General features: G+C 46.4%; 4 protein-coding genes and 3 pseudogenes across 4 annotated transcripts; 5 read left to right on the top strand and 2 right to left on the bottom strand.

Annotated features, from left to right (window-relative positions):
• Positions 1-6,615: 6,615 nt before the first annotated feature.
• Positions 6,616-9,269, top strand: LOC109759065 (alpha-terpineol synthase, chloroplastic). The gene is made up of 7 exons (XM_073509478.1): positions 6,616-6,857; positions 6,964-7,222; positions 7,422-7,776; positions 7,876-8,094; positions 8,219-8,357; positions 8,446-8,700; positions 8,802-9,269. Exons 1-7 carry the CDS (start codon positions 6,705-6,707, stop codon positions 9,102-9,104), a joined length of 1,683 nt encoding a protein of 560 aa, XP_073365579.1. The 5' UTR covers positions 6,616-6,704; the 3' UTR covers positions 9,105-9,269.
• A 621-nt stretch (positions 9,270-9,890) lies between these two features.
• LOC109777109 (alpha-terpineol synthase, chloroplastic-like) lies at positions 9,891-12,899 on the top strand (annotated as a pseudogene).
• Positions 12,900-33,346: 20,447 nt separating this feature from the next.
• On the top strand, positions 33,347-35,103 carry LOC120973311 (tyrosine N-monooxygenase-like; annotated as a pseudogene).
• Positions 35,104-37,783: 2,680 nt separating this feature from the next.
• LOC109738238 (alpha-terpineol synthase, chloroplastic-like) lies at positions 37,784-40,533 on the top strand. The gene is made up of 7 exons (XM_073509477.1): positions 37,784-38,062; positions 38,169-38,433; positions 38,705-39,056; positions 39,157-39,375; positions 39,515-39,653; positions 39,741-39,995; positions 40,086-40,533. The coding sequence occupies exons 1-7, from the start codon at positions 37,886-37,888 to the stop codon at positions 40,386-40,388; spliced, it is 1,710 nt and encodes a 569-aa protein (XP_073365578.1). The 5' UTR covers positions 37,784-37,885; the 3' UTR covers positions 40,389-40,533.
• Positions 40,534-42,129: 1,596 nt separating this feature from the next.
• Positions 42,130-45,537, top strand: LOC141041907 (alpha-terpineol synthase, chloroplastic-like; annotated as a pseudogene).
• Positions 45,538-59,894: 14,357 nt separating this feature from the next.
• Positions 59,895-60,864, bottom strand: LOC141041480 (CDT1-like protein a, chloroplastic). Its single transcript, XM_073507704.1, has 4 exons — positions 60,790-60,864; positions 60,506-60,707; positions 60,331-60,421; positions 59,895-60,233 (listed from the first exon to the last, which is right to left on the bottom strand). The coding sequence occupies exons 1-4, from the start codon at positions 60,859-60,861 to the stop codon at positions 60,176-60,178; spliced, it is 423 nt and encodes a 140-aa protein (XP_073363805.1). The 5' UTR covers positions 60,862-60,864; the 3' UTR covers positions 59,895-60,175.
• Positions 60,865-64,010: 3,146 nt separating this feature from the next.
• Positions 64,011-66,876, bottom strand: LOC109761130 (indole-2-monooxygenase-like). Its single transcript, XM_020319926.4, has 3 exons — positions 66,333-66,876; positions 64,995-65,429; positions 64,011-64,897 (listed from the first exon to the last, which is right to left on the bottom strand). The coding sequence occupies exons 1-3, from the start codon at positions 66,834-66,836 to the stop codon at positions 64,274-64,276; spliced, it is 1,563 nt and encodes a 520-aa protein (XP_020175515.1). The 5' UTR covers positions 66,837-66,876; the 3' UTR covers positions 64,011-64,273.
• Between the last annotated feature and the right edge of the window lie 3,753 nt (positions 66,877-70,629).

Raw genomic sequence — 70,629 nt, 5'->3', positions numbered from 1 at the left:
AATTCCTCCCAAATTAGTAAACTCACAAATTAATCACTATACAAAGCATTGCAAGAGCTAATCTAGCAATGAGAGATGAAAGGACAAAGTTGCTAACCTTTGTGATCATTTGAATGGATGGGGGCCTTCAAATCTTGACAAAATTTGGGCAAAATGTGTGATGAGCTCGAGAGGAAGAGAGGAAGAACAGAGAGGAGAGGGGAAAGGGGAAGAACAGAGCAAGCTCGGGTGGACGAAGGGTTTATGTAGGACGACCTTTAGTACCGGTTCGTGACACGAACCGGTACTAAAGGTGCTGGAGGGGCCCCAGACTGACAACATCCTGCCACCACTCACTTTAGTACCGGTTCGTGGCACGAACCGGTCCTAAAGGTTCGCCACGAACCGGTACTAATGAGAGCGGCCGGCTAGCCGTTGGAACCGGCACTGATGGACACATTAGTGCCGGCTCAAAATCAAACCGGCACTAATGTGCTTCACATTTGACCTTTTTTCTACTAGTGTAGGAGGACAGTGGTATCCTTAGCCCACCCAAGTTCAAGTCCTAGAATTGACATTGGTGCTCACATTTTCATAGATTTATTTCAGACTTTTCGGCGATGTGTGTTCTGTGGGAGGAGACATTCCCGTCGACTACAACGGTGTTTGTGACGACTTCATTAATATCAAAATGATGTGCCGGCTTAGTCTCTCAAAGATGCTCGTAGGGTAGGGTGTGCTTGCGTGTGTTCATAGGAATGGGTGTGTGTGCGTATGTATGAGTATTTGTGTCTGTACTATGTTAAAAAAGGAATTATCCTTTAAATTTTTATTTTGATTAAAAAACAGATTTTCCAGTAAAACTTGATTTGAACGGGCTGAAATTAATTGACTGGTAAGGACACCGTTTATGATATATTGTACCTTTTCCATTGATAATTGGGGTTCTTTTTAACTGCTACCTGGAAATAGCTATAAATAAATTTGACAAGGCAGTAAGGGCATTCTTTATGATTTAGTGTTTTTTGCGTTTTATTTTTTTATAAGATTGAAGTTTTGGCCAAACTTAGATCAAAACATTCGATGGTTCTCTTTAACTATTGCCATTATTTTCTCATACATAATAATAACAATAGGAACACAACTTATGAATTATTCAAATGTTTTCTGATGTTTTTGAGAAGTTATAAACTTGCACTACACTTGTATTTTTGCCATTCAGCACAAGCTATGCCTATGGGCCAAATCATCTTTTCAACGGTCATTTCACGTCAGTTGATGGTAGTGGTTTATATGTACGTAGTTTAAAATTTTAGTGACATATTTAGAAGACGGAAATTTTAAGTGATGTTTGGGAACAAAAGTAAGTGGAATTTTTCTTGGGGAAAAAGCTTCTAAAAGAAGTGTTGGCACAACCACCTTTTGAAACACTATCGACGGGAAAGTGACCTCCCACTGAAAAATATTCCACATTTTTTAGGGAAATATATTCTGCATTAATGAAACTCTGGTGAGCTTGAGGTACACCCGCATGTTCATAACCATTAAACCACAGATTGCTTCTCAAACCTTCTTCTGGTTCTAGCAGGTCTCTGGCTGGTAGGAAATGTTTTCATGTGCACGGGTTTCCTGCTAGTTTCCCAACTCGCCTGTCCTTTTTTTCCGTTATGCTACGTGATAGAAAAGGTTCCTTCGCAAAAAAAAAGGTGATGGGAAAGGTAGTGGCCCGATTGAAAAAATAATACAAGCAGGCAGTGTAATCTCCGAGCCAATTAATTAAGCCACGCAGAGATCAATACTTACGGCCAACCTTTGCTTGTCCGCCAGCTTGCTGTGCTCATCGGTTGTCAGAATCATGTCCTCGAGACGAGTCACGATACTGCCACGGGACAGCGAAGAGAAGAGTCAGGGCAAAGGACGATCGCACGTGCATGGCGTGCAATCGGGCGAGTTGAAAGGTCGTCGACAGTACGCGCGTACAGTACGAGGTTGTCTGTACATCCCACGAGACCCTTTGCGTCCACATACATGGAATTGGAAGGGAGTGAACGTACGACGGAATGTTCGTGTATCTGTGCGCGTCCGCGGACACTAACCAGTCAAGTTTTAAATTTTCCTATCTGCATCCGGATACCAGATACAAGAAACATACAAAAGCAGGAATGAAAAAGAAAACTCCTACGTACTACTCCCTCAGTCCGAAAAAGCTTGTCCCAAGTTTGTCTTTCAAGTGGATGTATCTAGCACTACCTTGGTGCTAGATACATTCATTTGAGGGACAAGCTATTTCGGACAGAGTGAGTACGTAGATCAACTAGTCTAGTCCTGGTCGGAGATGTCCCCTATCTTCGTGCCCGGCACCTGCGCCTCCTCCGGCTCCTCCACGGCGGCCTACACATCGATCTTTGCTTCAACCTCGTTGAAGAGGGCATCGGTCGATGTCCATTCTTGGCGGATGAACTGTCGGTTGGCCTCCACATAGGCGTATGACCGGCTGCTCCACCATCTCGTCCTCTTGGGCGACGGCGAACTCCGCCTCCACCTGCTCCATGCTGAAACCCGAAGCCGGCGTCAGCTCCTCCTCCAGCTGCTCCACCTCCTCGTCGTCCTCTGCCTCGGAGCCGGCTACTGCTCCTCTCCCTCCTCCTTCTCTGGCTTCGGTGAGTTCGGAGGCAGCCCGACAGTGATGCGGGCGGCGCGCCTCGCTCGGATCTCCTACTCGATCTAGTACCAGCGCTTCGTGTGAGCATAGAGTAGTTGGTTATCTTCTTCCAGATCATGGCGAAGCTGAAGAACGTGGGAAGGGCGTCGGAGCGGGAGAGAGGAAGTGGATGGGCTCGGGCTGGCGGCACGGAGAGGGAGGAGGTGGATGGGCTAGGATTGGCAGACGTCCCTGGGCTTAAATGGCCGACTTGGGCCTCAAGCGGCAAGCCGAACAGGCGCCATGCGGCGTTCACACCCCCACTGAAGGAGACGTCCATCGGACCACCGGGTTTCTGGATGATTCTGCGTGGGACCCTGACATCAGTCCGAAGTGGTGGGTGCGCCCGGGCGCCCCCATATCCACCCCATATTCGGGCAAGATATGAGGAGTGCCGGTCATCCCAGACGTTTGATGCCCGTTTGAGTCGCCCGTCTGAGTTAAAAATTTCGTGACTGATTGGTAACCAGGCGGCCCGCCAGGGCATTTGAAACCGGTTTGGAATGTCCGGCTGTAGATGCTCTCATATACTAGCTGTGGCCTGCGTTTGTGGAAGAGAATCCTCAACGGACTGTTTGTACATTAGTTTGTTTGCCACGGATGCATGTACACATGAAGTCTAGATTCAACTATTTATTTATCAGATGCAATAAATATCGGGCAACTGGAATTTTTCACGATGTCTCAGTCGCTTTTGCCGCATAGAGGAGACCGTGCCCGATGCTGGAACATCGGGGCCGGCTGCGGGGAGGCCCAGTTAGAAGCAAACCGGAGGCGACCAAGACGTGTTTGGTCGTGATGTCACCGGCAGGGCCGAACCGGAGATTGCAAGAGTCACGGAGGAGGGGGGGGGGAGAGAGGAGAGAGCAATTGTACCCGATAGGTCGAGGGGGTGAATTTAGTGCAATTTATGATGGGGCAAGCCTGTCGGGTCCAACGTGGCGGACGCGCCTAGACATCCATATATCCGTCTTATATTTGGGCTCGATATGAAGGGTGTCGGTCAGGCCGGACATTTGAGGCCCATTTGAGGAGCCCGTCTGGGTCGGGTTTTTTTTACCGATCACTGACCGGGCCATTCGCCCGAACGTTTGAAGCGGGTTTGGAGCGTCCTGCTGTAGATGCTCTAACAGTGATCAGTACTCACGGCCAATCTTAACTTGTCCGCTAGCCAGCTGTGCATATCAGTTATCACAGTCATAGTCCAAGTTAGTTGTGTATCATGTGCTAGCGTGTGTGCAAGGCAACTCAACGAGTAAACGACGATCCATGCATAGTACGAGGCTAACCGACAACGGAACGTTCGTTGTTTGTTTGACACGGATGCATGTGAGCCTAAGTCTAGCACGAACCAATTGTTTATCACATTCGCTAAAGCAACTAAAAAATGTCTGTTGGACGCGATCAACCGACCTGACTGTTACCAGGGAAGTGATGTTGCGCTACTTGCAGAATGCAAAGATTTATCAATGAAATTTGCAAAGGTGGTCTTCACGCACTGTTTCTGGGAAGCAAATGCCGCGGCAGATGAACTAGCTAGATATAGCTATAGTACAAGATTGTCTAGTTTTTGGGAGGAGTCAATCCCTGATTTTATTTCTCACTTGCATGTAAATGACTTATCTACTGTCTGAGAAATAAAGTCGTTTTGCTGTAAAAAAAAGGTCTGTTGGTTCAGCCGATTTTGCCCATATATAGAAGAGGCATCGCCCAAGGCCAAGACGCGGACGCTGACCGTGTCATCCTGACTAGGCCTGGTCAGGTTGGTGATGATGCATCTAGCCGTGGTGTCACGTGTGGAGGCAAATTGGAGGTTTGACGGGTTCGAGTGCGAGGAAGTTGTAGGTGACAAAGTTGTGAGGCTGGGTATAGGGGTGCCTCTGTGTCTTGCTTATAGTTAGACGTAGGGAAGTATTGTGTTGGGAGAGCGCCAGATCGGCCGGCCCAGGCGTGCTTGAAGCCACGGCCTCTCTTTTTTTATTGTTTTAATTTTATTTTTATTTTTGTTTATACTTCTGAATATTATAAAAAAATATTACAGAAAATGCATAAAAATATAAAAAAAATAATCAAGCATTTGAAAAATGTTAAATCTATATTGAAAAATATGTTTATCATATATAAGAAAAATGTACACAGAAAATATTAAACTGGTGTGAAAAAGTTGTTCACGTATTTAAAAATATTAATCAAGCATCTAAACAAAATGTTAAACAAGTATTTGAAATATGTTATTCAGGCATTTCAAATATGTTAATTTATATAGAAAGAATGTTGACCATGTATTAAAAAAAGTTAATTTTCTGTTGTATTAAAAAAATGCTAAACTTGTGTTTGAAAATTTTAATCAAGCATTTGAAAATGTTAAATGTATATAAAAAATTGATCATGAACTAAAAACATATTAATCTTGCATTAGATAAAATATTAATGAAGAATGTTAAATGTGTAATGAAAAATGTTGACCATGTATTAAAAAAATGTTAATTCTGTCTTTGAGAAATGTAGTCAAGCATTTCAAAATGTTTTAAATGTGTATATAATTTTTTGCCCGTGTATTCAACAAAGTGTTAACCTTGTATTTGAAGAATTTCAATTAAGAATTTGAAGAATGTTAAAAGTATGTATAAAAATTGTTGACCGTGTATTAAAAAATGTTAAAATTTTATTTAAAAAATGTTAAATGTGTATTACGAAAATGGTCTTGATGTATAAAAAAATGTAGAATGAAAATCAAAAGAACAAAGAAAATAAGAAAATCATTAAAGATGAAAAGGAACAAAAGAACCCAAAGAAACGAGGAAAAAAAGAAAGAATGGAAAAACGTTGAAAACCTGTAAAGAAACAAAGAAAAACAGAGCATTGAAAACCAAGAAAAACACAAAAATCAATAAAAAGAAGGCAAATGAGAAAGAAATAAAAACGATAAAAATCATGAAAGAAACAAAGAAAACCCAAAGAAAACAAAAGAAAAACAAAAAATAAATATAATGATAAAAAAGAATAGCAAGAAGAAATAATAAAACCTAACAAAAAACAAAAGGAAAATGAAACATAGGAAAAAATGGAGAAAACCTACAGCGACCGAACCTGCGAACACGCAATCGGCAACAGCGAACCTACATTGATGAGCCGGCCCATAGGCAAGCACCTTCAGCGAGAGGAGCTTCCACTCTCGACGCGGGAGAACCTATCGTCTCGCTATAAGCGAGACACAGCTCTCGCGGTGGCATAAAGACGACTCATGCAAGGTAGGGCCGCTAGGCTTGCGGGGTACCGCTGCAGATTACAAGGGTAGGCTATTGGACCAGTGGGATGAGGGAGGGAGGAAGAATTGTTCACATTGGCAATTTGAAGAGGAACAATTAATTCTTCGGGAAGTTGAAGATGCCGCACGCCGGTCCGTTGGATTTTAATTCCAGCCATGCCTTTTTTATGTGGTCCCTTTATGTATTTTCCACCATGGTTTGGGAAAATGAGTATTAGTAAGTTCTTAGTTGTTTGTATGGAATTTTGATAGAAAAATAGAAAGTCTGATTTTTAGCCATGGTAAACAAACGTTTTCATAATAATTCATATTGGCACAAGGATGGCAAAATTAGTTTGCAAACACGGATATATTCAGGCAAAAAATGAAATCGGGCGGATTTGCCATGCTCACCAACTAAACTTGTCATCCTCGACGAACACAAATTTCCATGAAAAACGTTAATTATTTTCATGCCTAAAAATCAAACGTTCGTTGCATATCTGGGTAAAAAAAATAGCCTCCAGAAGAAATGTTGGTACAGATAGTCACCACAAAAATATGTGGCTGAAAAGAAATAGTACTAGCAATTCGGTATGCGTCATGTCCCACGATTTTCATGCTGGCTGAGTCAGCTATGCTGCTGGGTGCCTATAAATTGGCACGTATTCTGGCTACTCTCAAACAGCAAGCAGCAGTAAGTTTATTGGCTACTACAGCTTAGAAGTACTAACCTCGTTGCCAAGCTCTCGCTGCCAAGTGCCAAGCTCTCAAACAATGGCCACGATGAGTACATGCTTTCGGACGTCCTCGCCGGCAACGGTGCGCTGTGCCGCAGCGGCTCGGCGGTCTGCCAACTACGCTCCCAGCTCCTGGGATTACGACTCCCTCCTCCAGCTCTCGCCCAACAATGGCGGACAGGCAGATCAAGTACATTTATCAGCTGAACATATCATATTTTCAACCGGCAAGTAGTACATAAAGTAGATGAATTACTCATGGAAATTATTCCGTGCATGCATGGATGATGTCACAGGTCGATAAGTTGAAGGCCGGCGTGAGGGAGCGGCTGGTAGCGGCGAGCCGAGGCGACCACCAAGCTGCGAAGCTCGGGCTTGTCGACACGGTGCAACGGCTCGGCATCGCCTACCATTTCGAGGAGGAGATCGCCGGTATCCTCAGCTCCGTCCACCGCAAGCCTCACCGGTGCAGCGGGGATGATTGTGATGTTGCTTCCGCGGCATTGAGGTTCAGGTTGCTCAGGGACAGTTGTTTCCCAGTCTACTACCCTCCAGGTACCTCCTTAAATATGAAATATGAAAAGCAGACTCTTAGACGATGTAAGAAAGGAACCTAAAACTACGGCCAAAATTTTGGATATTAAACTAAATGCATGGTCCAATCCAGATTCAATCACAGTTGAAACTTCGAATTGTGTTTATGGCACGGTTTTCTGTACTTAACTGACATGTTTCATTGTAACAATACATAAAGAATTCCTTGAAGATCTCAAGCGCGGACCAGATGATGATGTCAAGGGGCTCCTCTCACTCTACGAGGCTTCATACCTTGCGTTTGAAGGCGAGGAAGCATTGGATGAGGCAAGAGCATTTTCTAAGAAAGCTCTCATAAAGCTCTTGCCATCCATGGATCACCACTTACGGCGCAGTGTGGTTCGTTCTTTGGACCTTCCATTGCACCGGAGGTCTCCTCGACTAGAAGCAAGATGGTTCATAGATCACTATGCTAGAGATGAGAGCAATTCCGACCCATTGCTCGTTAGATTTGCCATGACGGACTTCAACAATGTGCAAAGTGTGCATCAGGAAGAACTCGTGAGACTGGCAAGGTAATTGAGCATGAAGAAACATACATTTAAATTAGCCTGCTAATTAATTCACTGAGTTGATGGGTTTTAAGATATGAAAATTGACCTAAATAACTCTAGGTGGTGGAAGGGGACTGCCCTTAGTGAAAAATTGGGGTTCGCCAGGGATCGTCTCATGGAGTGCTTCCATTACGCAAATGGAATTGTGTGGGAGCCAAACAATGGAGCGTGCCGAGAAGTGCTTGCTAAAGTCGCCAATCTAATAGTTCACTTAGATGATGTTTATGATGTGTATGGAACTCTAGACGAACTAGTTCTCTTCACCGACGCCATTGGAAGGTAACTACATGCAACAGTGCACTTTCTCATAATTCAAGTAATATTCTTGTCCTAGAGTATATGACACGTTAGTTTCACAGCAAATGAAGCTTTTCCATTATCTAAAATTAATAAATAATTTCAGGTGGGAAGAAAGTCCTAGTGAAAGACTCCCCGAATACATGCAAGCACTCTATTCCGTGATGTACAACACATCCGCTGAGGTGGCTGAAAATGTGTTGGAACAACATGGTTGCGACGCTCGTCATGTTCTTCAGAAAGCGGTAAGTTCATATACACAATTAACTTACTCATATGATATAAATTGTTTTCACAAGGAACTGTAATAAATTCCACTCCATGATTTTGCAGTGGCGAGACATGGCGGAGTCTTTCCTGGTGGAGGCAAAGTGGCACCATGGAAACCACAGACCAACACTGCGTGAGTATCTGGACAATGGATCAATTTCAGCCTCTGCTCCACTGTTGCTGCAACATACGTTTCCCCTGCTGCGTGTGGATGAAAAGATCACCCCAATGTCTCTTGCTAAAGTTGGAAGCTACCCTAAATTAGTTCAGTCAGCGTCGTTAGTTCTTCGGCTCTGCAATGACTCTGCAACCCACTCTGTAAGGAAAATTTATCCGGGTTGTTTTGCCCTTTACCGTTTCAATCTCCAAAGTTGAATCTTTGTGAGAGGTGTCTTATGTTGTGAAAATATGTATAACAGGCCGAGCTGGAGCGAGGGGATGCACCATCATCAATAGCTATTCACATGTCGGAGAACAGCTCCAGTGAGCAAGAGTCCCGTGAAGCCATGGAAGACCTTACTATGGAAGCCTGGAAGTCGATTAACGAAGATGCATTCAAACACTACCGATTTTCTAGATCTTTTGCCAAGACTTGCGTGAATTTGGCTCGAATCTCACATTGTGTTTACCAAGGTGGGGATGGTTTTGGTGCGCCGGATAGTCGGAAGAAAAAGCAAATTAGGGAGTTGTTCTTGGACCCTTTCATGATTGAGGAACATTAAACGGTGGGAAACACATATCTTAGAAAGATGTTATATAGGCTTAATTATCTGTAGGTATTGATTGTAGGTATTGATTCTGATTCTGTGTTGTACTACTAAAACTCTAGAACCAACACTAGCTGGTTGATATTTTTTTTTTTGAGGTGAAACTAGCTGGTTGACTAACTAGCACCATTGGGTGATCTTGATTTACAGTGCTTAGGGCCTGTTCGACAGCTCCCCAACTCCTTGAAATCCTGAAATATAATCCAGCTTCTCTTTTCCTATGCCAGCTTCCCAAGTGAAAGCTAGCGATCAGAAAACCATTCGGTATGCCAGCTCCAGTCTTCTCTGGCAATGCATGGGATGGCAACCTTTTTCAGTTGATTTCGGCCTATTGGGAGTTGAGGATAGGCCAAACTTGGCCCAAGTTGGAAGCTAAGGGGGGATCCACGTAAGGCCATGTACACAGGCTGGGAGAGATGGACAAAGCGTTTTCTTTTCTTTTCAGTGTGTTTTTGACTAACAGAGAACTATTTAAAGGGCGACGCTACGCGTCCGCCGGCGGATAACAGAAAAAGATCGATCGCCTGCCTGGCCATTGGATGGAGCTGCAGATGGCCGTCTAATCTACCCACTAACCATCTTTGCAACAAATGTTTTGTTGTAGTCCGCCCTGTGAAGCAACCTGCTTGTTTCAATCACGCGAACAAGGTTTTTTTTTTTTTGCAACAGAGGTCATGTTGCATTTTTTCTGCAACAGAGGTCTTGTTGCAAAAAAAAAATTACAGAATTTTTTTGTAACAAATGTCTTGTTGCAGAATTTTTCGCAATAGAGATCTTGTTGCAGGTACCTAGTAAAATATGAAATATGAAAAACAAACACTTGCAGGGTGTAAGAAAAACCTAAAACTACGGCCAAAATTTTGACTTGTGTGTATGGCATGGTTTCCAATACTTAAGTACTTAACTGACATTATACTGTTTCATGGTAACCATATGTAGAATCTCTGGAAACTCTCAAGTGCGGATCCGACGATGTCAGAGGACTCCTCTCACTATACGAGGCTTAATACCTTGCGTTCAAAAGCGAGGAAGCATTGGACGAGCCAAGAGCATTTTCTAAGAAAGCTCTCATAAAGCTCTTGCCATCCATGGATCACCACTTACGGCATAGTGTAGTACGTTCTTTGGACCTTCCATTGCACCGGAGGTCTCCTAGACTAGAGGCAAGATGGTTCATAGATCACTATGCTAGAGATGAGAGCAATTCCGACCCGTTGCTCGTTAGATTTGCAACGACGGACTTCAACAATGTGCAAAGTGTGCATCAGGAAGAACTTGCGAGGCTGGCAAGGTAATTGAGCGTGAAGAAACATATGTTTAAATTAGCCAGCTAATTACTTCACGTAGTTGATGGGTTTTTAAGATATGAAAATCGACCTAATTTATTGTAGGTGGTGGAAGGGGACCGGCCTTAGTGAAAAATTGGGGTTTGCGAGGGATCGTCTCATGGAGTGCTTCCATTACGCAAATGGAATTGTGTGGGAGCCAAACAATGGAGCGTGTCGAGAAGTGCTTGCTAAAGTCGCCAATCTAATAGTTCACTTAGATGATGTTTATGATGTGTATGGAACTCTAGATGAACTTGTTCTCTTCACCGACGCCATTGGAAGGTAACTACATGCAACAGTGCACTTCTCATAATTCAAGTAATATTCTTGTCCTAGAATAGCATGTAACATATACTCTCTCCATTCCAAAATATAGTGCGCCCGCGCTTCCCGAGGTCGAACTTTGACCATAAATTTCACGAACGAGACCGACTGCGGCGGGTGAAAAATTACATAATTAAAAACTTCTTTCGAATACGAATTCACTGATATAATTTTTGCTCCCGCCGCAATCGGTCTTGGTAGTTAAATTTACGGTCAAAGTTGAAGCACGGAGATAGAGGAAGCACTACATTTTGGAATGGAGGGAGTATAGGGCACGTTAGTTTCACATTAAATGAAGCTTTTCCATTATCGAAAATTAATACAAATAAATTCAGGTGGGAAGAAAGTCCTTGTGAAAGACTCCCCGAATACATGCGAGCACTCTATTCCGTGATGTACAACACCTCCGCTGAGGTGGCTGAAAATGTGTTGGAACAGCATGGTTGCGACGCTCGTCATGTTCTTCAAAAAGCGGTAATTAAGTTCATATACACAATTACCTTACTCATAGGATATAAATTGTTTTCACAGGGAACCATAAAAAATTCTGCATGATTTTGCAGTGGCGAGACATGGCGGAGTCTTTCCTGGTGGAGGCAAAGTGGCACCATGGAAACCATAGACCAACACTTCGTGAGTATCTGGACAATGGATCAATTTCAGCCTCTGCTCCACTGTTGCTGCAACATGCGTTTCCCCTGCTTCGTGTGGATGAAAAGCTCACCCCGATGTCTCTTTTTCACTCCAGGTACCTAGTAAAATATGAAATATGAAAAACAAACACTTGCAGGGTGTAAGAAAAACCTAAAACTACGGCCAAAATTTTGACTTGTGTGTATGGCATGGTTTCCAATACTTAAGTACTTAACTGACATTATACTGTTTCATGGTAACCATATGTAGAATCTCTGGAAACTCTCAAGTGCGGATCCGACGATGTCAGAGGACTCCTCTCACTATACGAGGCTTAATACCTTGCGTTCAAAAGCGAGGAAGCATTGGACGAGCCAAGAGCATTTTCTAAGAAAGCTCTCATAAAGCTCTTGCCATCCATGGATCACCACTTACGGCATAGTGTAGTACGTTCTTTGGACCTTCCATTGCACCGGAGGTCTCCTAGACTAGAGGCAAGATGGTTCATAGATCACTATGCTAGAGATGAGAGCAATTCCGACCCGTTGCTCGTTAGATTTGCAACGACGGACTTCAACAATGTGCAAAGTGTGCATCAGGAAGAACTTGCGAGGCTGGCAAGGTAATTGAGCGTGAAGAAACATATGTTTAAATTAGCCAGCTAATTACTTCACGTAGTTGATGGGTTTTTAAGATATGAAAATCGACCTAATTTATTGTAGGTGGTGGAAGGGGACCGGCCTTAGTGAAAAATTGGGGTTTGCGAGGGATCGTCTCATGGAGTGCTTCCATTACGCAAATGGAATTGTGTGGGAGCCAAACAATGGAGCGTGTCGAGAAGTGCTTGCTAAAGTCGCCAATCTAATAGTTCACTTAGATGATGTTTATGATGTGTATGGAACTCTAGATCTTTCGCCAAGACTTGCGTGAATTTGGCTCGAATCTCGCATTGTGTTTACCAAGGCGGGGATGGTTTTGGTGCGCCGGATGGTCTGAAGAAAAGGCAAATTAGAGAGTTGTTCTTGGACTCTTATCATGAGTGAGAAACATTAAACGGTGGGAGATATATCTTAGAAAGATGTTATATAGGCTTAAATATCTGTAGGTATTGATTCTGATTATGTGTTGTACTACTAAAACTCTAGGACCAATACTAGCTAGTGGAGTACTTAGTAAGTTAGTATCGAGCTTAATTTACTCCGTAACAAGATGTGACCGGTTGTTAGGAATTTTCAGGATTCATAAAGTACCTTCACACTTATTTTAACCTTGCTTCAAAAAGAAAGTACTGTGACCAAGGCATTCAAGAACACAAAATGCCTGAATGACAACCAGAATTAAAATGTTTTCAGAGTTGAGGCCCAGATAAAGGATAAACAAACACCATTTCATCCAAGAGACATCACGGAATACTTCACACATTATGGAAGAAATAGGCAGCCTAACATCATCAGCTATTAGACTACTTAAGCTACGCATATCAATGACTGAGTCAAGGGTTGCTGTGTCTTGTGTTTGATCTTGAACAGAGGCGCCGATAACTGAACATAAACTGGGCAGTGTCTGAACTTGAGCATCAACATCGACAACTATGGATCTTCCAGCATCTGTATCTCAAAATGTACTTCCAAAATATGTATTTTTTTAATAAATATATGCTAGATTGAAATTAGTTGTTAAAGTTTACCTGGGATACCGTCTTAACATTAAGAATGACAACTTCTCTTATGCCGATGAAAGAAGTAGTGTGAAAATTAAGTGTGTGTCAGAATCTCACAACTATCCATTATCCATGGCTGCGCAATTGAATCAGGAACTACTAATCCAACTTCGATTAGACTGGCCAGCAAAATATCAACACTTCTTAATGTATGAAATACACATTTGTACATGTCTCCAGGGCACCTCGACTGGGACTCACGATCAACCTTGGCTCGTCTTCTAGCTGTGAGCCTGTGAGTGACTATCAGTCATGGTCATTGGCCGGTCTTCAATGGCTTGGCTACATATGACCATGCACTGCAGAAAGATTTTCTGTGAAGAAGAATCAAAGCAACCAGCTCGCTCGATCGCGCATTAATTTGTGGTTGTCAGGAGGACGTACGAGAATGTCATATTTTCACTCTATATATGGAAACTTGGAAAGTGAGAGAGAGAGACAAAGAGACAGAGAGAGAGAGGGGCCGGGGGGAGGTGGGGGGGGGAGTATAGCGCATCTAATTAATTAAAACATACATTGAAACTATGTAAAACATTTCAATGCGAAAACAAATGCGATCATAATCGCAACCAAGGTAACAATTGATCCAACGACATAATGATAGCAAGCCTCGGTATGAATGGCATATTTTCTAATCTTTCTAATCTTCAAGCGCATTGCATCCATCTTGATCTTGTGATCATCGACGACATCCGCAACATGCAACTCCAATATCATCTTCTCCTCAATTTTTTTTATTTTTTCCTTCAAATAATTGTTTTCTTCTTCAACTAAATTTAACCTCTCGACAATAGGGTCGGTTAGAATTTCCGGTTCAACCACCTCCTAGATAAATAAAATCTATGTCACGTTGGTCGATATATTTGTCATAAACAATAAATGAACCAAATAGTTATAAAAAGATAATATATATACCACATCCGAATCATAGACAGGACGAGGGCCAACGGGGGCGGATACCAAAACCATCGCACTATGTAATAAGAAGGAATAATAAAAGTAACAAAATTAGACAAGTAACTATCTAAAGTAAGAATTTTTTCCTTTCAGAAAGAAGATAAGAACAAGAGGCTCACCACGGTGGTGCTGGCGACGAGATCGGCGCGGGCGATCGACGCGGTGAAGACGGGGACGGGACGTGACGGACCGCTAAAGCTAGACAAATCTCGAGGAAAATGGAGCACGGAGGTCGAGTTTCGAGAGGACAAAGATTAACTAGTGTGGCTCAGACATTTCACCGAACACCCAAATGCCCTCCCCTCGCCGGCCAGAAAAAACAGAGCACTCTGGAGTGCTCTGCTGTGGCGATGGGGTATATATAGGGAACTCATTGGTCCCGGTTCGTGGCACCAACCGGGACTAAAGGCCTTTAGTCCCGGTTGGTGCCACGAACCGGGACCAATGCCCCCTTTAGTCCCGGTTGGTGGCACCAACCGGGACCAAAGGCCTTGTGCTGGAACTGGCGCGGTGCGGTGGGATGTTTAGTCCCACCTCGCTAGCCGAGAGGCTTCGACAGTGGTTTATAAGCGCAGCTGCGCTGACCACTTCGAGCTCCTCTCAAATGCAGGCTTACGGGCCTATTCTGTCACTATTTGCCTGTGGGCCTACTGGGCCTTCTACGGGCCTGAATCCTGGCCCATGGATGGGTTTCTAGTCGTATTCAGGCAGTGGTGGCCCAGTAGGTGGCATAATTTTTTCCTCTGTTTTTTCTCTTTTGCTTTATTTGTTTTGTTTTGTTTCTACTTACAACAAAAAACTTATTTATTTTATTTCTAATTACTTATGTATTTTACTTTAATTATTTTATTTTTATTTATTTTACTGCTGCTATTTTTATTTATTTTACTGCTGCTATTTTTACTTAATTTATTAAGGTTATTTATTGTAGTTACTATAGTTTATTTTATTTTATTTTATTAAGGTTTATTTAGTTTTATTTATTGTATTAAGGTTTATTTATTTTATAAATATAAAAAATGAACATAGATGCGCTTATAGAGAAAATTAAACCTAAATTCACAGTAAATTTCATGAAATTCCCTGTATAAGGGCATCTATTTTCACTTTAAGAGAAGCTCAACAAGGCATAGAGGGACGGGCTTATAAATTGGTGTGAGCGCCCTTCGGTTGGCGAGGTGGGACTAAACACTGGCCGCAACTAGGACCAGCCCTTTAGTCTCGGTTTGTGGTAGGAACCGGGACTAAAGGGTGGTGGGCCAGGAGCGTGGTCCATTGGTCCCGGTTTGTCCCACCAACCGGGACCAAAGGGGCCGGACGAACCGGGACGAATGCCCCCACGAGGCCCGGCAGGCCCCTGGCCGCGGTAACCGGGACCAATGCTCACATTAGTCCCGGTTCGTGACTGAACCGGGACTAATGTGAATATTGCCCTGTGACCAAAGCCCAGTTTTCTACTAGTGTGTGAACCAGAGAAGAAAATACAAGATTCGAAGCATCATGTGTATGGACGAGAGAAGAGAAGATCCAAAGAAACCATAGCCGCACGATCGAGAGTTGATTTGTGGTTGTTGAGAGCGCCTACAAGGTTGTCACATCTGCTGTATATACCACACGAGATACCTCTCTCCTATGGCCACACATATGGAAACTTGGAAAGTGAGAGAGGGACACATGTACGATGCCTTGAAAAGGAGCAAGAGAGAGACATATGTCCAAGCAAACCTCTCAGCGATGATGCTACAACTAAACCGTTGGTGCATAGTTCATTTTATAAGAATCGCTAAAATTAGCCGACAAATTTCATTTTTAGGATTAGAGCCAAACTATTTGTTCGTCTATGTTGGTTTCTCCCTCCCGACTTTTATGTCGCTATAAATGCTAGAGGGTGGAAGTCAAATTAATGTTTGGTCGTTATTCCCTAAAAAAAATGTTTGGTCGTTATTCCCTAAAAAAAATGTTTGGTCGTTATAGCAAATAACCAACTAGACCAACAACCTTTTTTCTATGTTTTGTAACCGATAGCTTATTTATATGTACGCAGAACAACCAAGAATCACCGACCCAATTTAAACAAAAAAAAATGTGAAATGGTAGATGAGACAGAAAACAACACGTAGGACAATTTGTTCATCGCCCTAGGAACGAGGTTGATGTCGGTGTTTGTCATCAGATCTAATGGTTATGGTCTACCAAGGCACGATGGTAATTATGTGAGTTACCATACTGTTACCGGTATTCTGATGTCCATATGCTACAACTATCAATTTGGCAATAATGTACTAGTTACCATGTGCATATGCTCACGACTGATTTCCCCGATTCGCTCAATCGCGTTTCCCTGGTTTAGTCAATTGCATTGACTGGTCAACTATTGGCTAACGAAAACAAAAACATAAAACATTCCCAAAAAATTTAAAAAATCATGAATTCAAAAAGGTACATGAATTTTAAAAAAAATCACAAATTTGAAAAAAAAATCATCGAAGTTGAAGCAAAATTCATGTATCTGAAAACAGTTTAGCAAAAAAATGGAAATAAAAAAACCGAACAAATCCGTTGCAGCAAAAGAAAAAGAAAGTGAAAAGAAGGAAAAAACTCTAAGTAAACACGTCAAGAGCGGGTGGCTGGTTGGTTTTGGCAGCGAACATTGAACCAGGTGATCTGCTGTTGGAATCACGGTACGTACACGTGCAGTTTTTTGCTTCTTTGAAACAGAAAAAAAAGGAATGTGTGCCGGCCCAACACTGCCAAGGGGGTGTGCAGCCTGTATCCTTAACCCTATAACGGGCGTTGAGAGCGCCGTATATGATTTGCCAACAATCTGAGAGTCAAATCTCCCCTCAAAAAAAATCTGAGATTTAAATCGGGAACTCCTATCCAGCTCCAAAAATCCACGAGGAAGCTTGAAGTGTGCCTAAAAAATTAAGCAGCCTACAGTGGGAGCGCTAGGGAGCAAGTCTCGGTGACTGGCGAGAATCTCTAACCGGACTGTGCTAATTAGACACCTCCCATATGTTCGTGGATACGTGCAAAAATGGGGGCACCGTTGCCTGGGCAGACAATGAGGATCGGTAGGCTCCTGTCTGCGGACTCCGTCTACGCCCCCATTTCCATGCATTTCCATACACATAGATCATTTGACGATAAAACAATGAAAAATCGTAAGAAAATCAACTAAAACCTAATGATTTCCATCATGAATCCACATATATTTCACAAGATGAGTAGTTTTATATGCGCTTATTAATGTTGAAGTTGTTGATTGTTAGAGATATATTTGGGTTACATATGATGTTTGGTAGTCTAGGATTTGTAATCCATCTCCTACCTTATCTTTAGGAGAGGCGTCTTGCTCTCCAAGCCTTGTACTCAATATATACTCGCCCTCGAGGCTCAATAATACATCCATCATATTCCGCAACAATCCTCTCTCTCCCTTCTAACATGGTATCTATCGCAAGTCGATCCTAAACCCTAGCCGCCGCCGCTTCCGCACCTGCGCGCCGGCCCCGGGGCGGTCGACCTCCATGACCGCCGTCGGGGGTCGCGCCGCCCGTACCTAGGGTTCGTCCGCCGGCCGTGTTGGCCAGCTGCCCTAGAGAGTCTTTTTCCCGAGCCTTTGTTCCGGGTTTTTTCGCTCTCTCACCGGTCGTTTTTTGATCGGCGATTTTCTTTTTGGTTTTCCGATCTATTCTTGATCGGTTTGCGTCGCCCGCCGCCGCCGTCGATCCCCGTGCGCCTCTACTCCGACCCAGGCGCGACCAGCCGGCCTCTTCTCCGACCCGGCGGCCACGCGCGCCGAGGCGGCCCGTTCGGGCCAGCCGCCGTCCCCGCGTCGGTCCGCCCGTCGCCCTGCGCCGGTTGTCACCGTCCTGTTCCAACTGGGACACCTGCATCGCCGCGACCCGGCGCCCTCGCGCCATGCGTCGGCCAATCATAGCCGACGCTCGCGCGCCGGCCCGCCCATCGATCCACGTCACCCGCCTCCGCCGCGTCTGCACGGCGGCTCGGCGGTCTTCCTCGCCGGCCTCGTCCTCGGCTGCATCAGGCTCGTCGGCCGCCTCAACTCGGGCGCCGCTGCTCCGTTGGTCGCTCGGGCCTCGCTGCCCGGGCGTCGGCGCTGCTTTGGCAGCCCGGGTGCCGGTGCAGACGTCCCCCGCCGTCCGTCGTCGCCGGCCTCATCCCGGACTCCGCCGCCACCACTCCTCCACCGAGCGGCGTCCCTGACGTCACGCACGATCGGCTTGATCATCCGCTCGCCGCCGCGATCCGCCTCATCTACGCAGCGCGGCCGACCTGGCCCGTCGGTTACGCGCGCCTCCGCTGGTCCCGTGAAGATCGTCCCCGAGTTCAGCGCGCCTCTCCAACGATCGAGCATCGGGCTGCCGATGTGTCGCCCCGTCGGGCCGCAGCGCCGCCGCCCCGTGGTTCTCCTCGCGGCTGCATCGACTCGTGCGTCGCCGCTGCGTCGCCCCTTCGGGCCGTAGTGTCATGATACGCGGTCCCCGCTGCCGTCCCGAGGCCATCCCTGCGGTTTCACCGACTCGCGAACCGCCGTTGTGTTGCCCCTTCAGGCCGCAGCGTCGCCGCCCGCGGTCCCCACCGCCGCCCCGAGGTCTTCCCGCCGTCGCCCCGACCCGCCTGTCGCCGCTGCGTCGCCCCTTCGGGCCGCAGCGTCGCGGCCCGCAGTCCCCGCCGCTGTCACCATGCGTCGACCTCCCGTGGTATGCGCCGCGTCGTCCCTTGGCGCGGGAACGCCACCGTCCGCGCCGGTCTTCGTCACGCTGTCAGGGTTCTTCGCCTACTTCGAGCACTGCCGCCGCACTCCTAACCTAGCCGCCACCGCCGCCGTCAGGCCGCCGCCGCCGCTCTTCTTTGGCCGCCGCCGCGGCTACCTCCGTACCTGCCGCCGCTGCCCGTCCACCCCACTTCGTCTTCGTCCAGCATCAGCTCGTCGCCAGCGTCGCCGTCATCTACCCCGACCGCTTCATCTACTCCGACAGCCGCGGGCGACATTGGCCCCGCGCCGATTGGCGCCGCAACTGTTGTCGAGTCCTTCTCTGCTGGCCTCTCCGACCTCTTCGACATGGCGTACAGCTCGTGCAGGTCCCAGTCTACGCATGCCTGGTGCTGGCAACACCGCCGCGTGCCTTCGTCCACGACGTGTCCCCGGGCCTGGCAAGCCTGGTGCGGCGCTTCGTCAACTTCGTCTTCGACCGTCTACGCATGCCCGGTGCTGGCAACACCGACGCGTGCCTTCGTCTACGATGTGTCCCCGGGGTTGGCAAACCCGGCGCGACGCGTCGTCAACACAATTCTCCTTCCTGGCGCATCACTTCTTCGACACCACTGCGCCCATGACTAACTCGGCGCCTCCTTGCGCCTGCGGCTCCACGACGACTCCCTCGACTCTGGCTATCCCGACTCGACATCGACCACGGCGTTCTTCGCACGGCTACCTCGACCACGGCTACACCACCCTACGCTCTCATCTCTAGAAAGTTGACAACATGCTCTGGATATTCTTTCTGGAGGCAAACATGTACCTTGGGCCTCTAAAATATAGGAGGCATGGCGAGCATCGTCAACCTCATCCTCCGCAATAATGTTATGTATGATTATACAACAAGTCATCACCTCCCATAGTGTCTCGGGATCCCACAATTTGCATCTTCATGAACAATAACCCAACAAAGTTGGATCATTCGAAATGTTCTCTCCACATCATTCCTAGCAGCTCCTTGCATTTGTGCAAAGAGAAAACTTTTGTTACCTAAGCTCGTGGATAGTATTCATAAATTGCGGCCACTGAGGATAGATACCATTGGCAAGGTAGTACGCCATGGTGTAATAGTGCCCATTGACAGTGTAGTTGCACGACAGAGCATCTTGACCCATCTCAAAGTCTCTTAAACAACATAGATCACTAAAGCATGTTGATATCATTGTGAGACCTCGCAATGCGAAATCCATAAGTCTTGTGATACCACTGCTTCAAGTATGATAACATGTTTGGTGTGACCTTGGTACTAGTAGATATATTCTTAAATGCAATCTATGCTAGTGGCGCGACACACTAGCCGCGCCATTGGTATTATTTCAAAATATCCATGGCGTGACCAAAATTTGCACGCCACAAATAAGATACTACCGGTGGTGTACCAAAATATGCCCCCACACCAGTGTAAGCAAGTCCCAGGGGCGGGATATAACCCAAGTTATTAGTCGCATGCCAACATATAGCAACGGCACTACTAATGTGTTATTGGTGGCGTGTGAATATTTTGCACGCCACTAGTATCAAACAAATCAATTAAAAACTGACAGAATCTACTAGTACCAGGCCCGACCCAAAACAAAGCTCGACCTAGCCCGCTGTCTTCCTCGTCCTTCATTATGGCTCGCATCTCTCTTACCAGATTCTCTCACTAGTGGCAATACTCTTTTATTCCCAAAGAATGCCCACCTTTTTTGGATTGATCTATCTCCTAGCCACACGAAGATCGCCCAAGTCGCTCCCGTGGGCAGCTGGGCGAAACCCTAGCCGCCACCCACACCTACTCCTCTCGCAGCCGCCGGATGGCGCTGCCGGGTGAAGCCCAGCTGGCGTCGGCGGTGGCAGGGCCCCTTATTCCTCCTCCCCTGGTGGCTACGACGCGGGACGTGGCGAGAGTGGCACTCCCGCAGGGCATTGCGGTGGCATCTCGGATGGCCAGGCCTTGGGCGCAGCGGTGCATGTTCGCGGTGGCAGCTGCGTGGCAAAGGTGGCGGGGCGGTTGGTACCGGTTCCGTCAGATTGGCGATTGGAGTCGCGGGTTGTGGCGATGGCGTCGGCGTGGTGGAGGCAGCGGTGTGGTGGAGGTCCTTGTGCTCATGTCGCATCACGGCAGCCATCTGCATCATCGTTCTTCCTCGATCTGGCCATCAACGTGTTCCTGAACTATTGCCGGAGATCTTGCCCAAGGATATCTGGATCGGATATTATCCAGTCGTGCACGCCCATATTAGCCTACGTGGCTCCAGGAGGGCGCCGCGAAGCTCTGTTGTTTGTTGACACTATCGGGCATGTCGGCATCTCGATTTCCATGGCACAGACAGCGGCGGAGAAAGTTTTGACGACTAAGATCGGAGGTTCGGTAAGAATGAGAGGGCCTTGTAGGCGATGGAGTCAGCCAGGTGTTTGATAACTTCAGTAGCAGCAGTGTCAAGTGGGGATGGCAACACTGGAGGATTTTATTTTTCTTGGTGCTCCTCGGATGCCGAGTCGTGACTTTCAAGGTGAAATCCTAAGGTCTGTCCTTCATTGGTTGTGTCTGGCAATTGCCTTGTTGAAGGTATTGTTTTGAGAGCTCGGTCTTTTTTCAGAGTGAAAACCTATGTTGGATCGTTGATGATGGCGCTTGTGCATTGTTTCCTTCTTGAAGGCATCGGTTTTGGAGGCCTTTTATGTTTTCTGGATGCTGTCTTTGGTGGTGGTTGTGTGTGGATGCTGAAAGGAGTTGATCACTTTGGCGAGACCAATTGTTTCTCTTTTCATTTGTTTTCTTTTCGGTTTGTGTGCATTCTAGATGTTTTTGTGACTTTTTGTTGTTGCAGAGACTGGGTGTCACTAGTATCTTTGCAATATTAATATATTTTCCTTAAAAAAGGTGGAGGTCAGAATGATCCACAACACTATACGACAAAGGGTAATTGGATTCCGATTCTTCGCCCTTAAATCACGTATCACACGAGCTATGCATGTGTCTAGTCAACCAATAGTTTGACGGTTGGTAACTCGTCAACATCTCCCGCATGCTCATGGAAGCACAGTACTGAGACTAGCAGGAGCCGTGGCCTGCTAGTGCGTGTGTGGAAAAGAATGGATCCAGACACTCGTGCATCATGTGCTACCTGCGGCTAGTGCGTGTGTGGATGAGAATAGATCCGGACAGTGAACGTACGAGTCGACGGACACCCACAGAAACCCGGACAGTGAACGTACGGGCCGACGGACACCCACAGAAAGAGTCCCAGAAAGAGTAACCCGGCCAGCCTCAGTGCAAAATTCCAAAGCAAGACCGCACCGCGTTGGTACCAATTCTTGGCATGGCAACCAGGAGCCGTCGCCTCGGTTGGCTCAACAATACATTTCGGTGATGAACTGATGATACTTCAAGGAGTTTACTTCTGTGGGGTTCTGCTAGCCGGTGTTCTTCTTAATTTCTGAACTTCATAGTCTTAGTTCAAAGCTGCGACTTTTGTTTTGGATAGGAGGAAATAACATTTAAAACATCTAGGGCCAGATATAACAAAATCCGACCCCTCAAACTCCCATGCCCGAGTGCGTCCACGGACAGTGATCGGTCAGACCTCAAATTAAAGTTTCCATAACCAGATACCTCAATTAGAAATCCTCAAATTCATAGTATTACATGCACGTGAAACCTAAATATAAACGGAGCTTGGGGCTGTTTGGTTGCCACCCTGAGCTGCATGCCTGAGAAATTGTAGTGCATATAGGTAGCCTGAAAACTTCCGTCACATAATGTAAGATGTTTTTTCACACTACACTAATGTCAAAAAACGTCTTACATTACGTAATGAAGGGAGTAGATGATCTTAACCTCCAGTCAGCCGGAGTGGTATCCTGTCTGGTTCGGGGCAAATAGCTGTTGTGTGACGTTTTTGATCTGAATTGGAAGGAGTGCGACGTTGTTGGAATGAATGGTTGTGATGCGACACATTTGAGCGTGTAAATAGCCCAGGGCCACATGGGGTGTTAAATGTGGTTAAATTGCTCGTCAACGGACAAGCCCGTTTATGTTAGGACATGTGGGTCCAACTTAATTGGTCCTCAAAACAGCTGACCGTGCCCTGCCGCCCGACCGTGCCGGGCCCGCCACTCTGCCCCCCCCCCCCTCTTCTCCGGTGGCGGCGGATCTTGCGTTCTCGGTGGCGGCGGCGGAGCCTTCGTCCTCAGAAAATGGTGAGTGAATTCGAACCCTAGTCGCCCTCCCGTTCCTCTCTCGGACCCGTAGATCTCAGCTCGTTTCCTCTGTTTTAGCTTGTTGAATCGATAGGTTGTGAGGGGAGCCCGTGGGCATACTGAGATGGAGCCGCCAGATCCAACTTCGAATAGGTAATGCGCCTCTCTCTGATCCAATTTTGCATGCAAATAGGGCCTCGTCTGCTCTTTCTCACGGGCTCACACTGTCCGCCACTGACAGAGGGGATGCTGCCGCTCGGACCTTCGAATTGACAGTCAATTTCTTTCCATCAGAGGCAAAATTAGTTTGTGGTAGCATACAGAACATTGAGAGAGACACAATTGTTAAATGGGAGGTTCAGTTTACAGAGATTGATCCACAAGTTCTACAGCATGGGAGAGACGGCAGTGAAGAAATGGGTGGAAAAAATTGGGGAGAATATTGTTTGGGGTCCAGAGCAAGAAGTATCACTGTTGCGGTTTGATGATTGGAAAGGAGAGTATGTGAGAATAGAAGATGGTGAACAGATTGTTGAAGAAATCGATCGGCAAAACGGCTGGACAAGCAAACGGGCTAATTTTTTTGCTGAGCTTGTTGATCTGAACATTTTTTCGAAGGTTGGATATGTGCGATCACAATTGGCTGCGCAGATGGTAGATGATGATTGGGCTACACAGAGGCCATTGATTCCCATGTGTACTGAACTTACAGTAATAGCCGAAGAGGGACAGGTGACTGGAACTGAAACTGAAACTGCAGCAACTGTTGATTGGAATGTAGTTGAATTAGATGAGCCTAATGATTTGGTCATTTCACCAATGCCTGACATTGAGATGGCCAAACTTTTTGGCATTCCAGTCGATGACAGAGATAAGCAGGAGAGGGGTGAATCTAGTTTGCCTGCTAATGCTGACGAAGAAGTAGATGGACAGTTGATGGAACAAGCTGCAGATGAAGTAGATGATGCACATGATGATGAGCTGGTGCATGTGTATGACAAAGAAAACCCTGTCATCGAAGTAGGCAAGTTGTTCCCAAGCATGAAGGAGTTTAGGATGTGTTTCAAGACTTATGTAGTGAAACATGAGTTTGATGCCAAGACTGTTTGGACTGATAGAAAGAAGTTTTATGCGAGGTGCAAAGGATTTGATGGTAGTGTGAAGCCTTGCAAGTGGTACATATCTGCTAGACTGCAACCTGATGGAAGTACTGTCAGGGTCAACCAAATCCCCAATCAACATACTTGTATTACAAGTTCACAGAGAGTATCAACCATGACATCACAACTTTGAGTTGCAGAAAAGATCACCCCAATTTTAGCCAAAACACCAAACACTACTGCCAAGAAACTCAAAGTAGACTTGGAAAAGATGTACCCCATTGAGCTGAAATATACCACAATGTGGAAGGCAAAACAAAGGGCAAATACATTTAGGATGCTTTACAACTTCAAAGAAGAGGTGGAAAAGAGGTCACCTGGCAGTGTTGTGGAGATAGATACAGAGGTACCAGCCGAAGGTGAAGTCAAGTTCTCCAAGTTTTTTATGGCTTTGAAGCCTTGCATCGATGGGTTCAAAGCAGGGTGTCGTCCATATTTGAGCATAGACTCATCATTTTTGACAGGCAAGTGGAATGGTCAGTTGGCAGCATGCAATGCTCTAGATGGACACAACAGAGGCTTCATGGACATGGTTCATGATCTAGTTGAAAAGATGCCTAGGGCCAGTGTCACCTTTGGCTATACACACAGATGCATGTAAGGGGCTTGAAAATTCAGTAAAAAATGTTTTCCCACATGCTGAGCAGAGGGAGTGCTTCGGTCATTTGTGGATGAATTTGATCAAAAAAATTAGAGGAGAAGAATTTGGGCGCATGTGGCCAGCAGAAAGATCTTACACTAGACAGACACACAAATATCATCTTGATAAGATAATGGCAGCATGTGATGAGTTTGGTCCATGGCTGAACACCTACCATTCTTTGTTATGGTACAGGTCAGCATTCAACACTGCCATCAAGTGTGACCACATCAACAACAATTTGGCAGAGAGTTTCAACAACAAGGTGAAGGATTTAAAAGATTTGCCTGTGCATGACATGGTTGACCAAATCAGGATCATGCTCATGCGGTTGTGGGAATTGAGAAGAAGGATAGGTGATTGTCTGCAAGGTGATAAGCTTCCAGCAGTGGTACAACAGGTGGTCAATAGGAGCAGATGTCTTTCACATTTGTTTGTTGAAAAATCTTCACCTTGGGGTGCTGAAGTTAGAGATAACAAAACTGGAAGGAGACATGTTGTTAACACTGAATTGCATGATTGCACTTGCCTCGAGTGGCAACACACTGGTAAACCATGTGAGCATGCCATTCTTTTCTTAGCATCCCAACCGAAGATAAACATGCACCCATATTTGCATGAATATTATTCGGTAGCAAGATTCAAAGCTTCATATGCTACTCCAATTCCAGCACTTACAGATCAGTCTCAGTGGCCTGAAGTGGACATTGAATTTTCCATGTGTCCTCCCTTGACGAAAAGAAAGGCTGGCAGGCCTAAACAGAGTAGATTCAAGGCATGGTTTGAGAAAGATGGGAGTAGTAAGAAGGGAAAGAAAGATGAAAAGCCAAAAAGGGCCCAAAAAGGTAACAAAAATAGATGCAAGTTGTGCCAGGAACTTGGGCACAGAGTGGGATCTGTCAAATGCCGTTACACTCCTGATAAGCCAAAGTATGTTCTTGTTTATTTGTCTGTGTTATGATTTGGTGCTTTTTCCAATTACTATATCTATAACATTTTCCCAATGGCCAGGAGGAGCGAGCAAGTCAGCCCCTTGTTGTTGAACAGTGTTGGCCAACAAAAAAAAGCAAAAGTCAATGGCGGTAGAAAGAAGAGAAGTGTGCCTGAGCCTGAGCAGACTGAAGAAAATCCTGCAGCAGTCAACATTCAGACTGAAGAAACAGATGTGGAGGTGCACACCGAAGAAACTGAAATTGCAGTCAACATTCAGATTGAAGAAACTGCTCTCGAGGTTGAAACTGAACCTGAGCGTGTCGAGGTTCAGACTGAAGAAACCCATGTTGAGGTACACACCGAAGAAACTGAAACTGCTGTCAACATTGAGACTGAAGACACTGATCACGAGGGTGTTGGCGAGGTGTTGAAAAGATCAGTGAAGAAAACCAAGATGATCAGTGAACTTGTGTGTGTAGTAGAACCAAAAACAAGAAGTGCTAAGGCGAAGAAGGGCACACGACGTGGTAGGAAGAGGTAGAACAGAGAATAGTTTGAAAATTTGGGGCATGTAATAATATTTGTAACTTGGTGCATACTGGTAGTCACTATGTATCCCCGTATTTCTATTCGAACTTGTTTGTTGGTACCTTGTCTAAACCAGCCAAATAAAATTCAAATTTAAATTCAAATTTGGGCTCAAATTTGAATTAGGGATGGGGTATTGATGTTTTAATGCTATCTAAAGTACCTCAACTGAAATATATTTACTTGCTGATCATTCCGAGCCCTTTTGGTAAGTTGAACTCATAGTCATGAAAAGTGTGTTTCAAATGACCTCCAAAGGTAGGGTAAACAGCCTCATATTTAAGCAAGTTTTTTTGGCACCTTGTCTAAACCAGCCAAATAATTTTTCTACACATCTATTCTACCTATATAGTGTAAATCTAAAGTCTCACTATTTATTGAATTAATTTTCTATTATTTTATTTTCTTTTTGAAAAAACAAGGTTTAATATAAAATTATATATATAACAAGTTTAAAACATGAAAATGAGAAAAGTAAGTTAAGATCTTTCTTAGTCAATCCAAAATGAAGTTTTGGTGAGGTTTTTACACTTTTCATTTTCAAAACCCCACCTACTCTCGGGTGCCCACTACTCTCTCCCTTGAACTCCATACTACATTGTTCGAGGAATGACAATTTTGTGAAGGATTTTTCGTAAAAATGTATGTAAACCATATTTATATTTTTTTCGTTACTATACGACATAATAAGACTATGTGCGCAAGTTTTATATTTTTTTGATTTTTTTGAATTAGTTATGCTCAACCCTAATCAGTCAAAACCCATCAAAACCTCTCAAAACCCCTCAAAACCCAGCACACTACCGGGTCGTCGATCGTTGTGCGTGGACGGTTGAGATCAGGCACTAGGGTTAGCTACAGTGTGCATCGATCCGCATGAGATGCGCTGATTGGTTGAATCAGTGTGCATCGATCCGCATGAGACGCGCCGATTGGTTGAATCGGTGGGGTTTGGATCAGCCGATCTCGTTGGGGCATCAGGACCGTTCATTTGAATCAAACGGCAAGAGTTGACGCGGTGCATGGACCAAGCCTACGCAGTGCCCTTTCCATCATTGCATGCGTGCCCGTGCCTACCCGCAGCATGCATGCCCACCCGCAGAACTGCGCCCGTGCGTTGCATGCATGCCCTCGACGTAGCCCTACTCCGCCACCCATATCGACGCAGTAAGCTGTCGCATGCCTACCATTAGAACCGATGCAGCGTCGCATCAAAGCATGCACCCGGCCACAATGTAGCAGCCCGATGAAGACAACCAAAAAGCCAACGCTGCATGGCGTGATGTGCATGGCGTGCTCCTCTTTGAGGACGCAATAGTGGCATTGGGTATCAATGTGGGTATCGATGCAGTTCAAACGGCGTGCTGCCCGTTACAAGATGGGCAAATGAAGGCGTCCATTATTGTCACGTCTCCCATCGACCGAATGTTGCCCTCTAGCCAGGCCCTAGCAAGATGGGCAAATTAATGGGCTACAGCATGAATGCACGGGTGGCACACGCAGAGAACCCGGGGCAGGCGTGTCCCCTTGACCCACGATGGCACAGACGCGTCTGTGAGCCCGTCCCCCTTGACCCGCGACCGGTGGCACAGAAGGATCGCAGCCCGTTTCCCATGCTCGTGTACACACTTTCATGGGGCGCCACCAAACGCCGCCCGCTCATTAATTCTACGGGATGAAACCACGTCGCACTTGGGCTATTTAAGCCGGGCACTATCGTCTTCCTCTCCTTCCTCATCCACACCCCATCCTCTGCCTCCTCTGCCTCCTTCTTCCTTCTTCTCCGTCAAACCCGATCGAGCCCTCCAGCCACCCCGCCACCATGCAGTACAACGCCCCCACCTACCGCTTCCCCCCAACCGTGCCGGAAAGGCTCTACCCGGCCGGAGTGTATGTAGAGAGAACCCTTAGGGTTTGGGCGATCTTGAGGTGGAGGGGCGCAAGGGAGTTAACGGAGTTCTTCCTTGTGGCCGGCTTCCGCCACCTCCCCCGCAGCTCTCCTCGGATGTACCATCTTGAGGAGGTCAACCACAATGGTGTTGTGGTTGGGCTCCTTGCCACGTTCACTAACCCTTTCGATGCTTTCCATCTCCTCGGGCGAGCGTATTGGGTTGGTTGTGAGTTCATAGCTTTCACCACCTACAATATCTTCACCGACTTCAACGGCATCTTCCCCAACAATGGTGTTATGCACACGCTCCTATACCCCATCAACAACGGGGAGGAGTGAAGGGCGGCGCCCGGAGGAGCGAGGTGGCGTTGTTCACCCGGAGGAGGAGGAGAAGAAGAACCCGAAGAAGAACCCGCGTTTGGTGCCCCCGATCTATCTAGCTTGCTATAGATCTATCGTATTAGTTTTTTTAAGTTGTAATCGGTATGCTACTATTATTAAGTTGTATTAGTACTTTAAGTTGTAAGGCTATTATGGAGTTGTAAGGCTATCGTGGAACTATAGGCTTATGCTTCTATATAATCGTTATGCTACTATATATATTGTGTGTTTCGTGCTATTATTTGTGGATTGCTATGGGTTGTTCTTGGTTATTATTCGTGTATTGCTATGGGTTGCTACGGGCCCGGGTTGCTACGCCCCAATCACCGCACACACCATCTTCAAAATATTGGCCAAACCATGGACATGCAACTAGGAGCCCCATGCAAACCCACTATGGACATGCAACTAGGAAATGCAAACTAATTTACTTCGGGCACTTCATGCAAGCATGCAACTCATTTAGTTCATGGAACCGTAGACATGCATAAAAACAATTAACATTTAGTTTTAGTGCATCAAAAAATGATCCATCACAAAATTTAGTGAAAAAAAAGGCCAAAGTAAAAACAAGCAACATTTTATTTGCCGAAGTTAGAGGTGGGCTGGTGCCCCTACGCGGGTGGGCTGGTCTTGGGCATGGTTATTTTCTCAGGGCCCATTTTCTCACGGCCCAACATCTATTCGGCAACCCAGTTTTGTTTTTTACTAGAAACTGAATTTGGGTGTGTACTCTGTTAACTGAAGAAAAAAACAGAGGAAACAGAGCATGAACACTGAATAGGGCCCCTGAGAATATCATTACAATAATTCAAGCAAGTTTTGCTTCACACAAATTCAAATTCATCTAACAAATGATCCCTGGCTAACTCAAACTACTGGGCACCCCTGAAACTAGCTAGCACACTAACTGAAACTCTAACAAATTCTAGCGATTGATGAACATCAAGTAAAATAAACCCATAGCAATGACACAACCATAAAATGCTCCAGCCATCATATTTGCTTGTTGCTTCAAATCGATCAGATGCTTTAGTTGCTTGCCAATTTTCTTCAATTCACACTTCAGTTCTGCACTGTGCATCATCGGATCGGCTCTGTCCGCCAAATTGGGGGCTTGTCCCACGGCAAGCCGCCCGCCAAAATTGAGCTCTTGGGTTCGGGTTGATCCCTCCAATTTCAACCTTTCAACATAGTCATCGAGCCACTCAAAATGCCCACATTTCTTCAGAACCTAAAAAACAGGGGACCGGCAGCGCATGAATCCTAGATCCACCACCCAGATCCACCGCCCTAATTCGAGGAAAAAAGAAAGAAATTGGGAGAAATTAGACCATAGGATTGGTCAAGAACACAGATCTAACCTGCCCCGGCCGTGGCTTGCTCAAGCATTTCACAAACTCGCGCCCACGGTTTCCATTTTCTTCCCTCACACAAGTCAAACGCTTCAGAGGCTCCATGCGCGGGCAATCGGGGCATCTTGTCAACGGCAGTGGACTGTACTGCGTCCATGATTGGCGGGAGGCCGAAGTCAAGCTAGACATCACTCGCCGGCGGCGCACTTCGTTGCCGGAGCAGAGGAAGAAGAAGGTGGGAAAGGAAAGGGGCAAGGCAAGCAATGGAGGGCGGGGGGTGGGCTGGCTCGGGCTCGTGGCTGGCTCGGGTCGGGGCACGCTGATGAGCACGGGCATGCTTGCGTGGATAAGTTGTGGGTCCCACCCGCATGCGAGTAACTGCTAGGTCCTGCGTGTCATAACTCGAATCGCTAACCCCTCGTGTTTTCATTTCATGGTTAAACAGAGCCATGTCGCATTGGAGCTATTGTTTGCTTCTAAAACGTCGCATCACAGCCATTCATTCGAACTATATCGCACTCCTTCTAATTCGCATGAAAAACGTCGCACAGTAGCTATTGGCCCGTTAGGTTCGTGCCGTGAGCCTGCTGCCATGCTATAGTACAGTTCAGTGCATAAAAAACTCCACACCCATTTGATCCATGTGAAAAAAAATACTATTTTAATGTCAGGCATTGGTGCATGCACACTCAGGCGTAAGAAAGAGGAGTCCTGACACAGGCTAACCACGACTGCCGGTGGCCAGCTCCGGCTAATCACTTGGTCAGCATTTTTAGGCCAGGCTACAACATGATGGCTCACGACACCAACCAAACAGGGTTCGGGCACAGGTCTCGGGGAAGCTTCACGTCAGGCAAATTTATCTCAGGGTAGCAACCAAACAGCCCCCTTGTCCGTCTCCGCCGTGCCCTTGTTCGACGGCTCGCAGCGCCCCTCGGAGTGTTGGTGCCGTCATCAGCGACGTAGAATTAGGATATGGGACACGCACCGGCTCATAAGACTTGAGGCGTCATCGTCTCCCATGCCGGCCCTACTCTTCCTCGTCAGAGGCCGTCACCTGCACGTCGCTTGTCAAAGTGAGGTCAACGATAGATCCGTCATGGTCAGAGGCCAACACGTCCACCACGACGTGGTTGTGGCGCCCGGGGTTGTTGGTCACCCGTATCGGCGCCGGAGAGTGTGAATCCGGCTCGCTGACATCCGACGTGAGGGCTGCCGCATCATCCCGCGCCTTCTGCCTCGCACGGCTGGCACGCCGAGCCATATTAGCCTTAGATGTGGACGGGCCATGGAAGGCCTTGTCATGGGCACACCAATAAAGGGGCTACGTCTCTATGGTGTACGGACGCCAGATGGAGCGCACCGCCTCAGGCTGAGGGAGCGGTGACGTGCCTCGCGCCGGATCCAAGCACCCTTTGGGAGGACGTTATGGATTCCCACTGGATCGAGTCTGACAGTTGTCGGGCGTTCTCCTCGCTGGCGCGGCGGAGTGCAATGCGGACGGGCATCTCCTTCTCCAGCCCAAAGTGGATATATATATATATATATATATATATATATATATATATATATATATATGGGGTAGGGGTGGGCCAGTGTGGGTCGGATCCGACGTGGCAGACGCGCCTGGGTGCGTCCGGACCTCCTCATCTCCGCTCTTACTTCTGATGTTGAAACTTTGTAATAATAGATGATTGTGTGCATCAATCGATAGAGGCCGGAAAATTGTAAATTTTTATATGCCCGTGACACTCAAATGAGAAGGATTTCCATAAAACTTTTATGGTTCCTTCTCGCCGGCAAAGTCGGAATGAAGGAAAGACTCCATGTGAGCTAGCTTCTCACCGAGCTATCCGCCGCCATCACCATCGCCATGAAGTCCGTTGGAGAGCCAATCATGTGGACCGCCATCCGGGGCCGCCACCCTGGCATCCATGTCGTAGACTCCGCCCCCATCCACATCACGAAGCACCCACCACGGTAGGAAGAGTGAAAGGTGTCTCCTTTCACTCCTAGCCCGACATTAGCCACAATGTTTGGGTCGGCGCCTCCAGCGTCGGAGGCGCCCATGCCTGCATCCCCAACTAGTCCCAGTTGACCGGGGGAGACACGACCATGTGGCTACCGACGGCCGGCGTCGAGTTGACTCCCATGACGCCATGCCTGTGACCTCTGGCTCCGATCTGCCGGACAAAGGAGCATTGTCCCGACCACCACCGTCGACCATCGTACCCGTAAGGAGAGGACTCCCACTGCTCGCGGGCACCACCCGGACCGCGCCCACCATCGCCTATCCGGAGCCGGAGCTCCGACCCGCCCCGGGCCCCAAGTTGGTCCGCCCAAGCACGAGCCCCAAGTCTTGGCCATCGCCGCCAGCCCGGACCTAAGAGAAGAGAATAGCACCACCACTCGCACCCCGCCGCTGAATGCCAACCACCGCCACCTGAGCCGCAGTGGCCGCCTCGCCGGCGATCGCCAGCACCGCGTCACTGTCGAACCGGACCACAGCAAGCCGCATAAGCAGACCCACAGCACCACCCTAGGCCTCTAGCCACCGCGCCGCACACTGAGACCCGCCCAAAATCCGGCAGATCTGCCCAGATCCGCTGCGCACGCACCACCAACCACCCTTCAAGCCACCTCTGCCGACCACCGCTACCGCAGGTCAGAGGAAGAGGCCACCCGCCTCGCCACACGCAGCCCGCGCCCTCTGCCGCCGCCGGAGGCCAGATCGAAGTAGGCCACGGCCCACCACCAGCGCAGCAGACACACGCCACCCTGCAGACCCGCGCAAACCACCTCGCATACGCCGAGCCAAGCACCTGCAGCCGCCGCAGACCCAGCAGTCGCCCACACCGCCGTCGCGGCCGTCCGCCTTGCTGCCACTGCGCCCCGCAGAAGCGCTGCGTTCCGGGCGAGCCGCCACATCCCGCGCTGCGCCGGGCCACCAGGAAGTCTGGAAGGCCCCGCCGCCGCCTACGCCAACCGGGCTTTGCCCGGCGGCGCACGCCGACAGCGGCGGGGAGAGGGGCCGCGCGAGGGAGGCTGGCGGCGGTGCAGTCTAAGGGTTCACCGCTCCCTCTCGCGGGAGCGGGTAGGGACGAGCGGGTCTTTTCCTCGCTTCCGCCTTAAAATCATGTGAGCTTGCTCAGTAAAGGCCTTCTCTGACTATGCCAATTCGAAGAGCTCATGGAGATGATCAAGCGAAGACCGTCTCTAACTGAGTGGCCAACATTCACTTAATTTGCTCTCTATCAATTTGTTCAACCAAAAGAAGGTGGACTCTCCAGAATGCATTGAACATGCATGAGGCGACATGGATGGTATATGTGGCCACGTGGGGCAATGAACGGAGTCACTAAGTGATAAATACCCGCAGAACTAACCAACAAAGATGCATCAAGCAAGAGTACCTTCAAACACAACTGTTAAAACATCTGTCCATTACCGATTAGTTCCACAAATTGCCTTCTATCCTACTTCATATTACACCCTGACCAGCTCATGCTAGTGTATTTTCTCTTATAAAAAATAAAAGAGTGCTATTGTCCCAGAAGCAATGGGGGCGACGAGGCAGGCTGCCCTCAGGGCCTGCGGCGCTGCCCATCATCGGTAACGTGCACCAGGTGATTCTGAACAAGCCGGCAGTATTCCGATGGATGCATGGCTTGCTCAAAGAGATGAACACAGACATCATGTGCCTCCGTCTCGGAGCTACTCATGTCATTGTTGTGGCATGCCCACAGATAGCCTCATAGGTACTACTAAAAAATGATGAAGTTTTTGCCTCCCGTCCAACCACCTTCGCCTCGGGCTTATTCAGCTTCGGGTACAAGGGCTCCATCTTCTCACCACACGTAGAGCAGTGGAAGAAGATGAGGCGCGTCCTCACCGCTGAGATCCTCGCCCCGTCCATGGAGCGAAAGCTGCACCACCTCCGGAAAGAGGAGTACAACCACCTTGTGACGTATATTAATAAAACTCGTTGCAGTAACATGGCATGTCCAAGCAACATTTTCTTAACGTCCGTGATGTAACCCAACACTTTTGTTGGTAACATGATAAGGCGAAGGCTTGTGTTCGGTAAAAGATATATACTTCAGTGACCTACGGGAAATACACTTTGGTTTCTGGTTGTATATGCATCCTATATGGGGAATTTTTTAAATATTTTAATAAAAAGTCAAAATAGGTAACAACTATTTTGACAAAACACTTGACTTACTTTTGCACTGATATATAAATATCGACGAAAAAAAACAAAAGTTGGCCTCACAGCAAAAAAGACAAAATTTATTTGCTATTATAGGTCACTATTCACACTATTTTAGCCAAAATTTGTCTTTTTTTAAAAGAAGTCAAAAGGATATTTTTTTTGTGGATTTTATTTCTCACGAGTACAATAGAAGGTCAAGTTTATTTTAAAAATATTTTCAGTAATTTTTGACTTTTTGTTGAATTACTAATTTTTCCCATATAGGGTGCATATGTTTCCGTAGACCAAAAATTTCTCTCCAGTGACCTACCAGCTTCATCCACTAGTGGGCCTGGACATGATGAGGTGGCACATCCGCACATGTTGCCGCTCTCTTCACGGCCATCAACCATCTCTACAACTTCTGTGTGTCCGACTACTTCCCAGCACTCATAGGCCTCGACCTAGATGGCCATGATAAGGTTTCCAAGGATGCCATGCAAACACTCAACCGGTTGCATGATCGCATTATAGAGGAGCGGATCCGCGAAAGGTCATCCACTCTTGAGAACTATGGGGAAAAGAAAGAGGCCAGAGACTTTCTGGACGTCATGGTTCATCTTAAAGATGTAGAGGGACCTACAAGATATTAGAGCACAAATAGCCGTTAGTATGTCATCTTACCTCAATATAAATTTCATTCATTATTCTTCGATCCATATTATATGTATTGACCTTTTTTTCCTTCGTTGTACTGATTACTTTATTTATTCACACATCTATGGGTGTAGGAAATGATGTTTGAAGCAGTCGATAACCCATCTAATGCGGTTGAGTGGGCACTCGCTGAGATGATGAATCTGCCAGAGGCCATGTGATACGTCCATTTTGCATCATGTTTTCTAACTGTTATTTAGAGTGTTTTTAATCATTATAACACTTTGTGGAGCAATTCTAATACATTTTCTCTCTTAATATGTAAGGTTTACATAAAGAGTAGGATTGTCGGCAGCTGAAATTCTGGACCTGAAAAAGGTACGTCAGAGATACCTATTCTGCACATCTTCAAATGAGCTGAAATTTCACGGCGATTTATTTTGGAATAAATAAAAATTATTGGATAAAAGAAGTACCAGAGGGGGCCACCCAGGTGCCCACTAGGCACCAGGTGCGCCTACCCCCCGGCACGCCCTGGTGGGTAGTGGGGCCCCTGGGCAGCCTCCGGTAGCCATCTTCTGGTATATAAGCTCATTTTCCCTAGAAAAAATAAGAGGACTTTTGGGATGGAGCGCCACCGTTGTTCCCGGTGCATCTACCGCTCGCCGTCGGCCCCCTCCTCGATCGGTGAGCCAATGCACCTTCCAGCGCTCAAGGTGGGCCGCCTCCTCTTCTGACGTAGAGGCGTACTAGCAGGGAGGTGCGCTCAACCACTCGTGGAGCTTGCTGGTCCACGAATAGGACTCCTCGCGCCAAGTGGGGGCGGTGGTGACCGCTTCTGCATGGGCGTTGGCTCCCGCTCCGGCTCCGGCTCCGGGTCAGCCTTGGGCTCTACGAGGGGCAGCGGTGGCGGCACGAACAGGAGCGCGTGGACAGATACTCCCACCACGGACAAAGCAAGGGCGTGCTCTAGCCCATCCCAACTGGCATCCTCCTCGAGCCGGCTCGCCTCCGGCGTGTGCTGCAGGGCCTCCTAGAGGGCGGCTTGGTACTCCGCCTCCTCATCCTACGGCATTACCTGCGGGGGTGGCAGTGGAAGATCATGGTCGATGTGGACGCCGCAGCGGTGCTCCTACTCGTGTTGTAGCGCAAACCAACGCTCCTAGCGGGGGGGGGGGGGGGGGGGGGGGAGTCTGGCGCGTAGACACGCGCTGCTCCGGCATAAGGATCACATCCGGGTACTACAGGGGCTGGCGGGCACTCCCCATGCCATCGCGCCTAGTGGACTAGAATTAATGTACAGCCACTCTTGCTCCCGGAGTGGTGTGCCGCGTCTAGCCGGCGGCGGTGGAGGTGGGAGCCCGCGGCAAGAGCTCGCGCTGGCGCTGAACCTCCCCTTCCTCCCTCCTTTCCCGCTAAAGAAGCCCATGGCTTTGCTAAGGTTTCGGGATGGCTGGCTGGTTAGGGTTTTGCGGTCGCCGGTGAGGGAAAAAAGGTGGCCAGATGTGGATGGGGCCGGCCCGGCCACACGCGTCCATTAAAAAGGACTCGCACGCGGCCCTTTCACACACTATCAGGCGGGCCCGCGGTAGGTGACCCCGTTAATTACGACCGCTTGGGTTTGTTGGCCGGCCGACATATGGGGCCGTGATGGACACCGAGGGGACGCGCAACGTGTCCGCTTCTTGTCCGTGCTGACGCATTTCAGGTGTGTCGACGCACAAAGCAGACGCATTTTATGTTGGGTCGACGCGTTTGGCCAGCGTTTTTATCCACAGAGATCCAAATAGAAGTGGGCGGATGAAATGGGTTCGCTCGATTAGAATTGCTCTAAGGATGAAAAAGGTCCGGAGTAGCCGATGGGTACTGACGGCCAACCTTGGCTTGTCTTCTAGCTAGCTCCTACCTCCTACCTGTGCTTATCAGTTATCACAATCATGTCCTTGAGACGAGTCACGATCGAGGCTGCCGCCGGACAGTGAAGAGACAAGTCAAGGCAACGACCATCGCACGTGCATGTCGTGCAATCGCGCTGAGTTGAATAGTCGCCGAGAGTACACGCGTACGTACGTCCGAGGTTGCCACGTCTGCAGAGATGCATACCTCTCCCCGTACTTGGAGTGAACGGAAAGGGAGTTAATTGTGTATCATGTGCTAGCTGTGGCTCGCGTGTGTGCAAGAGAACGGACAACTTAACGAGTAAACGACGATCCATGCATAGTACACTAGTACTACAAGCCTAGCCGACACGTTAACGGAACGTTCGTTGTTTGGCTGACACGGATCCATGCATGCATGTGAGCCTGAAGTCTAGCATGAAACACTTGTTTATCAGATTCGCTAAATATCAAATAACTGAAAATTTTATGTTGGTTCAGCCGATTTTGCGCCAAGGCCAAGATGCGGACGCCGACCGTGTCGTCCTGACCAGGCCTAGTCAGGAGCATGCCAGTGTGGGTGGGTGACTAGGCTTGCACGGCATCACCACGGATTGTAAGGGTAGGCGATTGGGCCAGTGGGTCGAGGGAGGGAGGAAGAATTGTTCGTGTTGAGAGGTTGAAGAGGAACAGTTCATCTGGAAGTTGAAGATGGAGCACGCCGGCCTGTTGGATTTTAATTTCTACCATGGATTTTTTATGCGGTCCCTTTATGCATTTTCCACCGTGATGTCACTTCCACCATGGTTTGAGAATATGAGTATTATTAAGTTTTCAGTGTATCGGTTTTAGTCTGGTTGTTGGGTGTCGACTTTGGCTGGGCCAGGTATGCGTCATCCGTCATGTCCCACGATTTTCATGCGGGCTGAGCTAGGTATGCTGCTGGGTGCCTGGTAGCTCGCCTATAAATTGGCACCTATTCTGAAACAACAAACAGCAGTAAGTTTATTAGCTACTACAGCTTAGAAGTACTTACCTCGTTGGCTAGCTCTCGCTGCCAAGTGCCAAGTAGTACTCCACTACTACGCACCGAGCAAAAGCAAGCTAGATTGCAACGCGCAGCACCATGGCGTCGCAATTACAGCAAACAATGGCCACCACGAGCTCAAGCTTCCGGACGTCGTCACCGGCAATGGTGGGCTGCTCGGCGGCCGCTCGGCGGTCTGCCAACTATGCTCCCAGCGCCTGGGATTACGACTCCCTCCTCCACCTCTCGCCCAACAATGACGGACAGGCAGATCAAGTACATTTATCAGCTGATCATATCGTATTTTCAACCGGCAAGTAGTACATAAAGTAGATGAATTACTCATGGAAATTATTCCGTGCATGCATGGATGATGTCACAGGTCGATGAGTTGAAGGCCGGCGTGAGGGAGCGGCTGGTGGCGGCGAGCCGGGGCGACCACCAAGCTGTGAAGCTCAGGCTTGTCGACACAGTACAACGGCTCGGCATTGCCTACCATTTCGAGGAGGAGATCGCCAGTATCCTTAGCTCCGTCCACCGCGAGCCTCATCGGTGCAGTTTGGACGGCGATGCCAGTGATGTTGCTTCTGCGTGCTTGAGGTTTAGGTTGCTTAGGGACGGCGGTTTCCCAGTCTTCTTCCCTCCAGGTACCTAGTTAAAGAAATATAAGAACGATCATTAAAGTAATGATCTAAACGCTCTTATATTTCTTTATAGAGGGACTAATATGAAATATGAAAAACAAACACTTGGAGGGTGTAAGAAAAAACAAAAACTACAGCCAAAATTTTGAAAATTAGACATATCTGCACCAAATGCATGGTCCAGATTCAATCACAGTTGAAACTTTGACCTGTGTGCATGGCAGGGTTTTGTATACTTAACTGACATTGTTTCATCATAACAATATATATATAGAATGTCTGGCGGATCTCAAGCGCGGATCAGATGATGTCAAAGGGCTCCTCTCACTCTATGAGGCTTCATACCTTGCGTTCGGTGGCGAGGAAGTATTGGACGAGGCAAGAGCACTTTCTAAGAAAGCTCTCAAAAAGCTTTTGCCATCCATGGATCACCACTTACGGCGCAGTGTAGTTCGTTCTTTGGACATTCCATTACACCGAAGGTCTCCTAGACTAGAAGCAAGATGGTTCATAGACCACTATGCTAGAGACGAGAGCAATTCCGACCCGTTGCTTGTTAGATTTGCAATGACGGACTTCAACAATGTGCAAAGTCTGCATCAGGAAGAACTCGGGAGACTGGCGAGGTAATTGAGCATGAAGAATTGTACATTTAAATAAGCCAGCTAATTAATGCACATAGTTGATAGGTTTTTAAGATATGAAAGTTGACCTAATTAATTGTAGGTGGTGGAAGGGGACCGGCCTTGGTGAAAAATTGGGGTTCGCCAGGGATCGTCTCATGGAGTGCTTCCATTGCGCAAATGGAATTGTGTGGGAGCCAAACGATGGAGCATGTCGGGAAGTGCTTGCTAAAGTCGCCAATCTAATAGTTCACTTAGATGATGTATATGATGTGTATGGAACTCTAGATGAACTTGTTCTCTTCACAGACGCCATTGGAAGGTAACTATATGCAGCGGTCCACATCTAATAATTCAAGTAATATTCTTTTCCTAGAGTTGCATGTGTAATATATATATGACATGTTAGTTTCACATTAAATGAAGTTTTTCCATTATCTAAACTTAGTAAATAATTTCAGATGGGAAGAAAGACCATGTGAAATGCTCCCTGAATACATGCAAGCACTATATTCCGTCATGTACAACACGTCTGCTGAGGTGGCTGAAAATGTGTTTAAACAACATGGTTGCGACATTCGTTATGTTCTTCAAAAAGCAGTTAGTTCATATACACAATTAACTTCCTAACAGGATATAGATTGTTTTCACAAAGAACCATATAATATATTCTACATGATTTTGCAGTGGCGAGACATGGCAGAGTCTTTCCTGGTGGAGGCAAAGTGGCACCATGGAAACCACAGACCAACACTGCGTGAGTATCTTGACAATGGATCAATTTCATCCTCTGCTCCACTGTTGCTGCAACATGTGTTTCCCCTGCTCCACGTGGAAGAAAAGCTTACCCCAATGTCGCTTGCTAAAGTTGGAAGCTACCCTAAATTAGTTCAGTCCGCGTCATTAGTTCTTCGCCTCTGCAACGACTCTGCAACCCACTCTGTAAGCACAATGTATCCCAGTTTTTTCTTGTCCCTTGATATCATCACCAAAATTGAATCTTTATTTGAGGTGTCTCATGATATTTAACAGGCAGAGCTGGAGCGAGGCGATGCACCATCATCAATAGCTATTCACATGTCGGAGAACAGCTCCAGTGAGCAAGAGTCTCGCGAAGCCATGGAAGATCTTACCATGGAAGCTTGGAAGTCAATTAACGAAGATGCATTCAAACACTGCCAATTTTCTAGATATTTTGCCAAGACTTGCGTGAATTTGGCTCGAATCTCACATTGTGTTTACCAAGGTGGGGATGGTTTTGGTGCGCCGGATGGTCTGAAGAGAAGGGAAATCAGAGAGTTATACTTGGACTCTTTCATTAGTGAGAAACATTAAACAATGGGAGCCCTAAAGAAATTAGACACCTATCTTATAAAGATGTTATACAGGCTTAATAATCTGTAGGTACTGATCCCGATTCTGTTTTGTACTACAAAAATTGTAGAACAAATACTAGCTGACTGATTAACAAGCACCATTTGGTGTTCTTGATTTACACCGCTTAGTATCAAGTTCAATTTGCTCCGTAAAAGGATGTGATCGGTTGTTAGCAACTTTCAGTAATCTAAAGTACTTTACACTTATGTAACATTGCTTCAAAAAGAAGGTGCCGTAACCGTAAAAGACAAGGTGGTGTGTGATGTGTCCTGTATTCATCCTCCTGGTCAATACGAGCCACTCATTTTTATGCTTGGTCTTGGAGAACACAAAATGCTTCAACAAGAGTGAGAAATAAAATGTTTTCAGAATTGAGGCCCACATAAAGGATAAACAAACACCATTTCATCCAAGAGACATCTCGGAATACTCTACACATAATGGAAGAAATAGGCAGCCTAACATCATCAGCTATTAGAACAGCCAAGCTACACATGTCAATGACTGAGTCAAGGGATGTTGTGTCTTGTATCTGATCTTGAACAGAGGCCCTGATAACTGAACTTAAACCAGACAGTGTCTGAACTTGAGCATCAACTTCGACAACTAAGTATCTTCCAGCATCTGGCACAACCTGCATGGGCCACCAATGTCGACGCTAAAACCGGCGGATCTCGAGTTGGGGGTCCCAAGCTGATGATCTAGGAACAATGGTAATAGGAAGAAGGGGACACGGTGTTTCCCCAGGTTCGGACCCTCTTGAAGAGGTAAAACCCTATGTCCTGCTCTTTATATTGATCGTGATGGGGTACAAAGTATAGTATGATCTATCTCGAGATCGTATGAATAAGTTCTAAGCTCTAAGACCTTGAAGTTGTGCCTCGACGGACAAAATCACACGGTTTATACAGGCACCAGGGTATCTAGGGTTTACATAGTCTGTTATAATTTGCGGATAAACATGCCATTCTTTCAAATATGTTTTGAAGTGTACGTCAAGTCTTCGGAGAACTCCGTCTTGATCACGCCTAGGGCCAGGGCGTGCATGGCCGATTCTTTAGTTACTGGTGGACCTTTGGCCCGGCCCATAAATGTTGCGCCGACGTGGTGTGCACCCCCTAATCCAAGACACCAACACCTCGCGCCATGGAACACCCCTCCGCCACGAAAAGAGAGAGCTCGGGCCGGCATCCCCGGGGCACGTGTGGCTTCGCCCGCGTCCCCTCCGGCGGCGGCGATGCAGGGGAGGTGGGGGGGGGGGGGGGGGGGGGCTGCGCGCGACTAGGGTTGCCCCCGAGTCGCCAAAGGAGGCGACGTGGGGCGTCTAAAGGTAATCCGCATTGATACATCCGAGATTATTATCTCCATATTGAAACTAATAAGACATATCAATTTTCTCGAAGTGCATCGACATGGATTTACCAGTACAATGAGATAGTTTAGACGACTGTATCTCTTTCCCGAAGAAGGTAAATCCGATCAGGGAGGCTTTCAAGTTGGTATTTGCAATCGGACTTAAGAGTCATGCACCGAAATAAAGCTGTGCTTGAAAACGTTTTGTCCCACAATTTTCACGCGGGCAGGGCCAGCAAGGCTAGCTCGCCTGCCTATAAATTAGCTGGTATTCTGGCTATCTCAAACAACAACCAGCAATTGCTTACGCACCAAGCAAGCTTAATTAGCTATGTTTTGCAGCACCATGGCGTGGCAATTCCTTCCAACTATGGCCAAGGCAAGCAAATGCCTCTGGCAGACCTCGTCGCCGCAGACAACAGTGCGCTGCTCCTCGTCATCGACTCCGCCGGCTCGCCGGTCGGTGAACTACACTCCTAGTTCCTGGGATTGCGACCCCCTCCTGCTTTCGCTCGACGATATCAGCCATGGCACCCATGATCAGGTGATTGGCGTCTCATAAAATAATACAGCACAAGTAGATCCCAGTATATATCAGTTGATGAAAATAGTTATGTTAACTAGTTAATACGTGCACGCTTGGATCAGTTACGAGCTCGGAGCTTTGATAAGTTGAAGGCCGGACTGAGGGAGCGGCTGATGGTGGCCAGCCGAGGCGACGACCAACCTGCAAAGCTCAGGCTCGTCGACACACTGCAACGGCTCGGCATCGCCTACCACTTCGAGGACGAGATCTCCAACATCCTCATCACTATCCATAGTGCAAAAAGCACATCAGTGGAGCTGTGATGATGATGATGGTGATGATGTTGCTTCCGCGGCCTTGAGGTTCAGGTTGCTCAGGGAGAGTGGCTTCCCAGTCCTCTTCCCTGCAGGTAGTACCTACCTAGATAAATATGGAACATAAATACACCCCATACAAGATATAGAAAAATAAACTGGAACTAAGGCCAACATTTTGGAAATTAAAACGCTGTGCAGCTGCACGCACCACCTCTTTAGCGTAGGTCCACGTAGATTCAATCTGAATCGAGCTAGTAATCATGGTGTGCCAGTGCCAGTGTGCCACGTATGTGCTGCCATACATGGGGCTACACAGGTACCCCTGGATGTCGAGAAAATATAGTACCCATTAGGTGCACTACTGCACTAGACGAATAAAAAACATGATATTTTAATTATAGCATAAAGGTAATGTACATGTACCATGTCACAAAATTGCATCCAAACTCTATTCACAACTTCATATAAAATAAAATAAACATATTCTGAATAGTACCAAATTCAAATTTGAAAGTAATATAAATAACATCCTGATGGTACTATTCACAAGCAGATTTGACTTTTTTGTTTTCTGAGTTGTGTGTCAAATTTGGATCTTAAAATTATGGCATGCTATATGTATGTTGAAGAAAGTTGCTATTTTTGTCAAAAATATATCAAGACTCTCTAAATGTTAAACTACAAGTCTAGTATATTAGTACATCTCAAGATGCTAGTTCATGCTACGTACCCCGATAGATGTTGGACAGTGCTATTGGACCCGTTCCACTTACTAAGCAATCTGATTTCTGCTATCTGAGTCGTCTACATATATAGTCGATCAATAAATTAAAGTCCACACATGTGCAAAATGGTTTACTTGTACTTGGGCTTCGGCATATTGTATGTTTTTTTGTACCTAACTGATATTATTTCATGGTATCAATATATGTAGAATCTCTGAAAAATCTCAAACACATACTAGATGATGTGAAGGGACTCCTCTCAGTCTATGAGGCTTCATACCTTGCATTTGGAGGCGAGGAAACATTAGACGAGGCAAAAGCATTTTCTGTAAATGCTCTTAGAGAACTCTTGCCGTCCATGGATCCCCACTTACAACACAGTGTGGTTCATGCTTTGGACCTTCCATTGCACCGGAGGTCTCCTAGACTAGAAGCAAGATGGTTCATAGATCACTATGCCGGCGACGTGAGCAATTCTGATCTGTTACTCCTTGGATTCGCAACGATGGACTTTAACCATGTGCAAAGTGTGCATCAGCAAGAACTTGTGAGACTCGTAAGGTAATTAAGCTTGAAGAAACCTACAATTAAATTAAACCTTGCTAATTACTCCCCATAGTAGATGGATTGTGTGTGTCCTGTGATGCAGAGTCTAGGAGTTATATCTACATTTTATTGTCTAAAAGAACTTCTTGCATCTCATTGCATGTATAATTACTTAAAGTTCTTTAAGATAGTAAAATTGGCTTAATTGTAGGTGGAGGGAGGATATTGCCCTTGGTAAAAAATTGGGGTTTGCGAGAGATCGTCTCATGGAGTGCTACCATTATGTAAATGGAATAGTGTGGGAGCCAACCCACGGAGCATGTCGGGAAGTTCTTGCTAAAGTCATTTATCTAGCAGTTCAATTGGATGATGTTTATGATGTGTATGGAACTCTTGATGAACTCATCTTGTTCACTGATGCCATTGGAAGGTAAAATATATGTGGTTGTTCTTTTTTTAGCAAATTTATGCGGCTAATAAAAATGCAGAATTTAGAAAGATTAATCACTGAAATAATTTTCTTATCATCGTAGAAATAATCTTCTTATCATAGAGTAGCATGTGTATATATGACACGTTAGTTTCACCTTGAATGCAAAACAAAAAAAAGTTTCATCTTGAATAGAGCTTTGAAATTATCTAAAAATTTCTCAAATAATATTGTCAGGTGGGGAGAAAGTCCCGATGAACGACTCCCTGAATACATGAAAGCACTGTACACTATTATGTACAACACATCATGTGAGGTGGCTGAAAATGTGCTAAAACAACATGGTTTTGATGCTCGTCATGTACTTCAAAAATCGGTATGTTCATATATACTTAAATTCACTTCCAAATAGGGTATAGATATGTTCACTAAAAGAACTGTAAATAAATTCTACATAAATGGCAGTGGCATGATGTGACCGAGTCATACCTAGTGGAGGCAAAGCGGCACCATGGAAACCACAAACCAACACTTCAAGAGTACCTCGATAATGGATCAGTTACGTCCACTGGGCCATTGCTGCTAGAACATGTGTTTCCCTACTCGGTATGGAAGGAAAACTCACCTCGGAATCTCCTGATAAAGTTGGAAGCTACACTAGATTAGTTCATTCTGTGTCATTAATAGTTCGACTTTGCATAAGGACAATCGATCAATTCTTTTTGCAATTTTCATCACCCGATTTGAATATTTCTGTAAAATCTCATGGCATTTATCTCCGCTTGTGTTGTGTGCATAACAGGCCGAGTTAGAGAGAGGGGATGTACCATATTCCATAGCTATCCACATGTCGGAGAATAACTCTGGTGAGAAAGAGTCCCGCGATGCCATGGAAGACCTTATAATGGATGCTTGGAAGTCAATTAACATAGAGGCCTTCGAACATTATAAATTTTCTAGACATTTTGCCAAGACTTGCGTGAATTTGGCCCGAATTTCGCATTGTGTTTACCAAGATGGGGATGGTTTTGGGGAACCAGATTATCAGAAGAAAAGGCAAATCAAAGAATTGTTCTTAGAGCCTATCAACAGTGAGAAATAATAAACAATCAAAGCCCTAAAGAGTGTTTATGTATTAATAACTTTGATTGTATAGTAGATATGATATGTTTAAGAATAACATGGGATGTAATCGTTCTATGTTCCTTGGTGGTTGGGAAATTTATGGGCTGAATATGAAGTGTTTACCAGCCGAGAATGTTTCTAGTTCTTCTTGTCTTTTCATATATTCACATGGAACAGGTTCTTGCAGTAATCTCAATTGCTCTTCAGCTTCATCTGTAGATTTAGTTGTTCAGCATAGGGATTGTCATTACTAATAACAATTGAAGCAACACATGATAGAAAGCATAGCTTACACTTAACATGTCAAGAATCAATGGATTACTTGTAGTAAGTGATGGGTAACGTTGCATCGAGAACAAAAAAATTTCCTACAAAACACCCAAGATTTATTCTATGGAGATGCTAGCAACAAGAGGGGGGTGTCTACATACTTTTGTAGACCAAAAGTGTTAACGATCTAGAGATCGTGGTTGGCGTAGTCGTACTCCCTCGTGATCCAATCCGATGCAAGCACCGCACGAGCGGCACCTCCAAGATGTGCAAAAGTATGGCTCGGTGACGTCTCTGCCTTCTTGATCCAGCAAGCGAGGATGGAGAGGTAGATGGAATCTAGGCCAGACGATGGCATTGTGGTGGTGGTGCCAGCTGAACACCGACAGTTTTCGTCAAGCGCTACGCGGAGGAGGAGGAGTAACGGGATGGAGAGGCGCCATTCGGTGAAAGGGTTGCTGCCCCCTGCACCTCCCCACCTTTTTATAAGTCTGGGGGCCTGTTTTCTTGCCCTCCAAGCCCCAAGGGTCGTTGGTCAAAGGGGGGAGGAAGGAAATCACTCCTTTCCTTCCCCCCATGGCTATCCCCATATGATCCTATTCCTTTTAGGGGGGGGGGGGGTCTTGGTTCGCCTAGATCAGGGGTGTGGGGCCTTGCCCCACTAGCCACATCCACGTTGCCCCCCCATGCATGCAGGTGGTCCCTCTCTGGAACCTTCTATAACCTTCCCGGTACAGTACCAAAAAATCTCAAACATTTTCCGGAATCCTAAATATGACTTTCCATATATAAATCTTTAACTCTGGACCATTCCAGAGCTCCTCGCGATGTCTCGGATCCCATCCAGGACTGCAAACAATATTTGGTCTTAACATTATTAATATCCCAATACTACCCTAGTGTTACCCAACATTAAGTGTGTGACCCTACGGGTTTGAGAATCATGCAGACATGACCGAGACACCTCTCCGATCAATAATCAATAGTAGGACCTGGATGCCCATATTGATTCCCACATATTCAATGAAGATCTTTATCGGTTTGAACCATGATGTCGGGGATTCAGTTAATCCCATATACAATTTCCTTTATCCGACGATATTGTACTTGCGCGAGATTCGATCATCAGTACCTTCATACCTAGTTCAATCTTGTCACCGGCAAGTCCCCTTACTCGTTCCATAATACAAGATCACGTGACTAAACTCATTAGTCAGATGCTTGCAAACTATTCATGATGTTGTATTGCCAAGAGGGCCTAGAGATATCTCTCTATCATACGGAGGGACAAATCCCAGTCTCGATTCATGCAACCCAACAAATAATTTATGAGATACCTGAAGAGAACCTTTATGATCACTCAATTATGAAGTGACGTTTGATAGTTCAATATTTGACAAATGTATGGTGTATGTAGGATACATGAAGACACATGGGATATGTACCCACGCACAACAGCGAAGGCGTTCCAGAAGCTTCTATCTTAAGGTGCATTGGATAGGAAATATGGAGTATAAGTTATAACATTCTAAGGAATAAAAGAATCTACGCTTCAATACGCCCCCCCCCCCAAAAAAAATAATAATTAATTAAGGGTGGGATTGAAACATACCTTAAGATGAAAGGGCCTGATGGTAAATTAAAAGCTTAAACCACATGACAATGAAAACCTAATCATTAATCTTAAAAAGCGAACTAGCTCAAAAGCACGGGGGTAGCCTTGAAAACATAGGATGATTATGGTCTCTATTCTTGATACACCATCTTCTATCCCGTCAGCCGCGGTGATTGTCTATCCGGTCGTCCACAAAGCATTAGTCTATGGATTGGACTATTAGAATGATGGATATGTAATAGAGAGAATGAAATCAGGTGATAATCTAAATTATCTGTTGATCTAAAAGAAATAGATTAATTAGTTTGTAAGCTATGAAAATCTAGACACTAATTATGGTGCTTCAATGGATTCAATCAGTGATGCCCTTCTTTCATTGGCTATGTCGCGGCGGCGGGAGCTCCAGATTAGATCGGTCAGGCTCCAATCTATAGGAGCGTATAGATAGGGCCTATTTAATTTTCTTATAATTAATAATTAGATGAAAATACCTTTATAAGTTTTTTAGGGGGTGTACTAAAGCAAAACCCAAATTTCAAATAAGCAGGGAGATCTCTTTCCTTCGTCATATACTGTATTAATTGGTGTCTGGCGCTCCGTTTTAGTTTGACTTGGACACCAAGACAAGGCACATATAAAAGACCTAGAGGTCAATGCAAGAACCAACTTTTGCAACGTCTACAATGGTGCTACCTCTGGCAAGAGGTTGTGCCAGATAGATACAAGGCTTTTAGTTGTTTAGGGGCTCAGCCTGGTAGCCCCAAAATATTCATGTAATAATTCTTGAGATGATAGAAAGAATGACTAAGTCATGATGTGGGATTATTACCTACCTCGGCAAATTGAACTTGGGTAAATCTTGAGTAATCGTCCACTTCGTCTTTTTTACATGGTGGGGTCCATGTATCACCTCTGCTTCCACATGTTTGAGCATGTGTACTGTCGTGTAAGCATTCTTTGAATTTCACGTAGACGACTTGCACCCACTGTGGGGTGGTGTGCAGTCTCGCTTCAACAATCTCATCACCAACATCTTCATCAAGACTCAAGGTGGATATCACGCCATTCATGGTCGCCTAATAAACTCGCAATGATTGTGTGTGTATGGCACATGGCCATATAGCTTCACAATTCAAGCACTTTTATACAACTCATATATGTTTTTTAGGCACCAGGTATAACACATTCATGTAAATACTCAATACACATTTACATAGATTTTCAATCACATGTAGCATATTCACATGTATAAGATCACATCTTAAAACATTTACATTCACATTATCAAGTCAAAATTTCACGACATGTATGAAAAAAATCATAGACATGGTCTAAAATCTAACTTAGTAGCCAACATCTAACAAATTTCTAAATATAAAAGGTTGTCCTATGTAATGAAAAGTCAACCACTTTTTAATTTCTTAGTTGTGTCTATGTATGTTTTTAGTAGACTGAGTCTAGCACTCCCGCCTCTTGTTTTTTTACCAACCAAAGGGAGGGAAACATACCATGGGCGTGCAGTATGCTAGCCCGCCAGAGCTAGTGTATCTTACCTATATGCTTGTTAAAAAGAAAAATGAGCAATAATATATACATTAATATGAAACAAAGAATTAAAGCTAATGATTATACCTTTGCATCGCATAGATTGTTGGTTAATAGTGTATGACGAAAGTCATTGGTCCTTATTCTGACCAGTAAGATTGAAAGGCCATTGATGCTCTATTTTATGCATGGTGCTACTAAAATATAAGCCCCATATTGCACAAAGATTAAGATAACCAATATGACCAATCAATATAACATGTGGACGTACAAACAGAACCTTGTAATTTTTCCAAATCATGCTTGAGGTTGAGAAAGCATATACCAAAGCTATTCATACTAATTTGACTCAATCTGATCTTCTGATGTTTTCCGATATTATTGTATAGTGCCACTAAAATCCAACACCATCTCCTCCATGGCATTTTACTAGCACTACACAAAACACTCTTCCAAAAAATGTATTTTCTGTAGTACACCAATAGGTTACAGTAGCAAAAAGGATCTTGGTCGCCCTGTTTGCACAATATTGAAAACAATCATCTATGGAAAAATTATGAAGAAAAATAAAATAACATGTGGGCATCAATGTTAGCCAAGAAAAAATAAGTTTAGGTTGTAGGGTTCAGGGTTTCGTTTTAAATAGAATTTCTGTATCCGCTTAAGTTATTGTGAGAGAAGACCAAGAGTAGTACCTATCCACATCAGATGGGAGGGAATAAGGGAAAAGAGGAAGAATTTTCTAGATATATTCTGTGCTCCTTGTCTATGACTCTTGCACAACACAAGCACATGATACATATCAGTAGAAGTTAGTATGTCACAAACTTTCTAGATAGTAATGATGATGAATCAAGGAAATTTGTAATGACAACTAAAATCATTATGATCCAGTACTCAAGTATCTCCTAAGCAAAGCAAGATGCTGGTGACAGAGCAAATTAAGATAGGATCAACACTGGAAAATTAATACACCAATATGCTAGTGATGTTGCATCATGAATCATGAGGAATGAAGGAAATTGGTAAATTCACAAAACTTACATTTAGCATAAAAAAAGATATACAACATAAGCAATATCGCATACCACATAGCAGAGTACTCATTTGAACTGATGGAACATCACAAGCAAAGCTACATAGGCCCTCGGCTCAACGACCGTATCACAACACACATGATCGTCCACAACACAACGGCCATCGCTCACAAATCACAGGGAGGCAACGAGGACAAAGGGCCATACTTATACCAAACCAATGCCAAAAAAGAACATCATCATCGGCTCGGTTAGCGCATGGTGGCGGAGGAAGGAGTTGACGTGCCGAACCGAGTAACCTAAGTGGGTCTAGCACCATGCGGGATGGTATGGGAGAACTGCTAGGGTGCCCGTAAGGGAGTAGCTAGAAATTCGAATTCGCAGTTCCCCAATTGGACTCGTATGAACCACATCAAATACTTATGATCCGAAAGAATACCTCTTGAAACATGCTTTTGTTTCGCTTTATATATAAAGCAACATTATAAAATACGCGGTAACTATACAATATGGTGGGGAGGCCCCTCACAACTCCTACCTCGGGTCCTAACACTGCTAACCTCAGCTTGCCCGCTAGCTAGCTGTGCATATCAGTAGTCACAGTCATGTCCTTCAGACGAGTCATGATTGAGATTGCCGCCGGACAGTGAAGATATAAGTCAAGGCAACGACGATTGTACGTGAATGGTGTGCAATCGCTGTGAGTTGAATAGTCGCCGAGAGTACGCGTGTACGTACGTGTGAGGTTGTCACGTCCACATAATAATGGAACTAATGGAAAGGCAGTTAATTGTGTATCATGTGCTAGCTAGCTGTGGCTCTCGTCGCGTGTGCATAGTAGTACGACAAGGCTAGCCGACAACGGAACGAACGTTCGTTGTTTGTCTCACACGGATCCATGCATGTGAGCCTCAAGTCTAGCACGAACCACTTGTTTATCACATTCGCTAAATATCATGCAACTGAAATTTTAATGTTGGTTCACCCGATTATATTTTGCCGCATATAGGAGAGGCAGCGCCCAAGGCCGAGAGGCGGACGCCGAACATGCACTAGTAGGAAAAGGGGCTTTTACCCCGGTTCATAAGGGCCTTTAGTCCCGGTTCTGGAACCGGGACTAAAGGGTCGTTCCTAATGCCCTAGCCCTTTAGTCCCGGTTCTTACACGAACCGGGACTAAAGGCCGTGCACGTGGCCGGTGCGGGGAGCCCAGGCAGGAGGGCCTTTGGTCCCGGTTGGTGCCACCAACCGGGACCAATAGGCAGGGCCTTTTGTCCCGGTTGGTGTCACCAACCGGGACCAATAGGCATCCAAGCGTCAGCAGCTGGCAGGAGCTGAGGTTTTTGTTTTTTTTAAAGGGGGTGGTTTAGGGGTTTTGGGGGGTTAATTTAGGTGTTTCATATATTGTGTTAGCTAGCTAATTAATAGAGAGAAGTGTCCTCTCTTATCTCCGTGCTTGGTCGACGCTACGTACTATATACGTATGAAGAGGAGTAGACACGCTAGCTAGTAATCAAATGAAGGAAACAGAAGATCGTCATGAACATATGCATACAGAGAGAAGTGATATCGACCACCTCTCCTTCTCCGAGATATTGGTCGAACAACAAGTTCTCGTATATCTATCCGACACTACCGGCTACATATATACAATAATTATCTCTTACAATACAATCTCCTAACTAAATTGTAGGAACACAGGGTCCACATAGTATTCTCCATTTTCAGCGATCACGTGGTCAAGGAAGAATGCCGCCAATTCCTCTTGAATTCCTCGCATACGATCTGGTGCTAGGAGTTCATCCCGCTTCCGAAACATCTAATTTGAAGAAGGGGGTCAATACATATATATATGAATAAATGAAACTCAACACAAATGATGGTAATAAAATAAAATTGTGAATATTATTGCTTACGCACTTCATATTGTTCTTCAGTGTAGCCCCGCTCACAGATCGTATAGCGGATGGACTCGCAAACGTAGTATCCACAGTAATTATTTCCGGGTTCCTGCCACAACCACTTTACAAGAAATATAGGTCAATCAAACTGATAAGCAAGCATGCTAAATGGTATTGATGAAACTAGCGCTTGAATCACTAGCAAATGCGCGGAACATGCTACTATAGTACTTACTTTCGGGTGATTAAATTGCAGCTTTTTCGGCAGTCCCGGAGCTTTTGAGGTGAATTTTCTCCAAACCCTGCCAGACAAAGAAAACAATTACTTGATATCAGGAAATAAACAAAGTTGCTGATATGGTGGATAATGATCGATTTAACTTACTTCTCGAGCATTTGAGTCATGTTCGCATAGTCCTGGGGATCTTTTCGTCTCGAGTCTAAGACGGTTACTACTCCCTGCTCAAGCTTAATCTCTAGGAGAATATAGTGGAAGCTGCGCATGCATGCATAAGTCATCAATTACATTACCATAACCTGGACTAATAAGGGAAACCGAATATGCACAAGACAGTAACACTCACTTGAAGTTGTAAGGAAAGAGTATTATATCTTTGTTTTGATTTAATACCAACGATTGTAGCAAGTTGGCCTCGACTTCTTTGGGATGTTTTTCAACCGTATATGCATCTATGAGATTTGTGTTAATGAACCCAATATCATCGATTTGTCTTTTCTTCAATTCGGCGATCTTCAATCTGCATAATATAGTGAGGATAAGTATAAATACATGCAATGAAAGAGCTGACCTATATAGAGAGACTTAATGACAGAAGTAGTACTACTTACAGACAGTAGCAAGTGATCGTTGTTTTATCGAGGGCCTTTTGATTGTAAAACTGGAAGAAATCCTCAAATGGAACATTCAGCAGATCAATTCCAACGAGGTCGTGCTCCGGTTTAACTCTCAGCGTCAAAGTATCCATCCCATCAGACTCTCTGCAGGTTTTCATGTACCAATCATGTAGTCTTCGCATCATCGTGCTTAGAGATCTTTCATCTTTGACGAGAGGCTTCCCGTAATGGTATTTGTGTTCGTCCACCTCCATGATTTCATAATGTACATCGTCGGGCAGGTAATCTCCAAGATTGCTATAACCGGGCACCATACTCGGATCATTAGCGACGATGTCTTTTGACACCTTGAGCTGGAGGCACGATTGGTTCGCTTGTTCGCCGAGCTGGGCATTTTTTTTCCCAGTATCACTGACAGTACTTCCCGACCGCTCCGCTTCGGCATATGTCTTTGCAAGAATGCGCTCATAGTTGCCTCTCGGTGGAGACTTTGGTGGTTTTGTCAGGGCAGCCAGAGTGCGCTTTGCTTTCACCGGATCTACCTTCTCCTCCGGAGGTGGATGTTTCTTTGTTTTCACCCCTTCAAAGAAGTTTGTCACTTCGGCTCGCACGATCTTCCTGGTTTCCTCCTCGGTCCTCTCGTATGGTAACTTCTCTGGAGTCTTCAGAGAAGGACCGAATCTGTATTGCCTCCCGCCTCTGGCAGCTGTACTGCTAGATGCCGGCAGAGCAGACGGAGCGGCTGTGGCTGTCTTCTTTCCTTGCTTACGAGGCGGAGGAGAAGGACTACGACGCGCCGGAGCAGCCGCAGCGGCGGCTGGTCTCTTCCGCCCTTGCTGACGAGGCGGAGAAGGAGGAGGCTGGCTGCTCTGGCGCGCCGGCGCTGGCGGAGAAGGAGGCGGAGTGCCGCCACGCGCCGGAGAAGGAGGCTGAGTGCCCTGATCACTCGCCGGAGGAGGAGGCGGAGTGCCCTTACTCGCCGGAGCCGTCCAGTTCGGAAGCTTGATGAGCTCCTTCCACCATAGGCATGGAGTCTTCAGAGCAGAACCCAGCCGAGTCTCCCCTTCACCGGTAGGGTGGTCAAGCTGGAGCTCCTCAAATCCCTCCGTTATTTCATCCACCATCACCCTAGCATATCCTTCTGGAATCGGCCGGCAGTGGTAGGTTGCGCCGGGTTCAGGAGGTAAAACATAGCCAACAGCCGCCTTGACTTTGAAGTTCTGCCATTCCGCCGTAAGGTGGCAATGTTGAGACTCCGTGATAGCATCCACGGGGTAGCTAGCAGGAGCCGCATGCTCCAGCTGAAGCAGCTCGGTGGAAGCCACGCTGCTTCTCCGCTGAGATGGCGGTGTAGCTTTGGGGGCAGTTTCGGCATGTCGAGTGCCGTCTCGTTCCTCTAGCGCTTGAACCCTTTCGTGCAGCTTCTGAATTTGGATCTACTCCACTTTTTTCCTCCTTTCCTGGCTTTTGTAACCGCCCGCGTCCGGAAAACTAGCCTTCCACGGAACGGAGCCTGGCATGCCTCGTGTCCGTCCAGGGTGCTCAGGATTCCCGAGGGCCATTGTGAGCTCGTCGTTCTCTCTGTCTGGAACGAACGTCCCTTCGTGCGCTCTATCGATATATTGCTGAATCTTCTTGACTGGTATTCTCAAAAGCTCGTTCGTCCAAATGCACCTCCCTGATACAGGGTCCAAGGTTCCGCCAGCCCCGAAGAACCAAGTCCGGCAACGGTCTGTCCAGTTCATTGTCTGTGGTTCGATCCCTTTTTCAAGCAGATCATTCTCAGCCTTGGCCCACTTAGGTCGAGCTTTGAGGTAGCCACCTGACCCCGTGCGATGGTGAAGCTTCTTCTTCGCAACATTCTTCTTGTTTGTCGCTGACATCTTCTTACTCTTTTCCAATGTCTTGTGGGCCACAAATGCGGGCCAGTGATCTCTGATCTTCTCATACCGGCCGATGAATTCTGGTGTCTCTTCTTTGTCGACAAACGTTTTCAGCTCATTCTTCCACCTCCTGAATAGGTCTGCCATCTTCTTAAGAGCATCAGACTTGATTAATTGCTCTATAACTGGCTTCTCCGGATCCTCCTCTGGCGGTAGGGTGAAATTTGCCTTCAGCTCAGTCCAAAGATCATCTTTCTGCATATCATTGACATAAGGCACCTCAGGGTCTTCCTTCTTAGGCTTATACCATTGCTGGATGCTGATCGGGATCTTGTCCCTAACTAGAACCCCGCACTGAGCAGCAAATGCATCCTTTGTCCGGATGGGTTCAATCGGTTGGCCGTCGTGCGCGATTGCTGTGATCTCAAACCTTTCATCCGAGTGCAACTTTCTCTTCGAGCCTCGTCTCTTTACCGAAGTTGTGCTTGATCCGGAGGGCTAGAAAAAAGAAGAAAGACGAGTGTTAATTAATATGTGTACATACCAAAACAATGAATGCATCAATTAGCTAGTCAGCACAGGCTTAACTAATATATTTACCTGGCCGGACTCTGTTCGGTCACCGGAGCCGTCACCACGGGCTCCTTCTTGCACCAGCATTGGGTCACCGGAGCCATCATAATCATGTCTTTCCTCCTCCACTCTTCGATCATCGTAGCCTGCTTCTTCACCCTGTTCTTCCAGACCATCATTGTCGTTAAGATACGACAAGGTATCACCTCCGGCTAAGATTATGTCCCCCAACACCTCTTCTGCTTGCTCGTCTCGTCCGTGCTCCATTGTTTCTGCAAATATTACAACATGGCAATTATTACACAAACATGACAGCAGGTGGATATATTAGTGCAAACGTAGACCTAGCTTATTCCGGGTTTGGGGTGGCCTAGGCAACGCTTCAAGGGTAGGGGCGCGGCGGGAGGGGGTAGGAGACCGACATCATTTTTTTCTAGGGTTTGGGTGTCCTCGAGAGTTTTGGTCGAGCGAGAGGGCCAGGGAGTGCTCCCGTGGTATAAGTTATCAGGGTCGAGAGGGGGTATAAATATCGAACGTCCATCATGTCGAAGTTATCTGGGAGGGAGTTATATATATCAACAACGACGACATACATACATGGGAAAATAATGTTATCGGGGAGGGGGTATATCGACCCCCCCCCATGTGTTGAAGTTATCGGGAGGGGGTTATATCGACAACGACGACATACGTACATGGGAAAATAATATTATCGGCGGGGAGGGGGTATATCGACCCCCCCTCGTGTTGAAGTTATCGGGAGAGGGGTATATCGACGACGACAGACCCGATAAAACATAAGAAAACGAAGAAGAAATAAAAAGAGGAGAAGAAGAAAAGGAATAGAGGAGAAGATCGAAGAAAAAAAAGAAGAAAAAAAAAGAGGAGAAGAAGAAAGGAATAGAGGAGAGAAGAAGAAAAAATAGAATTTTTTTTCTATTTTTTCTTCTTCTCTTCTATTCCTTTCTTCTTCTCCTCTTCTTTTTCTTCTTTTTTCCTCTTCTTATTTATTTCTCCTCTTCTTCCTCTCCTCTTCTTCTCCTTTCTTCCTCTTCTTATTTTCCTTTTTCCTCTCCTTCTTTTTCTTCTTCTTCCTTTCCTAGCTAGATATATAAAACTTTTCTAAAAATGTAATTTTTGCATATATAAAACTTTTCCATGGATCATCATTTCTCATATATATCCATCTATAGCCACATACATATATAAATGGAAAAAAATGCTATGAACAAAAATACATATATACTTGGTAAATATTCTATGAACATCGTTTCTCATATATATCAATGCATACATCCATGCATCATCATTGCTCATATATCCATAGTCATATATAAAAACTTTCTGTATATGAACAAAAAAACATTTTTTGACATATTTAGCACATTCTAAATTTTCCTAACTCTTTTACAACCACAAAAATTACTCCAACTTCATGACAGTACCCACACTCCATTCACCAAAAACCTTCTGATCCATAGTTCAAAATTTTCAAATTCCATTCAAATGAAATTTGAACTAGATTCAAATTCCTTGCTGAAAACCTATTCTAAACCAATCCAAAAATTCTGAAATTTTGCCATCACCTTTGTTTTGCATCAGTACCTCACCACAAAAAATATCATTAATTCTAAAAATGCCCAAAGCCATCTAGCATTTGAACAAACACCCTCTATATGCACTGTTCATATCTGTAAAAAAATTCAGAAATTTCAGAAAATTGGACGGCGTCTTGCTGCTCCTCCACTCCTTCTCCTCTCCTCTCCTTCTGCTCTTCAATGCGTCGGGGCCGGCGGCGACCATGGAGCAGGGGTGGCGCTCGATCGGGACCATGGGAAAGGGGGGCTCACTTCGAGGGGGGCGGCGATGGCAGGAATCCGGCGACGAGGACGGCGGGCTCGGGGCGGCACGTGGTTACGGGGACGGCAGGCGGCGACAGGGACGTGGAGGGGTGGGCTCGGGGAGGCACGCGGCGATGGGGACGACGAGGATGGCGGGCTGAGGGATGCCGGCGACAAGGACGGCGCGGGCTTGGGGAGGCGACGGCGTTGGCGGCGGCATAGACGGCGACGAGGAGCGCGCGAGCGATTTGGGCAGCCTGGCGGCGGGGGCAACTGGCGAGGGAGGCGACGGAGATGTGAAATTTTCACAAGTCCTGGTTATATAGCAAGGGCATTGGTCCCGGTTCGAATTTGAAAAAAAGTTCATCAAATTTGAAAAAAGTTCATCGAATTTGAAAAGAGTTCATCAAATTAGGAACTACTTCGTCCAATTTGAAAAAAGTTCATCAATTTTGAAAAAAGTTAATTTGGAAAAAGTTCATTGATTTACTTTATCAAAACACAAGAAAGCAAAATCATTGATTTAAAAAACAAACAAAAAGAAAAGAAAAATAGAAAACCGCCCCGGAATGACCACGAACCGGGAAAAACCCCCGGCTTAGGAAGCTTCCCAAAACCGGAGGATTCCCGCGAATGAGGAGAACAAGTAGCGTACAAACAATCTGAAAGTCACTTGTGGTTCGATGGCGTGGTGGTTACGTGCTTGGAGATGAATTAACCGATCGCGTGTTCGTCTCCGGCTGCGCATCTTTTTTTTTTTGAACGCTTTTACAAAATAAGCAGATATATATGGGCCGGCCCAGCTCGCCAGCGGAGGGGTCGCTTTGCAGGCGCCCGTTTGCGAACGGGCGCTTAAGCGCTAAATAGGATTCACCGCATTTTTCAGTTGATTTCGGCCTATTGGGAGTTGAGGATAGGCCAAACTTGGCCCAAGTTGGAAGCTAAGGGCATGTACACAGGCTGGGAGAGATGGACAGATCCACTGGGACGAAGCGTTTTCTTTTCTTTTCTGTGCGTTTTTTGCTAACGGAGAACTATTTAAAGGGTAGTTTGCAATACTTTCTGTGTAGTACAAATTATAAACTTTTATACAGAAATATCTTTTGAATGAAAATAGAAATATGGCAACTCATATCTTAAGGAACAACACAGTCTACACGCATTCCATATAACAAAAAGCACAATACTTTCTGTGTACAAATTATAAACTTTTGTCATTTAGAATCCTTGGATGTACAGTCCTAAAATTTGGGTCCTTGGGCTTGATGTAGCCAGCAGACATCTTGACCACACAAATTTAGTAGTACCTCATGGAATTTGCGGTGGATTGCATCTGCAGAATGTTTGAAACGGTTTTGGGTTCTTCTATTTGATTCACAACCCCCCCCCCCCCCCCCCCCAAGGTCCAGAAGAACATAGCAAGAGACTCATAACTGCTAACAATGGGGGAATGGCCGAGCCCATACTTATCCTTCAACAAGTCATGAAGTTCAAGGAATACCGTTGCCTTCATTCTCAGCATGGTGAATGTCTCTCCGGGTGTACCGGTAGTCTCCTGCAACCATCCAAATCCACTCAAGATAGATGTCCTAGGATCGGCCTTCATCACTCAATTGTCACAATACTTCTCAAATATGGTTGATGTACTCAGATACATGATGTTCATTTCTTGTGCATGGGCATGAACCATTCTTTTCTTCATTTCATAATAGTTTTCATCGTCACTTTGACTGTCAGATGACATCTGTACATACACAACCAATGAGTTAAGAAACATCTCATCTTTAAAAGATTGTATGCTCTCATCTATAAAAGTTCATGTCATCTAAAAATATTGTATGCTCTCATTTATAAATCTGTACAGGGACTACCTCATCTATAAAAGATTGTATGCTCTCATTTATAAATCTGTACAGGGAGTACCTCATCTATAAAAGATTGTATGCTCTCATTTGTAAATCTGTACAGGGACTACCTCATCTATAAAAGATTGTATGCTCTCATTTGTAAATCTGTACAGGGACTACCTCATCTATAAAAGATTGTATGCTCTCATTTGTAAATCTGTACAGGGACTACCTCATCTACAATGTCATCTGAATTTATTAACATGGCAAAAATTGTGTGAGACAGGACATCAAAAAATCTGAACCAGAAGGATGCATCTGTACATCCAAACATCTGAACTCTGTAAAATGAATGGACAGGGGTGAGGTTGCACATCTGGGCGAGCTCACCTTGAGATTCTGGAGCTGCGGCAACGGGGGAGAGGAGCAGCGTTGCCGACGGCAGGAGTGCCCGCTGCTTGCAGGTTGGGGGGCGAGGGAGAGGAAGGACTCGCGGTCAGGGAAGGGCGGCTCGAGGAAGAGACTGTCGGCGGGGTCGTCGGAAGACGTTCACCGGCGGCAAGTAGATGGCGGCGGCGGGATGACGGCCTCGTCCGTCAGCTAGGGTTGACGAGCAGGAGAACAGAGGAGAATGGGGATCAGGGTTTCGAGCGACGTCTATCAAACAGGTAAGGCACTTAGCGGTGGCATTTGCTCATAAATAATGCCAACTCCAGGATTCCCAATTCCTGGGATCGCCGAAAATGCCGCTCCGCTATTTGGCATGTGGACGCCTCTCCAATCCGGGAAGCGGCGCCCACGTACGAAAAAAACAGAGCGGCATTTTCGGGCCAGCTCCGCTCGTGAATTTGCGGAAGCTGGGAGCGGGCGAGCTACTGAACAGGGCCTCAGTATCAAGCTTAATTTACTCCATAACAAGATGTGACTGGTTGTTAGAAATTTTCAGGATTCATAAAGTACCGTCACACTTATTTTAACCTTGATTCAAAAAGAAAGCACTGTGACCGAGCCATTCAAGAACACAAAATGCCTGAACGACAGCCAGAATTAAAATGTTTGCATAGTTGAGGCCCAGATCAAGGACAACAAACATCATTTCATCCAGAGACATCTCGGAGCATGGGGTTTTACACATCATCAGCTGTTAGAATACTTCAGCTACACATGTCAATCACTGAGTCAGGGGTTGTTGTGTCTTGCGTCTGAACACGATTGAACAGCCATTGAGAACTGAAATTAAACTGGGCAGTGTCTGAACTTGAGCGTCAACTTTGACAACAAGTATCTTCCAGCACCTAGGCTTGCACTGATATACTGCTACATTTCTCAACAAGGTGAAACAATTTTGTGCACCACCCTACTCGACGCAGGACAACCTTTGTCGAACCTCAAACTGGCTCAGTGCCGTATTGATGCTGAAAATCAACATTAACACAAATTAGGACATCTAAGAATGATGGAGTGTAAATAGTAGCAAGTTCAATATTTATGCATCGGATAAGCAATGTTTACCAGCAGAGAACATCTCCATTTCTTGCAGTCTTCTCAGAGATCCACTCTGGGACAAACTCTAGAAGAAGTCTCACTTGCTCTTCGACTTCACCTGCAAATTTAGGAGTTCAACGTCAGTTCACATCGCAGACAACAAGCTGAAATGACAAAGATAGAAAGCACAGCTCACACTTACCCTTGTCAACGATCTTCGGGTTACTTTCGATTATCTTGTGGATGAGCTCCTCCTTTGTCAGTACAGTTCGCTGCCTCGATTGATAGATAAGGAAGATGATGTCAAAGGTGCTTGGCAGGCATGATATGAGCTTCTGCCGCTGAACCTGGTCCGCATAGCCTGTTTCCTTCTCCTCCAAAGTTCTCTTCTCCTTCTCCTTTACCTGTAAATAACAAATGTGTCATCCTTTGTTCACAGAGGAGCAAAAATGGGTTGAACAATGATCAGTATGAGTAAGAACTTACCGACTGCAAGAGGGACTTTGGAAGGAAACCGAGCAACTCATCATCGCCATCGCTTGGAGATGTGCTGCTCATGCTTTGGTTGTGGTTATGTTGTTGTCCTTTGGTGCCCATCATATGAGAGCGCGCGTGGATCACACCATAGGGTTAGTTGTATGTTGATAGGACTATGTATTGGAGGGCAAAAGTGACAGAAGCTTCAACCTAGCATAGAAATTGATGCATACGGGATTGAAGGGGAACCAATATATATTAATGCTATGGTTGGGTTTTACCTTAATGAACGTTAGTAGTTGCGGATGCTTGCTAATAGTTCCAATCATAAGTGCATAGAATCAAGTCAGGGATGACATGCTACCAGTGGCCTCTCTCACATAATACTTGCTATCGGTCTAGTAAAGTAGTCAATTGCTTAGGGACAATTTCGCATCTCGTACCACCACTTTTCCTCACTCGCATACTAACTTTATTGTGTCTTTATCTAAACAGCCCATAGTTTTTATTTACGCGCTTTTTATATTCTTGCAAACCTATCCAAAATCACCTACAAAGTAGTTCTAGTTTCATACTTGTTTTAGGTAAAGCGAATGTCAAGCGTGCGTAGAGTTGTATCGGTGGTCAATAGAACTTGAGGGAATATTTGTTCTACCTTTAGCTCCTCGTTGGGTTCGACACTCTTACTTATCGAAAGAGGCTACAATTGATCCCCTATACTTGTGGGTTAACAGCGCAGCGGACCCAAGAGCTGGAGCAGAGGCACAGGGAGACGCTCGATGCCCAGGCTCTGGTTCACGCCGGCAAGGTGAAGGAGCTGGAGGTGGAGCGGGACGGGCTGAAGGAGCAGGCCCTGAAGCTGTCCCAGGAGAAGGACACGCTCAACGGCGCCCTGACGGAGGCGCGGGGCGCGTCCGTCAGCAGGGCCGGGGAGCTCTCCGAGGCCAACAACTCCATCAAAGACCTCAAGCTGAAGCTGGAGGGCCTCGAAGAGATGCTCTCAGAGGCCAAGGCTCGGGAGGAGACCCTGGCCAAGGATCTGGAGGCCGAGAAGCTGCAGCGGAGGAACGAAGCCGCCAGCCACAAGGATTTCGTGGAGGGCGAGAATCGCTGGATCAGCCGCCTCGAGGACGTCGCCGGCAGGATCACCACGCAGCTGGCTACCATGGGGATGCCAAATGTGAGGTATGCCCCAGAGCGCAGCGGGACTACCAACGCCAAGCTGACCCTGTTCTTTGAGGGTGTTCTCGGGGCCCTGGAGCAGTTCTACTCCAACAGGGCGGCTTTGCTGGCCGACGAGAACCGAAGGCTTTGCCGGGGTGCCATGACCAAGGTCCTCACCAAGGTGGCGTACTGGAACCCCACCCTTGACTTCGACGCCGCGCTGGAGAGCTTGCCGGAGGGCACTGACCTCGCGCCGCTCAAGGAGCATATCGAGCCCATCATCAGCCTCATCGACGGAATTCAAAGGGTGGAGGGCCAGCGTCTGGATTAGGCACCCCATTTCTTATCGCCGCTGCAGGTTCATGACCAAGACAATTTCTATCTTTAGTTAGAACCGCGGCAACAATGCATGTTATTTTCCTGTTTGATTTCCCTTTGTATGTCCACCCTACGTTAACCGGGTGGGCTTGCCGGCGAGTAAACCCAGGGCGGCGTCTTGAGGACAGATCCCCATTGGCCTGCCGGGTACGCTTGCTGCCGGGCAAACCACCCCACCGCCCTTAACGCGTCCGCTCGACCTGTCGAGCTTGACTCGAGTCAGAATCGAGAGCGTTGGCTAGTGCAGAAGGCTACCCTGCCACTCTTGACGCGGCCGCTTGAGCTGTTGAGCGGACTCGAAACAGAACAAGGGCGTTGCCAATTGCGGGAGGGCCCCTTTACGTGCGGGTTTTTCATACATAGGCAGGATCTCCGAGGACAATAAACTCATGTATAAAAGGAAATTCCTCAAGGCTCTGGATGACTTAGCTTTTCTGTTGCCGCGCTAGCATCCTTCGCGCTTGCAGGCGGCGTAGTTTTCTCCTGGTCGTCTTCTTCTTTAGAGGCCATGGCGATGAAGAACTGCTAGGTTAACTACTAGACCAGGTTCTCACAATTGCGCCCCTACCTGGCGCGCCAAAGATGTTGGTGGGAAACGACACCTATGGGATCACAAGAATCCCTACTACGGTTGCCAGGGCGCGGGGTTGTGAGAAGAGCAGGATTAGCAGTCAACACAAGGATCGTTTACCCAGGTTCGGGGCGCGAGGATGCGTAATATCCTAGTCCTGCTTTGGTGTGTATTTGAGAGAGTTCTTGAGCTCTCGAACTAGCTATGGTGGCTGCGTAGTTCAAAAGAGCCGAATCCCTCTCCAGTATGCCAAGGGCCTCCTTTTATAGTCGGAAGGGGCTGCCACAGTGGTACACAAGAGGTGAAAAGACCTACAGTGCTGCAAGCTTATGGCTCGTGTTACAGGACAAAGACACATTTAATGCGTAGCTTAGGTGTCCCTTAGCTTTATTGGGGATGGGAACGAGGCCCGTCCTGTCCGTTGCCGCCTCGCCTTGCTTCGACACACGCCCAGGCCAGCGGTGCATGCGGCGCCATGTAGGCAGGTAGGCAGCTGAGGTGGTGTGGTGGTAGGGTCTTCACGAAGATCTGCATGCCACCACGCATGTGTTTGCTGAGCACGCAGGTGCCTGCCCAGCTGGTTGAGCTAGCAGCTGCTTGGGGACGGCGGTGGAGTCTTGGTCGACGCGGGCCTGGCTGTGGCCCCGCTGACGCCCTCGACAAGGGCCTTGCCGGGGGCCCGGCAAGGGTCTTGCCGTGGCGTTGCAGTCGTCCCCGGCAAGGCGCTTGCCGGCGGTCTTGTGGATCTCCTCGGCAAGGATCCCGCCGAGGGTCGCCGTTTTCTGGTTCTTATCTGATCTCATTTCGCTATGGTCTTGACAAAGATTTGCATGCTACCACGGAGGTGCCTCCCGAGCCCTAGTTCCAATGTGGTTGGTTGAGTTGGAACCCGTGGGCTCAAGGGTGGCTCGCTCTGTTAGCATCGGGCAAGTTGCCCCGGCAAGGCTCTTGCCGGGGCCGCGGAGGCTGCCTCGGCAAGGGCCTTGCCGGGGGAGTCCACCTCACCCTCTCGCTCTTTGGTATCTTTGGTCTTGGCGTTGCCTTGGCCATCTTGTGCTTCGGCTTCTCTCCGGCTCCCCTCCTCTGCCCTGCTTAGTGTGGCCGTGACGCGCGGCTCCGACTGTCCGTGCACAAGTAAATGGGTACAAAGGTGTGCCCCTACTTTTGTACATCGACAATATTATTGCTCCAATGGCCATCAGCTTTTAAAGAATTTTTCCCAAAACTACGCACCAAGCTGATGGGGTGGTAATCTCGGATGTCAACAGCCCCAGGATGATGGCATCATTAAGAGGAGCAACGCCTCTGCCATCATTAATTATTTCGCAACAATATACCGGTATCACAAAATACTTAGATTTGAAGAATTTATCCATCCAGCTACATGCATGATTTGGGAACTAACAATAGTTTCTCCATCCGGCACACAGTTAGCCCAAACACCTCTGTCATATTGATGTCTTTTCTCTCAACCCCAAGCGGCAGTTCCCAGTCGAAATGGTGCATCAAGTTTGCCAACATAAGCTCGACGGTGGCGATTCCGAGGTTTATACCAGGGCACATCCTGCGTCCTGCCCCAAATGGCAAGAGCTGGAAATCATTCCCCTTGAAATTGACACCCACATCACTGCCTTCATCTATAAATCTTTCTGGTATGAACTCTTCAGCGTCTTCCCAACAGCTAGAGTCTCTACCAATGGCCCATACATTGATCAAGACATGTGTCTTAGCAGGAACCATGTACCCATCGATGTTGCAGTCAGCCATAGCCAAGTGTGGAGCAAGTAAAGGCGCAACAGGATGAAGTCGGAGTGACTCCTTTATGACTGCTCTTAGGTATGCCATCTTGTTAATGTCAGCTTCGCTGACAAGTTCTTGTCCCTTGGGTATGATACTCCTTACCTCCTCTTGTAGCTTCCCAATCAGGCGGGGGCTCCTCACGATCTCAGCCAATGTGAATTCCAGAGTGTTAGACATCGTCTCTATTGAACCGAAAAGTACATCCTGGGGATATCAACTAATTAGGACACTATAATATATACATATTTATTTATTTATTTTTAATCAACAATATAATTTTGAAGGTACTATTTTTACTTACAATTAGGAGAGCTTTCATGTGCTCTCTTGTGAGACCATACTCCATCTGAATAGATAATAGAATGTCTATGAAATTGCCACAGTTGTAATCTAACATTGACTTGTCCTTGCTATCATGATCATCGATCACCTTGTCCAGCAGATCATCCCATCTATTTTTCACTCTCTCAGCCTTTGCACTAATGTTCTTCTTAAGCAGTCCTACTCCTACCCTAGCCAATGTTGGGTAGAACTTCTCCATGTTGAACCCTCCTAGCAGATGTGATGTTTCGCTAGTGAGCTCCTGGAACAACTTTCTTCGTCCTTCTTTTAGGAAGTATTCTCCCGACACGATGCGGCACGCAATGTCACATGTGAATGACTTGAGAAGCTTGCTCATGTCCATCACACCACCTACTGCTGCGGCCTCATTAATCTTGGCCATCACCATGCTCACCTATGATGACATGTATCTTGAAGTATGAGTGTAGCTAACTTTTATGTAATTGTTAGGAGAGGGCAAAATGTAAGTCAATTTTCTACATTTTTTTTTGTGACGTGGTAAGTTTGTGATAACAAAATTACCAAAAACGTCGATGGTAGGAAATCCCTAACTAAAATGGGACGTATATAGTGGCAACACTCTGATTTGAAAACAAATATATCAAGCTCCCAATAAATATGTAAGAAATGTGGAATATATCAAGCTCCCAATTTACGGGTCTCTGAAAATCGATCCTTCTTTGGTGATACAAGCAGATGTATCTTGATCCAAGATGTATTTACCTATTTCCACAAGGTTTCCAACACCTTAAGCATGGCACCCAATCAATGTTTTAAATAGCCGGCTATAGCTTCGCTATAACCCGCTATATAGCCTTTTCAGCAGGGTGCCGCTAAATAGTCCCATGTACAAATAACCCGCTATAGCCTGCTATAGCCCGCTATAACTCCGCTATAGCTGATTTTGAGGTCCGCCGCTATTTGGCAATAGCCCGCTATTTAAAACATTGCATCCAATAAATCAATGTGTCTTTGGTAACGTTTCTTATGAATATTTTTCATGCTAAGAAAACAAATTTTCCATGTTTTCAATACTAATATTATAGATTATAATTCCCTGTAATTTAAAAATAAAAATTAATAAATGGCATTGGTACTTCTATTGTAGCATGTCTCCAAAATTAGCCCGTGCTGCTGACTAGTCTATCTAAACTAGAACGACGTTTATGCTTTCCAATTTCAAGGCTTCCTATCGTATTTCAAGTCAGGGCCCGCAATTCCTAGTGACAATCTTGGTCGCAATAATAAAAGGATTTCTATCAAACGGGACGAAAACTGATTTTTTTTTTTAAGTTACCTCTTCCATGGCGACGGTGCGGAGAGACTCCACCTTTTTAACACTCAACACGTGGTTCGTGAGGAGCTTCTTTGCCTGCCGCCAGTGCTCGCCATATGGCGCAAAGGCGATATCGGATGAGCCATACAAGATGATGTCGGCGACCATGGAGCGGGGCCGCGACGCAAAGACGTGGTCGTGCGTGCGCAGCACCGCCTCCGCGGCACGCGGCGACGACACGACGAGCGCCGGCACGGCGCCAAGACGGAGGAGCATGAGGCCGTCGCAGCCGTGCCTTGCAGCGAGGTCGCGGAGGGAGACGTGCGGGAGAGAGCCGACGAGGTGCAGGTGTCCGATGATGGGCAGTACCGGTGGAGAAGGCGGGAGGCGACTTTCTCGCTGCTGCCCTTTTCCTGTCTTCCCATTCACAGTGAAGCAATAATAATACCGAAACAAGAGGAAGAGCGGGAAGAGGAAGAGAAACCATGCCCGCGGAAGCATCTCTAGCATGACGAGACCTGCCATGGGAAATTATTGTGTAGCCCAGCGCTTTGTGGAGCGCTGCCGGAAATGGTTCTTCTTAACCAGCTTAGTTTATCATCACAAGCTCGATCAGCTGCTTATAAGCTAGCCAGGCAGAGTAAAACGACAGAATTAAGCTCTGTGGTGCACTCAACTTGGAGCAGTTAGTTAGGGGCAACGTAGCTTTCATTCTAAGAAACAGACAAGGCAGTCTTTGACTCTTGGTTAGGTGCTTTATGAACTTTTTGTTGCCCCTCAGAAAAAATGTGGAAAACACCAACATCATGGGCAAGACAACTACAACCCGTTATTTGGTAGACTCGATGGGTCTTTTTTCTTCAGGCAATAACGAATGCACAGGTTGTTATTCATGGTCTATTCCGGCAGGCAAAACATGGAGTTGTAATCACCAGCGATTCCATCGCAAATACGCTGATCCATTAAAACTGAGAGTTATGAATGAATTACGTACGTTTGTTTTAGATAGCGTTGAACCCCTTATCTCATGTTTATACTCTGATCAAAACCATAGGTAAATTAAATGGAGAGATTTACAAGTCGTGGAGATCTGCCGGGTACGACTAAATCCATCTCTAAACGATCCTTTGTAATTTACATTAGATGCATCTCCAACCTTTAGAGGTGTATATTTGCTCCTTAAAAATGTTAAATTTTTTAGCCATCGAGTTAAACTTCACTACTCAATTATTTTATTAAATAATATTTTGGTCACATACTTCCACTAGTAGGAAAAGGGGCTTTTACCCCGGTTTGTAAGGGCCATTTGTCCCGGTTCTCGAACCGGGACTAAAGGGTCGTTACTAAAGCCCTAACCCTTTAGTCCCGGTTCTTACACGAACCGGGACAGAAGGTCCTCCACGTGGCCGCTGCTGCCAGCCCAGGCAGGGGGGCCTTTGGTCCCGGTTGGTGCCACCAACCGGGACCAATAGGTAGGGCCATTTGTCCCGGTTGGTGTCACCAACCGGGACCAATAGGCATCCACGCGTCAGGAGCTGGCAGGAGCTGAGGTTTTTGTTTTTTTGAAAGGGGGTGGTTTAGGGGTTTTGGGGGGTTAATTTAGGTGTTTCATATATTGTGTTAGCTAGCTAATTAATAGAGAGAAGTGTCCTCTCTTATCTCCGTGCTTGGTCGACGCTAAGTACTATATACGTATGGAGAGGAGTAGACACGCTAGCTAGTAATCAAATGAAGGAAACAGAAGATCGTCATGAACATATGCATACAGAGAGAAGTGATATCGACCACCTCTCCTTCTCCGAGATATTGGTCGAACAACAAGTTCTCGTATATCTATCCGACACTACCGGCTACATATATACAATAATTATCTCTTACAATACAATCTCCAAATTAAATTGTAGGAACACAGGGTCCACATAGTATTCTCCGTTTTTAGCGATCACGTGGTCAAGAAAGAATGCCGCCAATTCCTCTTGAATTCCTTGCATACGATCTGGTGCTAGGAGTTCATCCCGCTTCCGAAACATCTAATTTGAAGAAGGGGGCCAATACATATATATATGAATAAATGAAACTCAACACAAATGATGGTAATAAAATAAAATTGTGAATATTATTGCTTACACACTTCATATTGTTCTTCAGTGTAGCCCCGCTCACAGGTCGTGTAGCGGATGGACTCGCAAACGTAGTATCCACAGTAATTATTCCCGGGTTCCTGCCACAACCACTTTACAAGAAATAGAGGTCAATCAAACTGATAAGCAAGCATGCTAAATGGTATTGATGAAACTAGCGCTTGAATCACTAGGAGATGCGCGGAACATGCTACTATAGTACTTACTTTCGGGTGATTAAATTGCAGCTTCTTCGGCAGTCCCGGAGCTTTTGAGGTGAATTTTCTCCAAACCCTGCCAGACAAAGAAAACAATTACTTGATATCAGGAAATGAACAAAGTTGCTGATATGGTGGATAATGATCGATTTAACTTACTTCTCGAGCATTTGAGTCAGGTTCGCATAGTCCTGGGGATCTTTTCGTCTCGAGTCTAAGACGGTTACTACTCCCTGCTCAAGCTTAATCTCTAGGAGAATATAGTGGAAGTTGCGCATGCATGCATAAGTCATCAATTACATTACCATAACCTGGACTAATAAGGTAAACCGAATATGCACAAGACAGTAACACTCACTTGAAGTTGTAAGGAAAGAGTATTATATCTTTGTTTTGATTTAATACCAACGATTGTAGCAAGTTGGCCTCGGCTTCTTTGGGATGTTTTTCAACCGTATATGCATCTATGAGATTTGTGTTAATGAACCCAATATCACCGATTTGTCTTTTCTTCAATTCGGCGATCTTCAATCTGCATAATATAGTGAGGATAATTATAAATACATGCAATGGAAGAGCTGACCTATATAGAGAGACTTAATGACAGAAGTAGTACTACTTACAGACAGTAGCAAGTGATCGTTGTTTTATCGAGGGCCTTTTGATTGTAAAACCGGAAGAAATCCTCAAATGGAACCTTCAGCAGATCAATTCCAACGAGGTCATGCTCCGGTTTAACTCTCAGCGTCAAAGTATCCATCCCATCAGACTCTCTGCAGGTTTTCATGTACCAATCATGTAGTCTTCGCATCATCGTTGTTAGAGATCTTTCATCTTTGACGAGAGGCTTCCCGTGATGGTATTTGTGTTCGTCCACCTCCATGATTTCATAATGTACATCGTCGGGCAGGTAATCTCCAAGATTGCTATAACCGGGCACCATACTCGGATCATTAGCGACGATGTCTTTTGACACCTTGAGCGGGGGGCACGATTAGTTCGCTTGTTCGCCGAGCTGGGCAATTTTTTTCCCAGCTCGTCGTTCTTTTAACCTTTTATCACTGACAGTACTTCCTGATCGCTCCGCTTCGGCATATGTCTTTGCAAGAATGCGCTCATAGTTGCCTCTCGGCGGAGACTTTGGTGGTTTTGTCAGGGCAGCCAGAGTGCGCTTTGCTTTCACCGGATCTACCTTCTCCTTCGGAGGTGGATGTTTCTTTGCTTTCACCCCTTCAAAGAAGTTTGTCACTTCGGCTCGCATGATCTTCCTGGTTTCTTCCTCGGTCCTCTCGTATGGTAACTTCTCTGGAGTCTTCAGAGAAGGACCGAATCTGTATTGCCTCCCGCCTCTGGCAGCTGTACTGCTAGACGCCGGCAGAGCAGACGGAGCGGCTGCAGCTGTCTTCTTTCCTTGCTAACGAGGCGGAGGAGAAGGACTACGACGCGCCGGAGCAGCCGCAGCGGCGGCGGGTCTCTTCCGCCCTTGCTGACGAGGCGGAGAAGGAGGAGGCTGGCTACTCTGGCGCGCCGGCGCTGGTGGAGAAGGAGGCGGCGTGCCGCCACACGCCGGAGAAGGAGGCTGAGTGCCCTGATCACTCGCCGGAGGAGGAGGCGGAGTGCCCTGATCACTCGCCGGAGGAGGAGGCGGAGTGCCCTTACTCGCCGGAGCCGTCCAGTTCGGAAGCTTGATGAGCTCCTTCCGCCATAGGCATGGAGTCTTCAGAGCAGAACCCAGCCGAGTCTCCCCTTCACCGGTAGGGTGGTCAAGCTGGAGCTCCTCAAATCCCTCCGTTATTTCATCCACCATCACCCTAGCATATCCTTCTGGAATCGGCCGGCAGTGGTAGGTTGCGCCGGGTTCAGGAGGTAAAACAGAGCCAACAGCCGCCTTGACTTTGAAGTTCTGCCATTCCGCCATAAGGTGGCAATGTTGAGACTCCGTGATAACATCCACGGGGTAGCTAGCAGGAGCCGCATGCT

This window comes from Aegilops tauschii, chromosome 2 (genome assembly GCF_002575655.3).
Source record: "Aegilops tauschii subsp. strangulata cultivar AL8/78 chromosome 2, Aet v6.0, whole genome shotgun sequence".
Classification (NCBI taxonomy): domain Eukaryota; kingdom Viridiplantae; phylum Streptophyta; class Magnoliopsida; order Poales; family Poaceae; genus Aegilops; species Aegilops tauschii.
Note: the sequence above shows the minus strand (reverse complement) of the source record. Positions and strands in the feature narration are given on the sequence as shown.

What these genes read in the sequence shown, in the direction of transcription:
- LOC109761130 (XM_020319926.4), bottom strand. Translation starts at nt 66,836, where the DNA reads ATGGCAGGTCTCGTCATGCTAGAGATGCTTCCGCGGGCATGGTTTCTC. An exon ending in GCACCGTCGCCATGGAAGAG is followed by an intron (nt 65,430 to 66,332) that starts GTAACTTAAAAA and finishes ATGTCATCATAG; the next exon opens with GTGAGCATGGTGATGGCCAA. An exon ending in ACATGAAAGCTCTCCTAATT is followed by an intron (nt 64,898 to 64,994) that starts GTAAGTAAAAAT and finishes TGATATCCCCAG; the next exon opens with GATGTACTTTTCGGTTCAAT.
- LOC141041480 (XM_073507704.1), bottom strand. Translation starts at nt 60,861, where the DNA reads ATGAGCAGCACATCTCCAAGCGATGGCGATGATGAGTTGCTCGGTTTC. An exon ending in CAAAGTCCCTCTTGCAGTCG is followed by an intron (nt 60,708 to 60,789) that starts GTAAGTTCTTAC and finishes TGTTATTTACAG; the next exon opens with GTAAAGGAGAAGGAGAAGAG. An exon ending in CCCGAAGATCGTTGACAAGG is followed by an intron (nt 60,422 to 60,505) that starts GTAAGTGTGAGC and finishes CTAAATTTGCAG; the next exon opens with GTGAAGTCGAAGAGCAAGTG.
- LOC109759065 (XM_073509478.1), top strand. Translation starts at nt 6,705, where the DNA reads ATGGCCACGATGAGTACATGCTTTCGGACGTCCTCGCCGGCAACGGTG. An exon ending in CCCAGTCTACTACCCTCCAG is followed by an intron (nt 7,223 to 7,421) that starts GTACCTCCTTAA and finishes CAATACATAAAG; the next exon opens with AATTCCTTGAAGATCTCAAG. An exon ending in ATGACTCTGCAACCCACTCT is followed by an intron (nt 8,701 to 8,801) that starts GTAAGGAAAATT and finishes TATGTATAACAG; the next exon opens with GCCGAGCTGGAGCGAGGGGA.
- LOC109738238 (XM_073509477.1), top strand. Translation starts at nt 37,886, where the DNA reads ATGGCGTCGCAATTACAGCAAACAATGGCCACCACGAGCTCAAGCTTC. An exon ending in CCCAGTCTTCTTCCCTCCAG is followed by an intron (nt 38,434 to 38,704) that starts GTACCTAGTTAA and finishes ATATATATATAG; the next exon opens with AATGTCTGGCGGATCTCAAG. An exon ending in ACGACTCTGCAACCCACTCT is followed by an intron (nt 39,996 to 40,085) that starts GTAAGCACAATG and finishes GATATTTAACAG; the next exon opens with GCAGAGCTGGAGCGAGGCGA.